Consider the following 72089-nt stretch of genomic DNA (forward strand, 5'->3'; position numbering starts at 1 on the left):
GGATCTTTTATTTCAGCTCATGAAACATGGGACCAACACTTTACATGTTGCGTTTATATTTTTGTTCATTTCTACCCTAAAACAATTACAATTTCTCTCAACCAGTGCCGCCCTGTGATAAGCAGTGCCCACTTTGTCAAAGGCAGGGGCACAAAATATTTAACTTTTCCATTCCCAGTGCACCTCTCCAGGGTGCTGTTGGAGAGATGCATTGCTGCTGCGCTCCACCAACGTTCCGTCCAAAGAATAATCGAACATAAATCATGTAACAGATATAGCCTATGGTAGAAAGAGGATGTTGCCTTTTCTGTAGCCTACAGGCTGGAGATAAAATGTATGACAATGTAATGAGACAGACAATTTTTACATCATGCAGGGTTGTAATAATATATATAATATATAATATAATATATATATTATATATTGTCATATCAAGTAGCCTAACCTAAATGTATTTTCTTTGGTGCAGTCTGGACCAGCCTTGATTTCCACATCAATGGATGTTGGTTTTTGTTCTGGTCCAGACCAAATCTGAACCAATCATAGACGTCTATGTTTGGTTCAGACTTTGTCCGGTATGGACCAGCCTTGATTTGGCCCAAACATAGACGTCTATAAATTACGTCTTTTCAACTTTCATTCAGGACTGAAAATGAACCTGAATTCAGTGTTCTTCAACGTCATTTTGCTTACTGGGACTATTCTAGTTTTGTCTTGCCTAGGGTGGTAGAACAGCCAGGACCGGGCCTGGAGGGAGCTTAGATCATCCCTCCAAACAGAATCTTCCAGATCCTTGATATCTTTCGTCTGCACTCATGGAAGCACACAAATCTTTCATTTTAGGCAAACAATATATGCTTTTGCTCATGGGTGTGGGAAGGTGTGCCCCTTTATGTCCACTGACGTAATTTCTTGATAATATTTCTGTCCATTTAGGGGACTGCTTTGGCTTAAGAGCATCCCTAGGGGCAAAAGTTCTGTATAGCTTCTTAAACATAATTGGCTGAACGAGCAGCGAAGGACAGTTGTAATAGGTTTGAATGTGTGCTCCAGATCCACAGTGATCCAGCTCGTGGATCTCGATGAAATACAGAGGAATGGCAAGCATGCCATTACTCTCTAACTGCAATTTGGGTCAGTCCTGATAGAGCTGAGAGATTAGAGAGGATCGGTGGCAAAATGGGGCATATGGTGTGCGAGGTGCAGCTGCTATCACAGAGGGTGTTCAGGAAGCGACCCCCCCCCCCCTCCCCCCACCCCCCACCCAACCTGCTCAGTTGATTTTGATAAAGAGAAAACTATCCTCTTAAAGAAAAAATGCTTCATGGCAGTTTATTACATCTCCTTCTCAAAAGGGGGCGCCATAGCATAAGTAATACTATAATACTGCTAGTGCATAAGATATTTGGTTTGGCAGCTGCTTACCTGCTGCTTGCAGTTCTGTAGGGGCTCTATTCAATCAGCGTTACAGATTCTGTGATAGAAATGTTAAGGTAATTTCCAATTGAGCCGACATATGCAGAATTGACCGTAAATGCAGTCTCCGCTGTAAAGCTGAACTTCCGCAATGTGGATTGAATAGAGCCCTAGGTGTTAGACATGCCTGGGTAGCTGCTAGTTGCAGGCCAGACAGCACAGGATGGAGGAAAACAAAACACACTTCAGCATTGATGAGGTCAGCTAAATTCCCTTTGCTTGTAAGGGAACAAAGCAGCCGTCAAGGAAAGGCTTGCATGCCTTATTCGCCCTACTGGAGACATATTGCGCAAAGGCAGCCTCAATATTCAATCTCTCCCTTTCCCAGTCTGCTGTTCCCACATGCTTCAAGATGGCCACCATTGTTCCTGTCCCCAAGAAAGCAAAGGTAACTGGACTAAATGACTATCGCCCCGTAGCACTCACCTCTGTCATCATGAAGTGCTTTGAGAGACTAATCAAGGATCATATCACCTCTATCATACTTGTCACCCTAGACCCACTTCAATTTGCTTACCGCCACAATAGATCCACAGACGATGCAATCGCCATCACACTGCACACTGCCCTATCTCATCTGGACAAGAGGAATACCTATGTAAGAATGCTGTACATTGACTATAGCTCAGCATTCAACACCATAGTACCCTCCAAGCTCATCATCAAGCTTGAGACCCTGGGTCTGAACCCCGCCCTGTGCAACTGGGTCCTGGACTTCCTGACGGGCCGACCCCAGGTGGTGAAGGTGGGAAACAACATCTCCACTTCACTGATCCTCAACACTGGGGCCCCACAAGGGTGCGTGCTCAGCCCCCTCCTGTACTCCCTGTTCACCCATGACGGCGTGGCCAAGCACGCCTCCAACTCAATCATCAAGTTTGCAGACGACACAACAATAGTAGGCCTGATTACCAACAATGACGAGACAGCCTACAGGGAAGAGGTGAGGGCCCTGGGAGTGTGGTGCCAGGAAAGTAACCTCTCACTCAACGTCAACAAAACAAAGGAGATGATCGTGGACTTCAGGAAACAGCAGAGGGTGCACCCCCCTATCCACATCGACGGGGCCGCAGTGGAGAAGGTGGAAAGCTTCAAGTTCCTTGGCTTACACATCACTGACAAACTGAAATGGTCCACCCACGCAGACAGTGTGGTGAAGAAGGCGCAACAGAGCCTCTTCAACCTCAGGAGGCTGAAGAAATTTGGCTTGGCACCTAAAACCCTCACAAACTTTTACAGATGGACAATTGAGAGCATCCTGTTGGGCTGTATCACTGCCTGGTATGGCAAGTGCACCGCCCGCAACTGCAGGGCTCTCCAGAGGGTGGTGCGGTCTACCGAATGCATTTCCTGGGGCCAACTACTCCAAGACACCTACAGCACCCGATGTCACAGGAAGGCCAAAAAGATAATCAAGGACATCAACCACCCGAGCCACTGCCTGTTCACCCCGCTATCATTCAGAAGGCGAGGTCAGTACAGGTGCATCAAAGCTGGGACCGAGAGAATGAAAAACAGCTTCCATCTCAAGGCAATCAGACTGTTAAATAGCCATCACTAGCACATTAGAGGCTAATGCTGCCTATTGAAATCACTGGCCACTTTAAGAAATGGAACACTAGTCACTTTAATAATGTTTACATATCTTGCACTATTCATCTCATATGTATATACTATATTCTATTCTATAATATTCTACTATATCTTAGTCCATGCCGCTCTGTCATTGCTTGTCCATATATGTATATATTCTTAAATTCCATTCTTTACTAGATTTGTGGGTATTGGGTATATGTTGTGAAATTGTTAGATATTACTTGTTAGATATTACTGCACTGTCGGAGCTAGAAGCACAAGCATTTCGCTACACCCGCAATAACATCTGCTAAACACGTGTATGTGACAAATACAATTTGATTTGATATGATTTGAATGCCCATTGCACATCAATTGAGACAGGAGTGAAATGGAAAATCACTTTTCTGAGGAAAAATGGCAGGTTTCCTCTTTGCAAAGACAGATAAATGCGAAAATGGCAACCTGCATGTATTTGTTGTCTATCCACCGTGCAGTGTGGACTCTCATGAATACGGGGTATGAAGGCACACCTTCCTAATATTAAGTAACACCCCCTTTTGCCCTCAGAACAGCCTAAATCCGTCGGGGCATGGACTCTTCAAAGTGTCGAAACCGTTCCACAGGGATGCTGGCGCATGTTGACATGTTGACCCATGTTGGCTGTATGTCCTTTGGGTGGTGGTCCAATCTTGATACACATGGGAAAATGTTGAGCACGAAAAGACCAGCAATGTTGCAGTTGTTGACACACTCAAACTGGTGCACCTGGCACCTGCTACCATACCCCGTTCAAAGGAACTGAAATATTTTATCTTGCCCATTCACCCTCTGAATGGCAATCATACACAATCCATGTCTCAATTGTCTCAAGGCTTAAAAATCCTTCTTTAACCTGTCTCCTCCCCTTCATCTACACTGATTGAAGTGGATTTAGTAAGTGATCAATAAGGGATCATACATTTCACCTGGATTCACCTAGTCAGTCTATATCATGGAAAGAGCAGGTGTTCCTAATGTTTTGTGCACTGTCTATTTCATAAAACTCAGAGAGATATGAGCGCTCCATTAGATTTTTTAAGAGACACTTTAAACATATTTTATATATATATATATTTCATACACTTTTCATCAGATTTATATTTCATACGATATCAAAGTGATGTGCTTCTGCACACTAATTAACCCTCAAAACAGACTACCCTTTACTAGCCCAACAAACCTTCTAGACCAGAAGTGTCAAACTCATTCCATGGAGGGCCTAGTGTCTGCAGGTTTTGGGTTTTTCCTTTCAATTAAGCCCTAGACAACCAGGTGTGGGGAGTTCCTTACTAATTAGTGACCTTAATTCATCACTCAAGTACAAGGGAGGAGTGAAAACCTGCAGGCCCTCCACGGAATGAGTTTGACACCTGTGTTCTAGACTTTAGAGGTCCTTTTTGATGTGCTGTAGTTATGAAATAAAATTAGTGTTGTTTTTCCCTCTACCTCCTACCTCATGTCGACCAGTGGGGAATGGTTTATGTATAGTTCTTTGAGCAGATTTCCCTCTGAGTACAACGGCATCCACACAATTAATGAACTTGGTTAAAACATTGATTTCAATACCAGAGGTACAATGACTAATTTGTAAAGAGTGTTTAATAATTTATTTATATTTGTTTGCCAAAAGAAGTGCTGAACTGAACAATTAGTGCCCTTCAAAAGTAAGAGGACAATGAACAAAACTGCAGGGCGGCTAATAGCTAATAATATTGAAACACATGCATCCACACACACAATACACAATCTAGAGAAAATTAGAAACCAATTAAAACCAGACTGGTTTTTGGAGAGAATTTCACTGTCCATAAATGGATTCCCAAACAAACAAGGTAGTTTAGTGCTGTGTCTGAAATCGTTACTAGCTGTCAAATCCTTTCATTCTTATTTCGTCAATTTCTCGCCCCTCTCTCAAAGCGCAGTGGAGGAAAAGGAGGTCTTAGGGAAGGGACCTTCTATTCCAATGCGCTTGAAAAGGAGGTGAGGTAATGAGGGTAAACAAGGACGGTGGAAGCAAGGATTCGACAGCTAGTAATGTTTTGAGAGCCCAGTGCTGTTTATGGCCTCTCTGTTGGGAAAGAGTTCATTCAACTTCATGCTGCTTCCATTGTGGGAGTCCTCATTTCTCCTCTAAGCTCCATCACCTTTAGATGTGCAAGGCAGGCAAAATCCTGCCACTGTTTCTCACATCTCACATTGCCCTCTCCTCAGCACCACAGCTGGATGCACTTAGCCTGTTGACAGTGTCTCGGACAGTTCTCCTGGAGACGACACCTGAGGCCTTGTCGACAGACAGCTTTTATTGTATAACCACTTCAGGAAAAGGAAGGGCTTCTTAATTCTAGACTGACAGTTGGTTCAGGCGATGGAGGACATTAGCAAAAGATGGCGATAACAAAATAGTTTGATGACCCCATGAATAACAATATTTCACATCGAAACAAATGTGTGCTGCTTTTTAAGCCAGTAGGTATACAGTATCTGAAAGTAAGACTAAATAAAGAAATGATGATTTAGGCCCAATAGTAAGCCTGCTATGTAAGACAACCCCCATAACAAAATCAACACAGACTTCTCCTAATGTGAATTATATCCTCATATCGCTTCTAACCAAATGTGATGTGTGCAAGGAGCCCACCTCAGCACCTCCGCTCAACAGCTCAATGAAAAATGAGGGGGTAACGCTGGGGAACATGTAGAGCAAAGGTAATCAATTATCACACCTTTCACTGCATTCCCTTTGCTGTGGTCCCTTGATTATGTAAGGGAATTAGCTATCGATCAGCTAAGTGAGCCAGCAGGACGGCCACCAGCCAGGCACACAACGCCATCCGCCGAAGCAGAGCGTTGCTGGTTAAGCATGCCACATTTCACTTGGTTTGTGCCTGAGTTATGACTGAGGAGGAGTGAGTGAATTAACACCCGCCTAATTATATATGGGAGGGAGGGTAATACCAAGGTCAGCAAAAGTGAGGAAACAAGGATGAGATCTCACACCATATGCCACGCTTTGAGATGCACCGTGCTTGCTGCAGCTCTCTCGGCGCACTGCTCATTATTACAACTATTATCCACCCGCGAGGACTTCTAGGTTTTTAGTGTACATGAGATTGCGATTTAGAAACAAAATCCAATCTCTAAAAGTCCAAATGCAAACAGGTAGATTCGAGACGATACTCGATAAGCAGTGACGGATTTCACATAGCAAAATAAAGTGTATTGAATGATTTTGTGCTCCATATGTGAAATTGACTTTCCTGTTTCCGGATACCATTGTGCTCGTGAAAGCTAGTGCTCTAGTAAATCTGCAGGGAGAATCTACAGTACAGTTAAGAGCAACCGATCACTTCATGTGTTCACTGTTATGAGAATTAAGGACCCTGGGAGAGAAGATGTCTGTTGCCGAAATAATAAAGATGCAGACGCATACAGTCTTATATGTAGCCTATCACCTATCACTGTACTCCACTCCATTGACAATAACACACGCCTACTGCTTCATAACATCACACATGAGTTTGAGTCATGCTGTACTGTCAATGTTCTTTTGAACATTGTTAATAAAAGGTTCAGAAATCTTGTCAGCCCTATACACTTAGCAAGGCAGAGTGAGTGGAAAGATAGACGTTTAACAAAATAAAAGCACTTTTGAAATTAAGGAATGATAACCTCACACTTTTACCACAGCATGTTTTCTAGCTGCATAAACAGCTAAATTAGTAGCTGTAAATGTAGCTGTAAAAGGCAGCTAACTACTAGCGCTTCTCAGTTGCCCTCTTTTTAAAGCTGATGAGGTGACTCACTGGATGGCTACATTGGATAACCTGGTCTAAGAGCAAAACATCTTATATTTTACTAAAGTCTGTGCCACTCCATTTTGTATGTTACAGAATGTTACTTTACGTTAGGTTACATTACATTGGCCTACCAATATAATACCGGTTGTACAATATAATACAAATTGTAGGACGTATAGCACGTTACAAATGACAATTCACATGATACGTTACGAATTGCAATTCGTACAATATGTTACAAATTTGCAATACGTATGATATGTTACAAATTACAATTTGTTGTGACTAACTTTAGCTAGGTGGCTAGGTGGCTAATGCTAACATTAGCTAGGTGGCTAACGTTAGCTAGTCTAGAGGTTAAGGTGAGGGGTTAGGGTTTTCCCAGTGGCCTTGTTTTCCCAGTGGTAGACATTTTGAATTGGCTATTTGCTTTAGTTGTTGATACCACAACACTGTGCATTCGGAAAGTATTCAGACCCCTTGACTTTTGTTACATTACAGCCTCATTCTAAAATGGATAAAATAGTTTTTTCCCCCCTCATCAATCTACACACAATACCCCATAATGACAAAGCAAAAACTGGTTTTTAGAAATGTTTGCCAAACCCCAGTTTCTCCCATTCTTCTCTGCAGATCCTCTCAAGCTCTGTCAGGTTGGATGGGGAGCATCACTGCACAGCTAATTTCAGGTCTCTCCAGAGATGTTCGATCGGGCCCAAGTCCGGGCTCTGGCTGGGCCACTCAAGGACATTCAGAGACTTGTCCCAAAGCCACTCCTGCGTTGTCTTGGCTGTTTGCTTAGGGTCATTGTCCTGTTGGAAGGTGAACCTTCTCCCCAGTCTGAGGTCCTGAGCGCTCTGGAGCAGGTTTTCGTCAAGGATCTCTCTGTACTTTGCTCTGTTCATCTTTCCCTCAATCCTGACTATTCTACCAGTCCCTGCCGCTGAAAAACATCCCCACAGCATGATGCGTTCACCACCATGCTTCACCGTAGGGATGGGGCCAGGTTTCCTCCAGACGTGACACTTGACATTCAGGCCAAAGAGTTCAATCTTGGTTTCATCAGACCAGAGAATCTTGTTTCTCATGGTCTGAATGTCCTTTAAGTGCCTTTTGGCAAACTCCAAGTGGGCTGTCATAAGCCTTTTACTGAGGAGTGGCTTCCGTCTGGCCACTCTACCATAAAGGCCTGATTGGTGGAGTGCTGCAGAGAAGGTTGTCCTTCTGGAAGGTTCTCCCATCTCCCTGACCAAGGCCCTTCTCCCCCGTTTGCTCAGTTTGGCCGGGCGGCAAGGCTCTAGGAAGATTCTTGGTGGTTACAATCTTCTTCCATTTAAGAATGATGGAGGCCACTGTGTTCTTGGGGACCTTCAATGCTGCAGAAACGTTTTGGTACCCTTCTCCAGATCTGTGCCTCGACACATTCCTGTCTCTGAGCTCTACGTACAATTCCTTCGACATAATGGCTTGGTTTTCGCTCCGACATGCACTGTCATCTGTGGGACCTTATATAGACAAATCATGCCCAATCAATTGAATTTACCATAGGTGGACTCCAATCAAGTTGTAGAAACATCTCAAGGATGATCAATGGAAACAGGATGCACCTGAGCTCAAATTAGAGTGTCATAGCAAAGGGTCTGAATATTTATGTAAATAAGGTATTTCCGTTTTTTATTTGTAATACATTTTCACTTTGTCATTATGGGGTATTGTGTGTAGATTGATAAGGGAAAACATATTTAATACATTTTAGGATAAGGCTGTAACGTAACAAAATTGTCAAACCCTGATCTGTTTCACCTGTCTTGTGCTTGTGTTCACCCCCAACCAGGTGTCTGCTATTTTCCCCATTATCCCCTGTTTATTTATACCTGCGTTTTCTGTCTGTCTGTTGTCAGTTCGTCTTGTTTTGCCAGGTCTTACCAGCGTGTTTCCCGTTTCTCCAGTTCTCTAGTTCTTGTTTTCTAGTCTTCCCGGTTCCGACCTTTCTGCCTGCCCTGACCCTGCCTGCCATTCTGTCCCTTTTGACTCTGCCTTGGATTACGAACCTCTGCCTGCCCTTGACCTGGCCTTTTGCCTGCCCCTTTGTTAATAAATACTCTGAGAACCGAACCATCCGCCTGCTGTGTCTGCATCTGGGTCTCATCCTGTGTCATTATAGTACGAACTGGCCATGACTGACCCAGTAGACTTGGACCAGCTCCGCAACGCTGTCTGCCTGCAAGGAGCCACCATTGGAAGACATGAGGAGCTACTTCAGAACCTTATGGATGGACTCCATACCATGGCGGAATTCCATGACCAGGGTTTCAACTCATTACTGGAGCAATTCCGCTGACTATCTATCGGGCAGCAAGCCACAACGGAAACCTCCCGGACGCTCAGTAACCCCGCTACCAGCGGTGCTTTTCCCCAGCCTACCCTGGCTTCCCGAGAACTACACTTACCTCCTCCGGAGCGCTATGTTGGGGATCCTGGGACCTGCCGGGCGTTTCTCTCCCAGTGCTCCCTCATCTTTGAGCTGCAGCCCTCTTAATTTCCTTCAGATCTTTCGAAGATAGCATATCTCATAACGCTGATGTCTGGAAGGGCGCTCGCATGGGCTATGGCGGTGTGGGAGCAACAATCTGCCATTTGCCTTTGTCTGGAGGATTTCGTAGCGGAGGTGAGGAAGGTGTTCTATTCTCTGGTGTCCGAGAGAGAGGCGGCTCGGAAGTTACTTCAACTATGTCAAGACTTCCGTAGTGTGGAACTGCCAATGGAGCTAATTCAGACTGATCAACGCTCCCGCAGTGTTCCAGGCCCTGGTCAACGATGTGCTCCGTGACATGTTAAACCGGTTTGTGTTCATCTACCTCGATGACATCCTTGTCCTTTCCTGTTAGGCTCAAGAGCATGTCCTCCACGTCCGACAAGTCCTCCAATGCCTCCTGGAGAACCAGCTGTTTCTCAAAGTGGAGAAATGTACATTTCTACCACCGCTTCATTCGGGGCTACAGCACCCTGGCTTCCCCCCTCTATGCGCTCACCTCTCCCAAGGTTCCGTTCACATGGTCCCCAGCTGCTGACCGGGTGTTTTTGGATCTTAAGCATCGTTTCACTACTGTCCCCATCCTAATCCATCCGGACCCATCCTGTCTGTTCGTGGTGGAGGTCGACGCCTCGGACGTTGGAGTGGGGGCAGTTCTGTCCCAACGTTCTGCCGAGGACCAATAGTTGCACCCCTGCGCTTTCCTGTCCCATTGCCTTAATCCCGCTGAGAGGAACTATGACGTTGGTAATCGGGAACTTCTCGCAGTCAAGATGGACCTGGAGGAGTGGAGGCAGGCTGGATTACGAACCTCTGCCTGCCCTCGACCTTCCCTTTTGCCTGTCCCTTTGTTAATAAATATTCTGAGAACCGAACCATCCGCCTCCTGTGACTGCATCTGGGTCTCATCCTTTTTCGTTATAAAAATGTGGAAAAAGTCAAGGGGTCTGAATACTTTACGAATAAACTGTATATATATATATACTGTATATAATTTTCAAATGTGACCCCATGGCACCAAATCTATGAAGCACGGACTTCTCACTCTAAAGTTGTCTGTTCCCCTCATTGATAACTGTTATGCCTGCTTCAAAATGATTGTTTTATAGGCTCAGAAATAAACAGTCTAAATTTAAAAATGTTTGTTTTTGTGCCCTAGTTTTTGTGTCCTGCACCACAGTTGGGCACCAACTAAGTAGCATGTTCTGCTGTCAGTAATTTATGTCCTGCATTTTTTGCCCCTTTCTTTTGCATGAAGTGCTCCTCAGTGTCAGCCACTGGTTCCTGTGTGTTTCCAGGTCCCCGAGCTCCCATAGTGTGTATAATGTTGTGGCGAAGGCAGGAAGCGGAATAGAATTGGCTACATCTGAGTGCACAGACACTGAAAGCTATTCGGAGCCCTGCAATGCAGAGGATGATACTCTTTCAGATGGCATAATGTCATCAAACCAATTTTATCTTCCTTCATTCCATTTTACTCATTCACATCCCCCACAAATGTGGAAGAAAGGCAGACTATTCACTGACTTCAAAGCAATGTTGAAGGACCGGAATCTGTTTCTCAGAGCAAGGACACACAGTACATAACACACTAAGCTTTTAGAACACAAATCAAAGGGCCTGTTTTTTCTTTAGCAGCAGCAGCAGTAGTATGTAGCTCAGTTGATAGAGCATGGGATTTCCAACGCCAGGATAGTGGGTTTGATTCCCGGGATCACCCATAAGTAAAATATTTCTACGTCGCGTTGGATAAAAGCGTCTGCTAAATGGCTTATAGTTGTAGTAGTAGTATCAATCCAAATAATTTGTGTTAGTTCCATAAATCACATATAATTCAGTTTGCAGCCACAATTCCGTCATGTAAGTAATAACTGTGTGGCTGGAAGACTCTATTGGGACGTTACTCTCCCAACCAGAACCAAACCTTGTAACACCAACCCAACCCACTAACCATTTACAGTGCCTTCAGAAAGTATTCACACCCCTTGACTTTTTCCACTTTTTGTCACTGGCCTACACACAATACCCAATAATGTCAAAGTAGAATTATGTTTTTCAAAATGTTTAAACATTTATTAAAATGAAAGCTGAAATGTCTTGAGTCAATAAGTATTCAACCCCTTTGTTATGCAAACCTAAATAAATTCAGTAGTCAAAATTTGCTTAACAAGTCACATAAGTTGCATGGACTCATTATGTGTGCAATAATAGTGTTTAACATGATTTTTGAATGACTACCTCATCTCTGTACCCCACACATACAATTATCTGTAAGGTCCCTCAGTCGAGCAGTGGATTTCAAACACATAGACCAGGGAGGTTTTCCAATGCCTCGCAAAGAAGGGCACCTATTGGTAGATGGGTAAAAATAAAAAAGTAGACATTAATATATATCCCTTTGAGCATGGTGAAGTTATGAATTACACTTTGGATACACCCAGTCACTACAAAGATACTGGCGTCCTTCCTAACTCAGTTTCCGGAGAGGAAGGGAACTGCTCACGGATTTCACCATTAGGCCAATGGTGACTTTAAACAGTTACAGAGTTTAATGGCTGTGATAGAAAACTGAGGATGGATCAACAACATTGTAGTTACTCCACAATACTAACCTAACTGACAGATTGAAAAGAAGGAAGCCAGTACAGAATACAAATATTCCAAAACATGCACCCTGTTTGCAACAAGTCACTAAAGTAATACTGGAAAAATATGGTAAAAGCAATTAACTTTAAGCTCCCAAATACAAAGTGTTATATTTAAGGAAAATCCAATCCAACACATTACTGAGTATCACTCTCCATATTTTCGAGCATAGTGGTGGCTGCATCATGTTATGGTTATGATTGTAATCGTTAAGGACTGGGGAGTTTTTCAGGATTAAAAAGAAATGGAATGAAGCTAAGCAAAGGCAAAATCCTAGAGGAAAACCTGGTTCAGTCTGCTTCCCACCAGACACTGGGAGATTAATTTACCTTTCAGCAGAGCAATAACCTAAAACACAAGGCCAAATATACACTGGAGTTGCTTACCAAGAAGACAGTGAATGTTCCTGAGTGGGAGAGTTACAGTTTTGACTTAAATCTGCTTGAACATCTATTGCAAGAACTGAAAATGGTTGCCTACCAATGATCAACAACCAATTTGACAGAGCTTGAAGAATTTCGAAAATAATAATGGCCAAATGTTGCACAATTCAGGTGTGGAAAGCTCTTAGAGACTTACTCAGAAAGAACTATAGCTGTAATCACTGCCAAAGGTGTTTCTAACATGTATTGAATCAGGGAGTTGAATACTTAACTAATCAATATTAGTGTTTTATTTTTCATAAATGTTTTACAATTCCAGTTTGACATTAAAGTGTAGATCGTTGACAAAAAAAATACAATTAAATCCAATTTAATCCCACTTTGTAACACAACATGTGGAAAAAGTCAAGGGGTGTGAATACTTTCTGAAGGCACTGTATGTCATCATAATTATATGACAATAGCTAGTAGACTACATGTACCTGTGCAGTCATGAGGAAGTAATTAGCTTCAAGCTGGACACAGGGGCAGCTGTGACAGCCATTCCCGAGAGGTTCTTCAAACGGGAACAAGATGGCAAGCTGGTGAAGCCAACCTAGATTCTGAATGGGCAAGGTTGAGAGAGGCTGACTTGTGAAGTAAAGTGAATTTAAACCTGGGCTACTCTGAAGAGTTAAGTACCATCCCTTAAGTGAATGAAATTCTGAGCATGTTGGGAGCATGTTGTGAGTGTAAATCTTCTTCTAATTCTTCTTTGAGGTTTATTGGCAGACTACAACCAATAAGGTGTATTGTTGCCACCTACTGTACGGGGTAGTAAACATTGCAGGAAAGGGGGGGAAAAAATGACCACATACAAAAATAGACACAAAAAAACATCCCACTCCTTCAGTCACAGTCCAATTGAAATCACATCCCTACAGGCTCAGGGGCCTGTGAGGGCGGAACATTCTTCCACAGGATTCCTTGCAAGGCCTCGGCTGTAAAATCACAGAGTCCCAAAAAACATTTAGTTGCTCTCACAATGATGCCCATTTTCTCCGATTTCTTCTCCGTTTGCGTTCTTCAGTTTATAACCATTGCAATAAACGATACAAAGTCCACCTTTTTAACATGCATTATATTGGGATCCCTCGGTTTCTGAGAAACATTCACTGGTGAAGGCACTACTACCATTGTATCTTCAACACTACTCACTCCTTCGACTCTTCTCACCGCCTCCAGATTAATCTCTCGACAATCTGTCAAGGCTCACGTAGAATTATGTGATTACAAGCAGCAGTAGTTCCTGGTTTTGGGTTTTCGTCATTGATTATTTGGACAAATCAGGATTGAGCGAAGGCGTTGCTTAAACCAGTACAGTGATCTTCAAGCGGATGATAAACGGTTTCCACTAGATTCCACAACCACAAAGACAGAATTGGCTATATCGTAAATATTCATGAAAACAAACATTCTGTGGAAGGGAGTGGTTTGGCTGAGAGTTTTTGTTTGCAAGGGAGGAGACTTCGCTTCCTTCCATTGCACAAAGGTAATCACAACAGTTAACAGTATTCCCCCCAAGAAATAAAACAGGAAATGTCAAACTTTTGCAAGATAAATTTACTTCTGGGTAACCGAGATTACTTTGAGATAGCACACACTGGCCAGCCTTTACTCTTGCCACCTCTGTCTCCTTCACCCTAACAGGGCAGTAGAGCACTGCATTGAAGAAGTTCAAAAGTTAGAGAAACCTGAATATATCCCTCTGTTTCTAAGGACAGGAACCCTTACAATATAGACCTTAAAAATTGAGCAACACTGAATGCCCTTCAGAGACAGTGAGAGAAGAACTAGGTTGTTCTAGATAGAATGGAATGGTTTTGTATCAATGGTTACAGCACCCACAGAATAACGCTCCGGAACGGTGTGGTCCTGATTTGTGTTGACCTCACTAACATGAATAAGTGAGTGAAGAAGAGACTGTCATATTCTACCAGCAATAGATGAAATAAATAGAAATATGGTCAGATGCTCAAGTTTTCACAAAGCTAGATCTGGATTTTAGCCAACTCCACTCACAGCAGAGTCAAGTCCATTCACGACCCTCATCACACCCTTTGTTATGCATGCCTTTTGGCCTTTAATCAGCACCCACACATTTCCAGAGATAGATCTCACGGATGGTTGAAGACTTTAACGCTGTTACTCTTGCAGATTACATTTTGGAAAATAAAACTGCCCTACCCCACCCCATGTCCCACCCCCTCGGAAGCCTCTTCTCTAGAGCAAAAATCTATATCATGTTCTTTACCTGTACTTTAAGCACACATTTTTGTTGACACTTTCACTTCACATTTCTTACTGTCAATCATGAATTATAATTCTTCAAGTTTTACCGGTGAAATGTCCATGCAGCATCTGCATGCCAACCATTTGATCTCAATCAATTTCATGGGAATATGCATTTTGATCTTCTTGAGTTATTTACAGTGTTGTTTTGAATTATGTACAGTGAGCGAATTTTAGAGCAGATGGTGTTAACAAACTGTAGCATACCTGTGTTTTGTTTAAATCAAAACCGATATTTTGCATAGTGGTGCGCTGTTGAGTTTTGGCCGCATGAGAGAAAAATGCAACCATTCACACAATCATCGTAAAATCTCATAAAAAATGAGGTGGTGTTTTTCGTCTTACAGTAACCTCATACCATGCTATTATATTCAGTTATGTTATGTAGAATACTATCATTATATGATCTTACTGAACCATTCATGTAAGCTCGTGAGATCAGGGTGGCTCGGAGGGCTACCATTCTCCACTCATCAGTGAGAGTCCCCTGTAGCTCAGTTGGTAGAGCATGACACTTGCAACGCCAGGGTTGTGGGTTCGTTTCCCACGGGGGGCCAGTCTGAAATTGTATGCACTCACTAACTCTAAGTCACTCTGGATAAGAGCATCTGCTAAATGGCTTAAATGTAAATTCACCAGAGTAGCCTGTCCTCAGGGCAGCCGAAGGATTAGAGCAGAGACTGTGCGTAAAGTAGAGAATCATGTGCAGAAAGTTCTGATTTTTTTGCGTTGGGGACCGCAGCCACTCCTTGACGTCTTTCCCACTGGGCAAAAACTAGTTGAATCAACATTGTTTCCACGTCATTTCAACCCAAAACATTATGTGATGACGTTGAATCAAAGTGGAAAACTGATTGGATTTGCAAAACGTCATCAACGTAAGGGCATTTAATATTTAAAAAATATATATTAGCTAAATCCAATGACATGGTGACATTTGTTGTTGATTTAATGTTGAATTCACGTTTGTTGACAACTCAACCGTTTGTAAATCAAAACTAGATGTTGAACTGACGTCCGTTACAGGCATTAAGCCAGATCCCAACAAATTGAAGGTAATCATGCAGATGCCATATCTTTGCAGTTTCGGCCACAACGGACTACATTTACCAAACCACTGAACAAACTTCTACCAGAGAAGAATAAGTGGTTCTGAATGAGACTGCATCTTTGTCCCAAATGGCACTCTTCCCTATGATGTACGCTAAAGGTCCGCAGGCCGAATTTGGTCTGTGGGTGATTTTATTTGCACCCCCCCAGTTTTCTGAGCAGTTTACAAATTATTTGTAAATATGTTCCGGCCCCCTGACCATCCGCTCAAGAAAAAAATCGGCCCGCGGGTGAATCTAGTTGATTATCCCTGCTATAGGGGTTGGGGTGCCATATGGATATTATAAAAGACAGTACTGCGCAGCCTTCTTCACCGACCTGGCCAAGGCTTTCGACTCTGTCAACCACAGCATTCTTTTTGCCAGACTAAATAGCCTTGGTTTCTCTAATGACTGCTTCACCTGGTTCACCAACTACTTCTCAGATAGAGTTCAATGTGTCAAATCGGAGGGCCTGTTGTCTGGACCTCTGGCCGTCTCTATGGGGGTGCCACAGGGTTCAATTCTCGGGCCGACTCTATTCTCTGTGTATATCAATGATGTTGCTCTTGCTGCTGGTGAAGCTCGGATCCACCTCTATGCGGACGACACCATTTTGTATACATCTGGCCCTTCATTGGACACTGTGTTAACAAACCTCCAAACGAGCTTCAACGCCATACAACACTCCTTCCGTAGCCTCCAACTGATCTTAAACACTAGTAAAACTAAATGCATGCTCTTCAACCGAACGCTGCTTGCACCCGCCCACCCGACTAGAATCACTACTCTCGGCGGGTCTGACCTAGAGTATGTGGACAACTACAAATACCTAGGTGTCTGGTTAGACTGTAAACTCTCCTTCCAGACTCACATTAAGCATCTCCAATCAAAAGTTAGATCTAGAATCGGCTTCCTATTTCGCAACAAAGCCTCCTTCACTCATGCTGCCAAACATGCCCTCGTAAAACTGACTATCCTACCGATCCTTGACTTCGGCGATGTCATTTACAAAATAGCCTCCAACACTCTACTCAGCACATTGGATGTAGTCTATCACAGTGCCATCCGTTTTGTCACCAAAGCCCCATATACTACCCACCATTGTGACCTGTACGCTCTTGTTGGCTGGCCCTCACTACATATTAGTCGCCAAACCCACTGGCTCCAGGTCATCTATAAATCACTGCTAGGCAAATCCCCGTCTTACCTTAGCTCATTGGTCACCATAGCAACACCCACCCGTAGTCTGCGCTCCAGCAGGTACAGTGGGGAGAACAAGTATTTGATACATTTTACATTTACATTTTAGTCATTTAGCAGACGCTCTTATCCAGAGCGACTTACAGGAGCAATTAGGGTTAAGTGCCTTGCTCAAGGGCACATTTACATCATTTAGCAGACGCTCTTATCCAGAGCGACTCACAAATTGGTGCATTCACCCTATAGCCAGTGGGGTAGAAGGATTACTTTATCCTATCCCAGGTATTCCTTGAAGAGGTGGGGTTTCAAATGTCTCCGGAAGGTGGTGAGTGACTCCGCTGTCCTGGCGTCGTGAGGGAGCTTGTTCCACCATTGGGGTGCCAGAGCAGCGAACAGTTTTGACTGGGCTGAGCGGGAACTATGCTTCCGCAGAGGAAGGGGAGCCAGCAGGCCAGAGGTGGATGAACGCAATGCCCTCGTTTGGGTGTAGGGACAGAGCTCGAAGGTACAGAGGTGCCGTTCCCCTCACTGCTCCATAGGCAAGCACCATGGTCTTGTAACGGATGCGAGCTTCAACTGGAAGCCAGTGGAGTGTGCGGAGGAGGGGGGTGACGTGAGAGAACTTGGGAAGGTTGAACACCAGACGGGCTGCGGCGTTCTGGATGAGTTGTAGGGGTTTAATGGCACAGGCAGGGAGGCCAGCCAACAGCGAGTTGCAGTAATCCAGACGGGAGATGACAAGTGCCTGGATTAGGACCTGTGCCGCTTCCTGTGTAAGGCAGGGTCGTACTCTACGAATGTTGTAGAGCATGAACCTGCAGGAGCGGGTCACCGCCTTGATGTTAGCGGAGAACGACAGGGTGTTGTCCAGTGTCACGCCAAGGCTCTTCGCACTCTGGGAGGAGGACACAACGGAGTTGTCAACCGTGATGGCGAGATCATGGAACGGGCAGTCCTTCCCCGGGAGGAAGAGCAGCTCCGTCTTGCCAGGGTTCAGCTTGGCAGCTCGGCAGCTTACACTGCCGATTTTGCCGATTTTGCCGATTTTGCCGATTTTGCCGATTTTGCAGGTTTTCCTACTTACAAAGCATGTAGAGGTCTGTAATTTTCATCATAGGTACACTTCAACTGTGAGAGACGGAATCTAAAACAAAAATCCAGAAAATCACATTGTATGATTTTTATGTAATGAATTTGCATTTTATTGCATGACATAAGTATTTGATCACCTACCAACCAGTAAGAATTCCGGCTCTCACAGACCTGTTAGTTTTTCTTTAAGAAGCCCTCCTGTTCTCCACTCATTACCTGTATTAACTGCACCTGTTTGAACTCGTTACCTGTATAAAAGACACCTGTCCACACACTCAATCAAACAGACTCCAACCTCTCCACAATGGCCAAGACCAGAGAGCTGTGTAAGGACATCAGGGATAAAATTGTAGACCTGCACAAGGCTGGGATGGGCTACAGGACAATAGGCAAGCAGCTTGGTGAGAAGGCAACAACTGTTGGCGCAATTATTAGAAAATGGAAGAAGTTCAAGATGACGGTCAATCAACCTCGGTCTGGGGCTCCATGCAAGATCTCACCTCGTGGGGCATCAATGATCATGAGGAAGGTGAGGGATCAGCCCAGAACTACATGGCAGGACCTGGTCAATGACCTGAAGAGAGCTGGGACCACAATCTCAAAGAAAACCATTAGTAACACACTACGCCGTCATGGATTAAAATCCTGCAGCGCACGCAAGGTCCCCCTGCTCAAGCCAGCGCATGTCCAGGCCCGTCTGAAGTTTGCCAATGACCATCTGGATGATCCAGAGGAGGAATGGGAGAAGGTCATGTGGTCTGATGAGACAAAAATATAGCTTTTTGGTCTAAACTCCACTCGCCGTGTTTGGAGGAAGAAGAAGGATGAGTATAACCCCAAGAACACCATCCCAACCGTGAAGCATGGAGGTGGAAACATCATTCTTTGGGGATGCTTTTCTGCAAAGGGGACAGGACGACTGCACCGTATTGAGGGGAGGATGGATGGGGCCATGTATCGCGAGATCTTGGCCATCAACCTCCTTCCCTCAGTAAGAGCATTGAAGGTCGTGGCTGGATCTTCCAGCATGACAACGACCCGAAACACAAAGCCAGGGCAACTAAGGAGTGGCTCCGTAAGAAGCATCTCAAGGTCCTGGAGTGGCCTAGCCAGTCTCTAGACCTGAACCCAATAGAACATCTTTGGAGGGAGCTGAAAGTCCGTATTGCCCAGCGACAGCCCCGACACCTGAAGGATCTGGAGAAGGTCTGTATGGAGGAGTGGGCCAAAATCCCTGCTGCAATGTGTGCAAACCTGGTCAAGACCTACAGGAAACCTATGATCTCTGTAATTGCAAACAAAGGTTTCTGTACCAAATATTAAGTTCTGCTTTTCTGATGTATCAAATACTTATGTCATGCAATAAAATGCAAATTAATTACTTAAAAATCATACAATGTGATTTTCTGGATTTTTGGATTTTTTTAGATTCCGTCTCTCACAGTTGAAGTGTACCTATGATAAATATTACAGACCTCTATATGCTTTGTAAGTAGGAAAACCTGCAAAATCGGCAGTGAATCAAATACTTGTTCTCCCCACTGTATATCTCACTGGTCATCCCCAAAGCCAACACCTCCTTTGGCCGCCATTCCTTCCAGTTCTCTGCTGCCAATGACTGGAACGAACTATGTTTTGTTTACCCCATATGTAACTCTGTGTTGTTGTTTTTATAGCACTGCTTTGCTTTATCTTGGCCAGGTCGCAGTTGTAAATGAGAACTTGTTCTCAACTGGCTTACCTGGTTAAATAAAGGTGAAATAAAAAATACAAAACGGTACGCTACCTGTATTTCAAGAGCTCAAAATCACTTGTTCTTTGAGGAGGGAAATCAAGGTCACCTAAGCTCGCCAAATGTGTCGGCCACAAATTCTGGATAACAAAAAATGATTTAATTATATAACATGTTTAGGTCGCAGCTGGGGATGTTTTGTAATGAAGAATATTTATTGTTCTATTGTAAAAAATTGTTATTCTGTAGCTGGCTAGCTGTGGGTGTTTGCTGGCCTGTGGGGCACTGCTTCACAGACGACTGAGCTTTTCCCTTCAATGTGGAAGGTTTGGGATGTTAGGGTCCTGATCTTAATATGGTGATAAGGGAGAGGTATATTTGAAGCAAATCAGAAAAACATTGGCTCTTACAAGGCTATTTGTTTGCCATGTAATGGTTAGGGGAGACACTACCATCCTACCTATGACAATCCTTCCGATGCTAGGTTACGGAGACGTAATTTATAGATCGGCAGGTACGGCTGCTCTCGAATGGGTAGATGTTCTTTACCATTCGGCCATCAGATTTGCCACCAATGCTCCTTATGGGACACATCACTGCACTCTGTACTCCTCAGTAAACTAGCCATCTCTGTATACCCGACGCAAGATCCACTGGTTGATGCTTATTTAGAAAACTCTCCTAGGCCTCACTTCTCCCTATCTGAGATACTGTACCTACTGCAACCATCATCCTCCACATACAGCACCTGTTCTGCCATTCCCATTCTGTTAAACATCCCTTAAGCACACACCTGGGTCACTCCTCTTTTCAGTTTGCTGCAGCTAGCGACTGGAACGAGCTGCAAAAACACTTAACTGGACCTTTCTATCTCCATCTACATTCAAAGACTCAATCATGGACACTTTTATTGTGTGATGTGCTTTGTCTCTACCATTTTGTCCTTTGTGCTGTTGTCTGTGCTTAACAATGTTTGTGCCATGTTTGCTTTGCTACCATGCTGTGTTGTTGTCATGTTGTGTTGCTACCATGTGGTGTTGTTGTCATGTTGTGTTGCTACCATGTGGTGTTGCTGTCATGTTGTGTTGCTACCATGTGGTGTTGTTGTCATGTTGTGTTGCTACCATGTGGTGTTGTTGTCATGTTGTGTTGCTGCCATGTTGTGTTGTTGTCATAGGTCTCTCTTCATGTAGTGATGTGGTGTCTTTTGCCTCTTTCTAGGCCGTCATTGTAAATAAGAAATGTGTTCTTAATTGACTTGTCTGGTTAAATAAAGGTTAAATAAGTAAAACTAACTCATAGTCCTGCTTTACAAATTTGAAATATGCTAAAGATTATTTTATTTGACATGTTTTATGCTTAACCACACTTATCCTTCAAAATACAGTGTCAACATACCAATGCCGATTTTAGCATGTAAATCTTGGTGGGGTAAACAAACAAACAAAATGTGGGATGCATGCCAGCAAAGCCACTACACAACACACTAAACAATACATGAATAGCACTATAGCGGTGACAAACGGTCCACTCAAACTGTTAGGGCCTACATAAAGCTGTCCCAACAGCAGAGTCCCAACAGCAGTCCCAACACCTTACCACTGCTACACCTGGCTATCAGCAGAGCCTTGTCTGGCAGCGAAACAGTTCCTTCATCCTCATTTACTGCCTTTAAAAAAAACATAGCTGATATGGCTGACTTGCTTCAACAAATGTGGCTTCTACTGACAATTGAGATGTACAAAATATGGCATAAGGGGACGACAAGCGCATAAGAGGCAATCAGTAATTTCGATTAAGACATTAATGAGCGAGCTAGGACGGACGTAGTCAATATAACTAACTATTTGTTTAGCACTTTTGACAGAATTCAGAACATGGGCCGTTCTTACTGTGTTCTCCCTGTACACCAAGTCAGAGCTGTAGGATAAATAAAGGGGGCATATAAGCAGACAATGAAAGCTCTTACAATATTTGATGATTACATTTCTCTAAAACAGGTTATAGGCTACATGTGCACCACCAAGTCAGAACAGTAGGTGAAATTAAGAGGGGAAAATAGACCCAATTATTAGGGTGAGGCACATGGGCTACTAACAGCTTACTACACAACATACACTTAGTATTACTTTCTTAGCTACTGTATACATATCTCCCTGGCATATTACATCATTTATGCAGCAGCATACAATACATTTTTGGACTCACCTTGTTGTGCTGTGCTCATTTGAACAGGAAGGTGGTGTGGCGGTCCTTCGTGGGCAAATTGTGTCATCAAAGTCTGGCATTCTCTGGATTTATGGTGCTTTCAAGACAACTGGGAACTCTGAAAAGAACAAGGTCGAATCACGATGATGTCAGTCATCTTCAGGTCGTAGCTCTAGAAAGATGCCCGAGTTCCGGATTCACAATTCTGAGTTGGATGACCATTCAAAACATATTTTTCCAGTCGGAGCTCGTTTTTTCCCGAGTTCCCAGTTGAAGTCCCACTGAAGTCAAGTTTTCGCAGTTCCGAGTTAACAGTTGTTTTGAGTGCGGCACAAATCATGCTTCATTGACAGCATGGCCAATGTTGAATGTTTATCATTTTAAACTTGGAGAGACCCTTAATCCCAGATTTGGGACCACACAGCTCTACACTGAATAGCAGGCTAGTGATTGCTTAGCAATGCTTGCAGTTAGCCACTGATTACTTCCAAACCACTCATTGTTGAATTTGAAAGTATGATGTTGATGATCAGTCCAAATAAAGCTACTGTAGATATAACATGATTTGACGTCATTTTATCTGTGGCCAATGACCTTGAGCCTTCTTGGATGGGCACTTCTAATGTAACTCTATGGCAGCACCCAAGGGATTTGAATTTTCGAACTCTACCCTTAGACTTGGTGTTGACGTAGTGTCCCCCGCCAATCACGGCGCAACTAGAGAACATTACCAACATCTACGCTCCGTATTTTCTGCTGGCTGCTCACCACCACAGAAAGCTCTGAGCTAGGCTGAAACACCTGCATTTTGGAGCAGCCTTACTCAAGAAAGCAAAAAAGAGACCATGTTTGATTTTTACATTGTTTGCAAACTGATATGTGACACGCATTAATGCCAAAATAACATGCAAAACAGGCAAGCCAATAAATTGTGGGCTCTACCCCACCTGCACTGAATGACGGGTCGCCACTGCAACATTCTGAATGAGCCCACAGTGCAGTTTCCTTTTATCTGCATTTGATTGAATTGGGGCCTACCTCATTATTTGTCATAGTCTCATTATGGCATGCTGGTAAACATTACACCCTCCAGGTCAATTGACAAAGCTTTGTCTAATTACTGCTTGCAGCTACACCTTAATTTATTTTCCATTTGGCTGCACATTTTCTTTCAATAGGAACCCATTTGGGCAATGAAATTGGACCTTATCCCCAATTCAGCCAATTGTATTTCATTATTTTCCTAGAGGGATAACCGCAGCCCTTGAGACGTTTTTTGAGAGGGACCATTCTTGTCGTTTCGAGTCATGTGCTGGGCTCGATATATCCAATCATTGCACACATGCTCTGCTGTGCTGGATTGGAACGCAAAGCAGGAACTGCCTAAAACCTACAGTGGGATTAAAAGCAAGCTTTGCATAGCTAAACAGCTAGATCCCTTGAAGCTGACAGTTGTTAGAGACTGCCAGCTTCGTAAATCAATAGCGACATCAAATGTGACAGCTATAGATTTAGCAACTTCTACCCTCCTTAAAGAGAAAGTCCACTTCAGTACCTCACTTAGTTTGTTCCAGTGTGGAGCCCCCCAATAAGACACTATTGACTGTGACTACGAGTGTAAACTGGCATTTCAATTATCTTCTAATCCCCCCTCAGCTGCTTTTTGAAATCATCAGCAGTTCTGACACCTGCAGCTCTTTCTCGGGATATACGACTCTTTGTTAAAATTATAAACACGTAATCTATTGGAAATCACTCTCTCTCTGTCTCTCTCCAAACCTGAATCATCCCGTAATAAATATGGTGAGAAGAAACACAGTCCAGGGGGAGGAGATCACTGGAGCTGCTTGTGGAATTTTAAAGATCCATTATCTCAAACTTGCCTGATTTAATAAGCACTGGGGGACACGACAGTATTAAATCTATCCTTTCTCTAATGAGAATCCACCTAAATGATGACGTTTCCAATGGAAAAACCTTCCCTTGCTTCTTCGGCCGCAGATTGAACAGCAAGGAGTAAATCAGTGCAGGAATTTGTAGATATGAGGAAAATTACAGAGGTTTTTTGCTGATGCAGCGTAGCTTGTGCAGAGATCATTTTGAAAATATGTGTTTTTTATGTCATGAAAGATGGAAACTAACATATTTAGCATCCCATGGCCTTGTTTGAGTAACTTAAATTAATTGCCACGTTAATAAATTGCATCCTTAGTCATTTTGCCAAAATGTGTAAATCAACTGCAAGACAAGTTCCACTTCAAATCCAAATCTGAGCAATAGCCACAGGTCTACAATCCTTGTGTAGGTTGGCATTTCCCTGAATCTATGGCTATAGTTTTAGAAACAGCAGCAGTTTGTTAAATGTACCTATTGATATTTGCTAATGAAATGGTTCAGAAAATGCTTTTCGTGCTAAAATAACTATTTTCTGTCAGCCACCTACTTTGACAGAATACAAAGGACCAACGAAGGTGCATGATTTTTTTTATGGCCACATTTCCCTGTGGTGTAATTTCCTTTGTCGAATCCATCAAGCAATAATTAATCACACACTGTTACTGAATTAGTGAAGGGAATATGCGGAAATGTCAATTTTAAAGAAAAGGAAATGTTCAAATTTCTATTTCTACACCCCTTGGCCTAATTTACATGTATCACTCAGAAGTATTCTAATTCCTAATTCTATTAAAAACTAAAAACTACGTTTTAAGTGAGGCATTGGTCTGAAGCCAAAAAAGAAAGGAAATTCACGAGCACCACAATGCCTATTCCACCCATGCTCTACAAAGGTTTTTCAGCACACAGCTTTGACCTACTACAGTAGCTATGTTGTGTAGGCAGGTTGCTTAGGATTCAAACCTTCTCAAACAGCCTAATTCATACTCTTAGAGGAGGTATTTACATAATAATGTGATTTGTACTGGATACAAGGTAAAGTATTGGATTCTTCACACACCACAGTAAGACACTATCCCATTACTCTACCTTTGTGTTTATACTTACAAGACCATCAGGCTTGATTGAGCTGTTTTGTCTTGTAGTAATGCAGTGCATGCCTATATTTCCTTAAACCTTTATTTTCACAATATATGTCATTACATTTTTAAAATCATAATAACATCCTTTTTAGGTCAGTAGGTGCCCAACATAACAACAGGTGGTGGTGTGTTGGACACAATAGCTCAGATAGATAGAGCCTGTCTGCATTCCTGATTTCTGTAACTGTTACCTTACATGTGTATTATTGACATAAGCTCAGAACCACTTGTGTTTCGAACAAGGTCCTGTTTTATCAATTGCTGTGCTGATCAATGAACAGCTCATTACCTCTGTCAAAATAATATGTAGTTTAAAGTTATGTTTGTACTTGTATTTCTTTTTGCAATAAAGTCGGTGACGCAATATAATAATACACATTTTCTATATCTAAAAATACATACAGCGAAATTATATATATACAGTTGAAGTCTGAAGTTTACATACACTTAGGTTGGAGTCATTAAAACTTGTTTTTCAACCACTCCACAAATTTCTTGATAACAAACTATAGTTTTGGCAAGTCGGTTAGGATATCTACTTTATGCATGACACAAGTAATTTTTCCAACAATTGTTTACTGACAGATTATTTCACTTATAATTCACTGTATCACAATTCCAGTGGGTCAGAAGTTTACATACACACAAGTTGACTGTGCCTTTAAACAGCTTGGAAAATTCTGGCTTTAGAAGCTTCTGATAGGCTAATTGACATCATTTGAGTCAATTGGATGTGTACCTGTGGATGTATTTCAAGGCCTACCTTCAAACTCAGTGCCTCTTTGCTTGACATCATGGGAAAATCAAAATAAATCAGCCAAGACCTCAGAAAAATAATTGTAGACCTCCACAAGTCTGGTTCATTCTTGGGAGTAATTTCCAAACGCCTGAAGGTACCACGTTCATCTGTACAAACAATAGTATGCAAGTATAAACACCATGGGACCACGCAGCCGTCATATCGCTCAGGAAGGATACGTGTTCTGTCTCCTAGAGATGAACATATTTTGGTGCGAAAAGTGCAAATCAATCCCAGTACAACAGCAAAGGACCTTGTGAAGATGCTGGAGGAAACAGGTACAAAAGTATCTATATCCACAGTAAAATGAATCCTATATCGACATAACCTGAAAGGCCGCTCAGCAAGGAAGAAGCCACTGCTCCAAAACCGGCATAAAAAAGCCAGACTACGGTTTGCAACTGCACATGGGGACAAAGATCGTACTTTTTGGAGAAATGTCCTCTGGTCTGATGAAACAAAAATAGAACTGTTTGGCCATAATGACCATCGTTATGTTTGGAGGAAAAAGGGGGAAACATGCAAGCCGAAGAACACCATCCCAACTGTGAAGCACGGGGATGGCAGCATCATGCTGTGGGGGTGCTTTGCTCAAGGAGGGACTGGTGCACTTCACAAAATAGATGGCATCATGAGGAAAGAAAATTATGTGGATATATTGAAGCAACATCTCAAGACATCAGTCAGGAAGTTAAAGCTTGGTCGCAAATGGGTCTTCCAAATGGACAATGACCCCAAGCATACTTCCAAAGTAGTATGAAAATGTATGCACTCACTAACTGTAAGTCCCACTGGATAAGAGCGTCTAAAATGTAAAATGTGGCAAAATGGCTTAAGTCAAGGTGTTGGAGTGGCCATCACAAAGCCCTGACCTCAATCCTATAGAACATTTGTGGGCAGAACTGAAAAAGCGTGTGCGAGCAAGGAGGCCTACAAACTTGACTCAGTTACACCAGCTCTGTCAGGAGGAATGGGCCAAAATTCACCCAACTTATTGTGGGAAGATTGTGGAAGGCTGTCACGATCGTCATTCATAGAGGAGGACCAAGGCGCAGCGTTGAATGCGAACATTTTATTTATTAGAATGATCACACGATCAAAACAACAAAACGAAACGTGACGTCCCTGGTTACATAAACAAACCAACACGGAACAAGAAACCACAAATAAAGAATGCCTAACGGCTACCTAAGTATGACTCCCAATCAGAGACAACGAGCTACAGCCGTCTCTGATTGGGAGCCACCCTGGCCAACATAGATATACAACAACTAGAACATAAACAAATGAAAACTCACACCCTGGCTCAACATACTAGAGTCCCATTTTTTTTTACATTTACATTTTAGTCATTTAGCAGACGCTCTTATCCAGAGCGACTTACAGTTAGTGCATACATTATTTTTTATACCCCCCGTGGGAATCAAACCCACAACCCTGGTGTTGCAAACGCCATGCTCTACCAACTGAGCTACATCCCTGCCGGCCATTCCCTCCCCTACCCTGGACAACGCTAGGCCAATTGTGCGCCATCCCATGGGTCTCCCGGTCACGGCCGGCTACGACAGAGCCTGGATTCGAACCAGGATCTCTAGTGACACAGCTAGCACTGCGATGCAGTGCCTTAGACCACTGCGCCACTCGGGAGTCCCCAGAGCCAGGGCGTGACAGTACCCCCCCCTAAAGGCGCGGACTCCGACCGCGCCAACCAAATACAACAGGGGAGGGACCGGGTGGGCACTCCGCCTCGGCGGCGGATCCGGTTCCGGACATGACCCCCACTCCTTCTCTAACCCCCCAAAGTACCCCTGGTCCGGTCTGGCCCTGCTGACCAGAGCTGAACTGAACACTGGTGGAGCGGATTGCTCTAGCTCCGGCGTGACGCAGCACCTGACCGGTGCCGGACCCGCCACCGGTGGAACAGGCACGGGCCGTGCCGGACTGACGACGCACACCACTGGCTTGGTGTGGGGAGCAGGAGCGGGCCGAGCCGGGCTGACGAAACGCACCACTGACTTGGTGCGGGGAGCAGGAGCGGGCCGGACCGGGCTGACGAAGCGCACCACTGACTTGGTGCGGGGAGCAGGAACGGGCCGAGCCGGGCTGACGAAACGCACCACTGACTTGGTGCGGGGAGCAGGAGCGGGCCGGACCGGGCTGACGAAGCGCACCACTGACTTGGTGCGGGGAGCAGGAACGGGCCGTGCCGGGCTGACGACGCGCACCACTGACTTGGTGTGGGGAGCAGGAACGGGCCGGACTGGGCTGGCGACGCGCACCACAGACTTGGTGCGGAGAGCAGGAACGGGCCGGACAGGGCTGACGAAACGCACCACAGACTTGGTGCGGGGAGCAGGAATGGGCCGGACTGGGCTGGCGACGCGCACCACAGACTTGGTGCGGAGAGCAGGAACGGGCCGGACAGGGCTGACGAAACGCACCACTGACTTGGTGCGGGGAGCAGGAATGGGCCGGGCCGAGCTGGCGATGCGCACCGTAGACTTGGTGCGAGTGGCAGGAACAGGCCGGACCGTACTGGGAACACACACCACTGGCCCTACGTGGGGATCAGGAACAGGCCGGACCGGACTGGCAACACACGCCAGTACCTCTCGCCGTGCCTCTACATCTTCCACCCCCTCTTCGACCAGTGGCCCCCGTAACCTGGCGGCCTCCTCTGCCAATCCGCTGGGCCGCTCTGCCGCGGTCTCCTGCTGGCCCGTCGTCCACGGCGTTAGCCCCCCCCTAAAAAATTTCTGGCCGTCTCCCCTACCCGTGGACCAGGTCTCCATGTCCCTCGCCAGCCTTTCGCCCTTCTGCCACAATGTCAAGCCCTTCTCCTCCTCACTCGGCTTGACCCAGTCGAGGAGGCGAAGGAGATCTGTTAGGGATCTCCCTGGCGATGGCTCATGGACACGCTGCTTGGTCACATCTTGGTGGTTTCTTCTGTCACGATCGTCATTCATAGAGGAGGACCAAGGCGCAGCGTTGAATGCGAACATTTTATTTATTAGAATGATCACACGATCAAAACAACAAAACGAAACGTGACGTCCCTGGTTACATAAACAAACCAACACGGAACAAGAAACCACAAATAAAGAATGCCTAACGGCTACCTAAGTATGACTCCCAATCAGAGACAACGAGCTACAGCCGTCTCTGATTGGGAGCCACCCTGGCCAACATAGATATACAACAACTAGAACATAAACAAATGAAAACTCACACCCTGGCTCAACATACTAGAGTCCCCAGAGCCAGGGCGTGACAAAGGCTACCCAAAACGTTTGACCCAAGTTAAACAATTGAAAGGCAATGCTACCAAATACTAATTGAGTGTATGTAAACTTCTGACCCACTGGGAATGTGATGAAAGAAATAAAAGCTGAATGAAATCATTCTCTCTACTATTTCACATTCTTAAAATAAAGTGTTGATCCTAACTGACCAAAGACAGGGAATTTTTACTAGGATTAAAATGTCAGGGATTGTGAAAAACTGAGTGTAAATGTATTTGGCTAAGGTGTATGTAAACTTCGGACTTCAACTGTATACACTACCAATCAAAAGTTTGGACACACCTACTCATTCAAGTGTTTTTCTTTATTTTTACTATTTTTACTAAAACTATGAAATAACCCATACGGAATCATGTAGTAACCAAAAAAAGTGTTTAAAAGATGACAGCTTTGCACACTCTTTGCATTCTCTCAACCAGATTCATGAGGTAGTCACCTGGAATGTCCTCCCGAGTGGCGCAGTGGTCTAAGGCACTGCATCGCAGTGCTAGCTGTGCCACTAGAGATCCTGGTTCGAATCCAGGCTCTGTCGTAGCTGGCCGCGACCGGGAGACCCATTGGGCGGCGCACAATTTGTCCAGGGTAGGGGAGGGAATGGCCGGCAGGGATGTAGCTCAGTTGGTAGAGCATGGCTTTTGCAACGCCAGGGTTGTGGGTTCGATTCCCACGGGGCCAGTATAAAAAATATAAATAATGTATGCACTCACTAACTTTAAGTCGCTCTGGATAAGAGCGTCTGTTAAATGACTAAAATGTAAATGAATGCATTTCAATTAACATGTGTGCCTTCTTAAAAGTTAATTTGTGGATTTTATTTCCTTCTATATGCGTTTGAGCCAAACAGTTGTGTAGTGACAAGGTATACAGAAGATAGGCCTATTTGGTAAAAGACCAAGTCCATATTATGGCAAGAACAGCTCAAATAATCAAAGAGAAACGACAGTCCATCATTACTTTATGACATGAAGGTCAGTCAATACAGAACATTTCAAGAACTTTTCAAGTTTCTTCAAGTGCTGTAGCAAAAACCATCAAGCGCTATGATGAAACTCTCATGAGGACCGCCACATGAATGGAAGACCCAGAATTACCTCTGCTGCAGAGGATAAGTTCATTAGAGTTACCAGCCTCAGAAATTGCAGCCCAAACAAATGCTTCACAGAGTTCAAGTCACAGACACATCTCAACATCAACTGTTCAGAGGAGACTGTGTGAATCAGGCCTTTATGGTCGAAGTGCTGCAAAGAAACCACTACTAAAGGACACCAATAATAAGAAGAGACTTGCTTGGGCCAAGAAACACGCTCAATGGACATTAGACCGGTGGAAATATGTCCTTTGATCTGGAGTCCAAATTTGAGATTTTTCGTTCCAACCGCCGTGTCTTTGTGAGACGCAGTGTCGGTGAGCGGATGATCTCTGAATGTGTATTTCCCACCGTAAAGCATGGAGGAGTAGGTGTTATGGTGTGGGGGTGCTTTGCTGGTGACACTGTCTGTGATTTATTTAGAGCTCAAGGCACACTTAACCAGCATGTCTACCACAGCATTCTGCAGCGATACGCCATCCCATCTGGTTTGGGCTTAGTGGGACTATCATTTGTTTTTCAAAAGGACAATGGCCCAACACAACTCCAGGAGAGAAAGGGGGTGCTGCATCAGATGACCTGGCCTCCACAATCCCTGACCTCAATCCAATTGAGATGGTTTGGGATGAGTCGGACCGCAGAGTGAAGGAAAAGCAGCCAACAAGTGCTCAGCATATGTGGGAACTCCTTCAAGACTGTTGGAAAAGCATTCCAGATGATTTGAAGGCAAAGGGTGGCTATTTGAAGAATCTCAAATATAAAATATATTTTGATATGTTTAATACTTTTTTGGTTACTACATGATTCCATGTGTTATTTCATCGTTTTGATGTCTTCACTATTATTCTACAATGTAGAAAAACCCTGGAATGAGTAGGTGTGTCCAAACTTTTGACTCGTACTGTACTAGTCAAAAGTTTGGACACACCTACATATGCTGAGCACTTATTGGTTGCTTTTCCTTCACTCTGCGGTCCAACTCAAAAATAAAATGTTTAACATTCATCAGACATAGTCAACTTTGTAAATACAATTCAGGAATGATCACAATTGCTCTTGACAAGCTACAGGTTTATGAAGGCTTTTTTGTTCAAGCCCAGTTCTACCACACCTGATTCTACTATTCGTGGTCTTGATGAATAGCTGAAGTCTTGATGAACAGTTGAGTAGTAGGCTTGAAAAAATACAACATGCATAACCCTGTGGATGGTCAAGAGCAATTTTGGTAACTCCTGATGCAAACACTGCTGAGAAACACCTGTAAAATACAATGTAATTAGACAAGTACAAAACAGTCTTAAGAATAATTGATACATATTTACAAATCTGACATTGGATAGGTGCTCTAAATTTTATATTAAATAAATACTAACAACTACAAATGTTCTTAGTAATTCTGCACACAGCTGTCCAACTCCAGTAAAAGAGAATACATTCCCACATGTATAAATGGCAGTATAAATATGAAAACAGATGGGAGTACTCACAGATTTGGAACAGAACATACATTTTAAGTATTGATAGTGTACGAAGTACCGTGTGTAGGGCAGCCCCTGAATGACTCTTCTTATCAACTTTATGCAAGAATGTGCTACTGTATATTTTGTCTTAGAAATTCCTCATTCTCTGTGTTGATTATGCCAACCCCCATTGTCTCACCTCTGAGAAGCAGAGGTTATATCCTGTAGGTCTGATATCTGATTGGAGGTTTGCTATTGGTCAACTCAGATTTGGAATCCAAACCAATCAGATGCTTATAAAAGGGTCTTAGATTCATTGTTCTTTCCCTTATGTTCCTGACCTGCTGTGGTGAGAAACTCTGTCCCTCTTTCCTTCTCCCTCTCCCATGAGCTATGGGCCATGGCACATGGAGTCTTTGTTCTCCCTCTTATCCTGTATCCTGTCCATGGAGGAAGGTTGTATGATCAATTCTCGTTTCCTAGGCTTCTAGCCCTCTGGCCTAGTAGGCATCTCTTTGTTCATGCTTTGTCTTCTAAGTTAACCTTTGGATCTGTATGCCTATAAGTATGCTTGGTAATGCTTATTAACGCTTGTAACTTAAGCTTTATGCCTTGAATGTGAATCCATTCATTGTACAATGTTAATTAAATATCTGCCTTTGATATAGACAATTCTCAGACCAATTCCTGCTAGTCAACGTCAACTCATTGCCTAATGCTTGCTTGCATATTTTAATTATCTTCATTGAGTCAGATAAACATTTTAATAGGCTAATTGCTTAGTCTTTTTACGAGTCGCATGTGATGTATATATAACATACTGTATATACACATATAAAATATAACTGCCCACTACATGTGTGCATTTGAATTGGCATAAGTCATTTGTCAGCTCCACATGGGCCAGCTTGCATTTCTCCGTGACAGGTGCATGCCCACAATCCGCCACTATGCCATAAATCACTGTGTCCCTGGGCAGTACCGTAGGGATGGCGTGCATCTCACGGATGAGGACAACGACCTCTTTCTTGAGAGTCTGAGAGCTGGTCTCTCCTCCGTTCTAGCAAGACGCATGCAGTAGTACACACAACCACACTTGCCTGCCACTCCACGAACCCAAAGGCACTTTTAAGAGCCACCTAATACATTAAAATAAGTGTGTGTGTGTGTCGGGAGGGGACTGTCAAAACTATACATAAATAATGGTCAAAATGTATCCTCTGGGAGGCAAGCCCACAATCTTCAGATCCACAAGCAGTAACTAACCATTACCCTGTTCTTAAAACATTGATTTCAACAGACCATTTAAATGGAGAGTCTGGAAGCGTTCGTTACATAATGATTTTGTTAATTCACTCAGTACTGATTGAACGTTTATCTTGCTTGGTTAAATTACAATAGTCTAAAACAGTTGATTTGTTGAAAACAGACTCATTTAATCATGTAGCTAACCTAGTTAGCAAGCATGTCATTTGTGACCGATTGCCTTGATTTGGTCTTATGTAGCAAAATTTGAAATTGTGTTTTTTACATTGGATAAAAGCGGAGATACAGAGCTACAAAATGGTATATCATACACTGCATTTAAGGTAACAATGGGAAAGTAATTCTGCTTTGAAAGTTGATAAACTTGTAATCTCACTTTTGAGAAAATGGCCTTTGAATGTTTTGGTACCTAGTGAAGAGCTCTTCTTTGTCTACACCCATTCAACATCGTTCACACCCTCTTAAGCTTTACCCCCACCCATCTCGTTTCGACCTTGGAGCGTTCAGAGCGCACACCTGACGCTCTGGCCAATGAGTAGGGTTGATCCGAGCATTCTGACCTCACAACGGCAGTCAAGCACCCAAGCTAACTGGCTAACATTGGCTAGCTTGCTATTTACTTTCAGACACCAAATTGGGATTGTGGTTCTTTGTTTACCTCTGGATAACATGAAAAGAGCCTAACCAGCTCTGCTGGCAACAATTGAATTACGCTTTTTTGCCGATGTTTACTGACACCAGCCATATTCAACGGGTGTTGTGCATTTGTAAATTCATCAGATATTCTGCGCTTTGGCATACTCAGACTGAATTTACAAACGCACCCGAAATGGTTACTTGCATAGTGGAGTCTTTTGTTAAGACATGTAGCTAGCTAGCTAGGTAAACAATGCACCTAGCTACGTAAACAACGTGTAAGATCATACACGTCATGTAATGTTATGCTAGCGAGCAAGCCTGCTAATGTTAGCTAGTTAAACAATGAACCAGAGTGCCAACTCATGATGTTACTACCCTGCATGAATCGGCTGGTAGCTAACCAACCAGGTTCAATGTTAGCTAGCTAACATTAGGCTCTAACTAGCCAAGCAAACGGCTCTGAGATACGAATAATAACATCATACACTAACGTTAGCTAGCGAGCCAGCCAGCTAACGTTAGCTAGCTAGCTAACAGTACACTTTAACTTGAAATGAAATCACTTTCTGTCAAAATTAGAAACGTGTAATATCTGAAAATGTGATGCGTGTGATAGAAGGAGTCAGGCGCAGGAGAGTAATACGCATCCAAAGAGTTTATTCCGTCGATAAACAGTTGCGCAAGCATGTGACAACAACACTCAGGCACAGGGGAAAATACTACCCTGGCAATTACAAGGTAAGGGTAGCTCAACCGAGCTACACACAGCTCACAACAAACAATCACCCACACAGACAAGGAAGCAGAGGGAACACTTATACAATGACTAATTGGGGATAAGAACCAGGTGTGTGTGATTAATTAGACAAGACAAGTGGAATGATGATAAATGGATCGGCAGCAGCTAGTAAGCCGGTGACGACAAACGCCGAAACCTGCCCGAACAAGGAGGGGAGGCAGCCTCGGCGGAAGTCGTGACAGTACCCCCTCCTTGACACGCAGCTCCAGCAGCGCGCCGGGGACGGCCAGGAGGACGCGGAGCAGGGCGAGCCGGATGGCGACGGTGGAAATCCCATAACATGGAGGGATCGAGGATATCGCTCACCGGGACCCAGCACCGTTCCTCCGGACCGTATCCCTCCCACTCCACGAGGTACTGAAGGACGCCGGGGCCCCCTCGATGTCCAGAGGAGGTGGAGGGACCTCCCGCACCTCAGACTCCTGGAGCGGACCAGCTACCACTGGCCTGAGGGGAGACACATGAAACAAGGGGTTAATACGGTAATCAGGAGGAAGTAATAACCTATATGTGACCTCGTTGACTCTCCTCAGGACTTTAAACGGCCCCACAAACCGCAGGCTCAGCTTCCGGCAGGGCAGGCAGAGGGGCAGATTCCGGGTCGAGAGCCAGACCTGATCCCCCGGTACAAAGACGGGGGCCTCACTGCGGTGGCGGTCAGCGTTGGCCTTCTGACGACGCACGGCGCATTGGAGGTGAACGTGGGCAGCATCCCACGTCTCCTCCGCACGCCGAAACCAGTCATCCACCGCAGGAGCCTCAGTCTGGCTCTGGTGCCACGGTGCCAGAACCTGTTGGTAACCTAGAACACACTGGAAAGGCGTTAGGTTAGTGGAGGAGTGGCGGAGAGAGTTCTGGGCATTTTCTGCCCATGGCAAGAACCCCGACCACTCCCTCGGCCGGTACTGGCAGTAGGACCGCAGGAACCTACCCACGTCTTGATTTACCCGTTCCACCTGCCCATTACTCTCGGGGTGGAACCCAGAGGTCAGGCTGACCGAGACCCTCAGACGTTCCATGAACGCCTTCCAGACCTTGGACGTGAACTGGGGACCTCGGTCAGACACTATATCCTCTGGTACCCCGTAGTGCCGGAAGATGTAAACAGGGCCTCCGCAGTCTGCAGGGCAGTGGGGAGACCGGGCAGAGGAAGGAGGCGGTAGGACTTGGAGAAGCGGTCCACAACGACCAGGATGGTGGTGTTACCTTGGGAGTGGGGAAGATCAGTTAGAAAATCAATACTAAGGTGAGACCATGGTTGTTGTGGAACTGGTAACGGTTGTAGCTTACCCACTGGGAGGTGCCTAGGTGCCTTACTCGCACATCGAGCAGGAGGAGACGTACACCCTCACGTCCTTAGCCAAGGTAGGCCACCAGTACTTTCCGCTCAGGCAGCGCACTGTACGGCCGATACCTGGATGACCAGAGGAGGGTGACGTGTGTGCCCAGTAGATCAGACGATCACGGATAAGAGCAGGCACGTACTGCAGCCCATCTGGACACTGAGGTGGAGAGGGATCCGTGCGCAATGCCTGCTCTATATCCGTGTCCATCGCCCATACTACCGGTGCCACAATGCAGGAGGCCGGCAGTATGGGAGTGTTGTCTCTGGGCCTCTCCTCTGTGTCATACAGCCGGGACAGCGCGTCTGCCTTCACGTTCTTCGTACCGGGGATGTATGATAGAGTGAAATCAAACTGGGTGAAGAATAGGGCCCACCTGGCCTGGCGAGGATTCAGCCTCCTCGCTGCCCGGATGTACTCCAGGTTACAGTGGTCCGTCCAGACGAGGAAAGGGTGTTTTCCCCCCTCGAGCCAATGCTTCCTCACAGTCAAGGCTCGAACAACAGCCAACTGCTCCCGATCACCAACGCCATAGTTCTGCTCCGCCGGGCTGAGCTTCTTCGAAAAGAATGCACAGGGGCGGAGCTTGGGTGGCGTACCCGAGCGTTGAGACAGGACAGCTCATCTCCCAACCTCGGACGCATCCACCTCCACTACGAACGCTAGTGATGAATCGGGGTGGGCCAGTACTGGGGCTGAGGTTAACAGACCCCGCAGTTTGCTGAAGGCCAGGTCAGCCTCAGCAGACCAGCGGAGCCGGGACGGCCCACCCTTCAACAGGGAGGTAATGGGAGGTGCGACCTTGCCAAAGCCCCGGATAAACCGCAGATAATAGTTGGCAAAGCCAAGGAAGCGCTGCACCTCCTTAACCGTGGTTAGCGTCGGCCAATTACACACGGCTGAAATGCGATCTCCCTACATCTCCACACCTGAGGAGGAAATGTGATATCCAAGGAAGGAGACGGACTGCTGGAAAAACATACACTTCTCTGCCTTAGCATAAAGGTCATTTTCCAACAGTCAGGCCAGCACCTTGCGAACCATTGACACATGCTCGGCGCGCGTAGCGGAATACACCAGGATGTCATTGATGTAGACCACTACACCACGACCAAGCATGTCCCGAAACACCTCATTCACAAAGGACTGGAAAACTGAGGGAGCATTCATAAAACCATAGGGCATCACCAGGTATTCATACTGCCCCGTGGTTGTGCTGAATGCTGTCTTCCACTCATCTCCCTCTCGGATATGCACCAGGTTGTACGCACTCCTGAGATCTAATTTGGTGAAGAAGCGCGCCCCATGTATTGTTTCAATCACTGAAGGAATGAGGGGGAGAGGATAACTAAATCTTATCGTCTCCCTGTTCAGTGGTCGATAATGCACGGGCGCAGACCTCCGTCCTTCTTCTTCACAAAGAAGAAACTTGAGGAGGCGGGTGAAGTGGAGGGACGTATATACCCCTGGCGCAGGGACTCGGTAACATATGTTTCCATAGCCACCGTTTCAGCTTGTGACAGGGGGTATACAGTGGAGAGAACAAGTATTTGATACACTGCCGATTTTGCAGGTTTTCCTACTTACAAAGCATGTAGAGGTCTGTAATTTCTATCATAGGTACACTTCAACTGTGAGAGACGGAATCTAAAACAAAAAATCCAGAAAATCACATTGTATGATTTTTAAGTAATTAATTTGCATTTTATTGCATGACATAAGTATTTGATCACCTACCAACCAGTAAGAATTCCGGCTCTCACAGACCTGTTAGTTTTTCTTTAAGAAGCCCTCCTGTTCTCCACTCATTACCTGTATTAACTGCACCTGTTTGAACTCGTTACCTGTATAAAAGACACCTGTCCACACACTCAAGCAAACAGACTCCAACCTCTCCACAATGGCCAAGACCAGAGAGCTGTGTAAGGACATCAGGGATAAAATCGTAGACCTGCACAAGGCTGGGATGGGCAAGCAGCTTGGTGAGAAGGCAACAACTGTTGGCGCAATTATTAGAAAATGGAAGAAGTTCAAGATGACGGTCAATCACCCTCGGTCTGGGGCTCCATGCAAGATCTCACCTCGTGGGGCATCAATGATCATGAGGAAGGTGAGGGATCAGCCCAGAACTACACGGCAGGACCTGGTCAATGACCTGAAGAGAGCTGGGACCACAGTCTCAAAGAAAACCATTAGTAACACACTATGCCGTCATGGATTAAAATCCTGCAGCGCACGCAAGGTCCCCCTGCTCAAGCCAGCGCATGTCCAGGCCCGTCTGAAGTTTGCCAATGACCATCTGGATGATCCAGAGGAGGAATGGGAGAAGGTCATGTGGTCTGATGAGACAAAAAATAGAGCTTTTTGGTCTAAACTCCACTCGCCATGTTTGGAGGAAGAAGAAGGATGAGTACAACCCCAAGAACACCATCCCAACCGTGAAGCATGGAGGTGGAAACATCATTCTTCATGCTTTTCTGCAAAGGGGACAGGACGACTGCACCGTATTGAGGGGAGGATGGATGGGGCCATGTATCGCGAGATCTTGGCCAACAACCTCCTTCCCTCAGTAAGAGCATTGAAGATGGGTCGTGGCTGGGTCTTCCAGCATGACAACGACCCGAAACACACAGCCAGGGCAACTAAGGAGTGGCTCTCTAAGAAGAATCTCAAGGTCCTGGAGTGGCCTAGCCAGTCTCCAGACCTGAACCCAATAGAACATCTTTGGAGGGAGCTGAATGTCCGTATTGCCCAGCAACAGCCCCGAAACCTGAAGGATCTGGAGAAGGTCTGCATGGAGGAGTGGGCCAAAATCCCTGCTGCAGTGTGTGCAAACCTGGTCAAGTCCTACAGGAAACGTATGATCTCTGTAATAAAAGGTTTCTGTACCAAATATTAAGTTCTGCTTTTCTGATGTATCAAATACTTATGTCATGCAATAAAATACATTGAAAGAAAATAATCCTTACAATTATCTTCGGGTAGTGGAGATGGAGGAGACTGAAACTAAAACTTATGCTTAAAGTACTTTGCTTCCTCTTTCAAAATATTGTTTGGTGAATCATGGGTGACTCCGTCATTTGTAAAAAGTTTAACTAAATGCTTTTTGGTAGCATTTTTATGTTGAAGATTGAAAAATAATTTGGTGCTTTTGTCCCGATATTCCATCCAGTTCGCACAATTTTTCATAATATATTACACTTGATCTTTCTTGAATAAGTTCCTCTATTTCTTTTTTGTTTTTCCTCTGATTTATTCTATTCCTCTATGGTAAAGTTTTTATTGCTATCTATCTGTACTATTAGTCCCTCTATTTTCTTTGGTAATATGAACTCTTTTGACCTAAATTGCTTTTGTTTTATAGATGAGTATTGAATTGCATGGCCTCTAAAGGCACATTTATAAGTGTCCCATACAGTAACGGGATCTGCTGTACCTATGTTATGTCGGAAAAAGTCAGTTATAAATTCTGGAATTAAGAAAAATATAAATAAATATTAGGACGAGCAATGTCGGAGTGGCATAGACTAAAATACAGTAGAATAGAATACACTTCTAGTCCGACTCAGGAGGCGCGCACACCATCCACCGCTTCCGAGTATATTACTCGCTAATGTTCAGTCTCTGGATAATAAAGACGAGCTCAGGGCGAGAATCTCCTTCCAGAGAGACAGCAGGGATTGTAACATACTCTGTTTCACGGAAACATGGCTCTCTTGGGATATACTTTCTTCGTCCATACAGTCAGCTGGGTTCTCAGTACATGGCGCAGACAGGAATAAAGAACTCTCCAGGAAGAAGAAAGGCGGGGGGGTTTGTTTCATGGTTAACTACTCATGGTGTGATTGTGATAACATACAGAAACTCAAGTCCTTTTGTTCACCCGACCTAGAATACCTCACAATCAAAGGCAGAAATAATTATCTTCGGTTATAGTCACAGCCTTGTATATTCCTCCTCAAGCCGATACCACGGCGGCCCTCAAAGAATTTCACTAGACTTTATGCAAACTGGAAACCACATATTCTGAGGCCGCATTTATTGTAGCTGGGGATTTTAACAAAGCAAATTTGAGGAAAACGCTACCGAAGTTCTACCAACGCCCTCCCCCGCCCACCCTTCAGCAAATCTGATCATGACTCCATTTTGCTCCTCCCTTCCTATATGCAGAAAGTCAAACAGGAAGTACCCGTGCTAAGGACAGTTCAACGCTGGTCTGACCAGTCGGAATCCATGCTTCAAGATTGTTTTGATCATGCGGACTGGGATATGTTCTGGGTAGCCTCTGAGAATAACATCAACGAATACACGGATATGGAACTGTATAGGAGATGTTGTACCCACTGTGACTATTAAATACCTACCCAAACCAGAAACCGTGGATAGGTGGCAGCATTCGCACAAAACTGAAAGCGCAAACAACCGCATTTAACCATGGCAAGGTGACTGTGAATATGGCCGAATACGAACAGTGTAGTTATTCCCTCCGTAAGGCAATCAAACAGGCAAAACGTCAGTATAGAGAGAAAGTGGAGTCGCAATTCAACGGCTCAGACACGAGACGTATGTGGCAGGGTCTACAGACAATCACGGACTACAAAGGGAAAACCAGCCACGTCGAGAACACCTTCTTCGCCCGCTTTGAGGATAACACAGTGCCACCGACACAGCACGCTACCAGGGACTGTGGGCTCTCCTTCTCTGTGGCCAATGTGAGTAAGGTTTAAGCATGTTAACCCTCGCAAGACTGCCGGCCCAGACGGCATCCCTAGCCGTGTCCTCAGAGCATGCGCAGACCAGCTGGCTGGAGTGTTTACGGGCATATTCAATCTCTCCCTATCCCAGTCTGCTGTCCCCACTTGCTTCAAGATGTCCACCATTGTTCCTGTTCCCAAGAAAGCAAAGGTAACTGAACTAAATGACTATTGCCCCGTAGCACTCACTTCTGTCATCATGAAGTGCTTTGAGAGGCTAGTTAATGATCATATCCCCTCTACCTTATCTGACACCCTAGACCCACTTCAGTTTGCTTACATCCCCAATAGATCCACAGAAGATGCAATCGCCATCACACTGCACTCTGCCCTATCCCATCTGGACAAGAGGAATACCTATGTAAGAATGCTGTTCATTGACTATAGCTCAGCATTCAACACCATAGTACCCTCCAAGCTCATAATTAAGCTCGGGGCCATGGGTCTGAACCCCGCCCTGTGCAACTGGGTCCTGGATTTCCTGACGGGCCGCCCCCAGGTGGTGAAGGTGGGAAACAACACCTCCACTTCGCTGATCCTCAACACAGGGGCCCCACAAGGGTGCGTTCTCTGCCCCCTCCTGTATTCGCTGTTCAACCATGACTGCGTGGCCACGCACGCCTCCAACTCAATCATCAAGTTTACAGACGACACAACAATAGTAGGCCTGATTACCAACAATGACGAGACAGCCTACAGAGAGGAGGTGAGGGCCCTGGGAGTGTGGTGCCAGGAAAATAACCTCTCACTCAACATCAACAAAACAAAGGAGCTGATCGTGGACTTCAGGAAACCGCAGTGGGAGCACGCCCCTATCCACATCGACGGGATCGCAGTGGAGAAGGTGAAAAGTTAATCGGCGTACACAACTGACGATCTGAAATAGTCCACCCACACAGACAGTGTGGTGAAGAAGGCGCAATAATGCCTCTTCAACCTCAGGAGGCTGAAAGAAAATGTGGCTTGGTACCTAAAACCCTCACAAACTTTTACAGATGCACAATTGAGAACATCCGCAGGGCTCTCCAGAGGGTGGTGCGGTTTGCCCAACGCATCACAGAGGGCAAACTACCTGCCCTCCAGGACACCTAGAGCACCCGATGTCACAGGAAGGCCAAATAGATAATCAAGGACAACAACCACTGCCTGTTCACCCCACTATCATCCAGAAGGCAAGGTCAGTACAGGTGCATCAAAGCTGGGACCGAGAGACTAAAAACAGCTTCTATCTCAAGGCCATCAGACTGTTAAATAGCCATCACTAGGCGTCTTCCACCCGGTTACGTAACCCTGCACCTTAGAGGCTGCTGCCCTATATACATAGCCACTTTAATAATGGAACACTTGTCACTTTAATAATGTTTACATTTTTTTGCTTTACTCATCTCATATGTATATACTGTATTCTATTCTACTGTATTTTAGTCTATGCCACTCCGACATTGCTCATCTTAATATTGATTTATATATTTCTTAATTCCATTCTTTTACTTTTAGATTTGTGTTTATTGAGTGTATTGTTGTGAATTGTTAGATATTACTGCACTGTTGGAGCTATAAACACAAGCATCTCGCTACATCCGAAATAACATCTGTTAAACATGTGTATGTGACCAATAAAATTTGATTTGATTTGATAAAGTGTCCAATATCCTCGCCCACGTGGAAATTCTGTAAGAGTAATGTATATGCCAATTATTTGATGGTCCGACCGCATTCTGTCCTCTATCAACACTTTTTAAACTTTTGGTGCCAGCGAGAATGACATAAGAAAGTAGTCAAGACGACTAGCTTGATTGAGCTTCCACCATGTACATTTCATTAGGTCAGGATATTTAACCCTTCATATATCCACTAGTTCCAATATATCCATGATATTTGTGATTTCATTAAGTTCTATGAGGGTGAGAGTTTGTAGTGTGATTTCCTTTACGGTCCATTTCATATTTGAGATTCTTCAAAGTAGCCACCCTTTGCCTTGATGACAGATTTGCACACTCTTGGCATTCTCTCAACCAGTCACCTGGAATGCATTTCAATTAACTGGTGAGCCTTGTTAAAAGTTAATTTGTGGAATTTCTTTCCTTCTTAATGCGTTTGAACCAATCAGTTGTGTTGTGACAAGGTAGGGGTGGTATACAGAAGATAGCCCTATTTGGTAAAAGACCAAGTCCATATTATGGCAAGAACAGCTCAAATAAGCAAAGAGAAACGACAGTCCATCATTACTTTAAGACATGAAGGTCAGTCAATCTCAACTGCAGTCGCAAAAACCATCAAGCGCTATGATGAAACAAGCTCTCATGAGGACCACCACAGGAAAGGAAGACCCAGAGTTACCTCTGCTGCAGAGGATAAGTTCATTAGAGTTACCAGCCTCAGAAATTGCAGCCCAAATAAATGCTTCACAGAGTTCAAGTAACAGACACATCTCAACATCAACTGTTCAGAGGAGACTGCGTGAATCAGGCCTTCATGGTCGAATTGCTGCAAAGAAACAACTACTAAAGGCACCAATAAGAAGAAGAGACTTGCTTGGGCCAAGAAACACGAGCAATGGACATTAGACCGGTGGAAATCGGTCCTTTGGTCTGATGAGTCCAAATTTGAGATTTTCGGTTCCAAGTGTCTTTGTGAGACGCAGAGTAGGTGAACGGATGATCTCCGCATGTGTGGTTCCCACCGTGAAGCATTGAGGAGGTGTGATGGTGTGGGGGTGCTTTGCTGGTGACACTGTCAGTGATTTATTTAGAATTCAAGGCACACAACCAGCATGGCTACCAAAGCATTCTGCAGCGATACGCCATTCCACTTGGTTTGCGCTTAGTGGGACTATCATTTGTTTTTCAACAGGACAAATACCCAACACAGCTCCAGGCTGTGTAAGGGCTATTTTACCAAGAAGGAGAGTGATGGAGTGCTGCATCAGATGACCTGGCCTCCACAATCACCCGACCTCAACCCAATGCAACCTGGCTACCTCCAATCCAACAGTCCTGCACTATATAACCCATGACAAAATCATAATTATAAACAGGGTGGTTCGAGCCCAGAATGCTGATTGGCTGAAAGCCGTGGTATACCACGGGTATGACAAAACATGTATTTTTACTGTTGTAATTACGTTGGTAACCAGATTATAATAGCAATAAGGCACCCCGGGGGTTTGTGGTATATGGCCAATATACCACAGCTAAGGGCTATATCCAGGCACTCCGCGTTGCGTTGTGCATAGGAACAGCCCTTAGCCATGGTATATTGGCCATATACCACACCCCCTCTGGCCTTATTGCTTAATTATAAACAGGATGGTTCGAGCCCTGAATGTCCGTGGTATATGAGAAAATCATAAATTGTCTCCACCCACACTCTGTGTACAGACAGCCGAGCCAGAACAATACCTACTTATCCAGTCACTACCTTGCCACCACCTGCTGAGTTCCTCCTGTGTCCTCTCCTCTCTCTCTCATTGCCAGTACAGTAGACTGCTTTCCACATTGCTAAAGACTGATTTGCCATTAATAATGGGTTGGTGGACTCCCTGACAAAAGCGCTGGAATTAAGAACTATAACTGCATAGTGGAAGGGATGCAGCAATGACATCCAATCTACAACCCTCCAAAGAAACACACAGCATCTTTAACCCAGATTCCTGGTCAGATGAATTGTGGGGGCTGCTGCATGGCTCTGAGTTCCATACTTACACTGAGAGTTCATCCTCTGAATATGAAATGGGTTAACTTCTCCCCAGTAATTGCGAGCCGTTCTCGTGAGGAAACACAACGCAACAATGAACCTGGGGAGTCAACCACGATGCCCCCTCCCACAAGAGGTCCCTTGGATAGGTCTGTCTTCCACACTACACAAGCTAGCAGGCCATGATGCAACCAACCAGCAGCATACTAATGTGACTCGATGTGAAATAGGGCTTCCACAAAGCAGGACACTTCATCTCCCACAACATTACTCCAGTACCTTCGTGACCAACACTTCACAATGCGTCACAACATCTTGGTTCCTCGACTTTAAGGGAATAAAACAATAAAGAGTGACTCTTCACAATAGCAATCTTTAATGTTCTTTGTTTCATGCAAAAGAGAATACAAGATAACTGACCCTTCTGTTCTGACAGCCCTCCAGGAGAGTAAAAATATGTCTGTCATTCATCATTGAGAACAAAAACATTACTGTGTAATGCTGCTGTTTATCGCTCAAAGCTCTACGGCTGCAAGGCCAAGGGTTAGTTCTTTTTAATGCGTCCTCCGAAACATGACCCGCTTCTTAACACCCGCTCGCTTAACCCAGAAGCACCAATGTGTCAGAGGAAACACTGTTCAACTGACGACCGAAGTCAGCCTGCAGGTGCCCGGCCTACCACAAGGAATCGCTAGAGTGTGATGAGCCAAGTAAAGCCCCCCCCCGGCCAAACCCTCCCCTAACCTGGACGACGCTGGGCCAATTGTGAGCCGCCCTATGGGACTCCCGGTCACGGCTGGCAATGACACAGCCTGGGATCGAACCCCAGGCTGTAGTGATGCCGCAATACTGCGATGCAGTGCCGTAGACCGCTGCGCCACTTGGGAGGCCCAAGGATGAGTTTTTTTTAAATAGTCTCATTGTTCACCTGTCTTGAATAAATATTTTTTTTACTCTTCACATTGTATCCATTGAGTTTATTGAATGTACTTACGATTCAGCTTACCTGTTAAAACACACCAGTAAGGCAAAATATTATAACTGCTATTACCCTACAACTGGGAACAAGGCTAAATAAAAACCACAGAGCCCATCAATACAGCGTACCTATTACAGCAACATTACATAACTGGCAAAGTGGATGTTTGATGTAAAAAACGGTTTATATCAGGTTGCCATTGGTTTTCAATCTGGTAATGGGAAGCATGGTTGTCTTCAGCATGAGCTGCTTGTTAAACTGTTATTGTTTAATGTTTTGTTGATGCTCAGTGAAATTGGGTGAAACAATTATTTGTATTGACAAGCTTTTAAAAAAATGTTTTCAAGTAAAACACAAGTGAACCACAAAGCGTGTGGATAGTGTGATAACTTTTGGAGGAACATATCTATAGCATACAAGCAAGTTGCATCCCTGCAAAAATATACATAACTAAATTTACATTAGTATAACAATTATTTCATTGTTAAACCCCATATGAGACTTTATCTACATCATGATCAAAGAACCCATTTAAGTATTCAGAACGATTAAAGTATTACATTATTATTTGAGTGATCACCTAATGTACATATCAATAGGGAGCTTAGTTTAGCTCCAACATTTGATTTTTCCATCTCTCTGTGTTGCCTGTTCGCTTATCTGCCAGTCTGCTCCATTCCTTAATTAATTTACCAATTTACTCTGCTCTACTGCAGATGAAAAAATCTCAAAATGCAGAGTTAATTGTCATATTAGTTTTTCCTCACTGGAGACCTGGCAAGTGTAACATTCCTCATCATTATGGGTTAAGATCACAAAATATATTTATCATCTTTCTCTATTAACTCTGAAGGCAGCAGGGTTTTCATTTCTATAATTTTTGTTCTGGCATGGTAGAGCATATGTTGCCCCACAACCATGGACAGAAAGAATGCCCACATTTAAATAAAGGACACCTCTCCAAGCTGCACTTTGGAAAAGGGCAAGGAGTTGGAAGCTACACTAAATAACTAGCGAACTAACAAACTATTAACATACAAATTAATTAACTAACTAGCTAACTAATGAACTAACTAACTAGCTGACTAACTAACTAACACATTTTCAGCACTAGGGTATTTTGCTGGCTGTAATTCATCCAGGTTTACTATGTTTGTTTAAACTTCATGCAGTATGAGTTGCTGCTTATGAGATGGAACTCAAAGCCAACGAAAAACATGACGCAATCTCAAGAATGTTTCTAAAAGAGGATGGCTGAAGGACTGGGAAAAATGCACTGCAAGCCCAACAACTACTAGAACAGTCTCAAAATTTGTGAGTACCTGCAACCACGCTGATGCCACATAAACATAATGTTTTGGGGACTGAGGGCTGTTTAGGAACAAATTATTGCGTGAGTGGGTGAAAATAACTGGTCTCGAGAGAAGGAACACTCCATGGATATGATACATTTTGTTCTGTATATGAGCCCTGGCTTTTTTGTTGTTATTCTGTCTCTCACTGTTCAAATAAACCTACCATTAAAATTATAGACTGATCCTTTCTTTGTCAGTGGGCAAACGTACAAAATCAGCAGGGGATCAAATACTTTTTTCCCTCACTGTATGCGTTGCAGCAGGTATATCTGACTGGTCATCCCCAAAGCCAACACCTCCTTTGGCCGCCATTCCTTCCAGTTCTCTGCTGCAAATGACTGGAGCGAACTGCAAAAATCTCTGAAGCTGGAGACACTTATCTCCCACACTAACTTTAAGCATCAGTTGTCAGAGCAGCTTACCGATCACTGCACCTGTACACAGCCCATCTGTAATTAGCCCACCCAACTACCTCATCCCCATATTGTTAGTTACATTGTTATTTATTTTGCTCATTTGCAACCTAGTATCTCTATTTGCACATCATCTTCTGCACATCTATCGCTCCAGTGTTAATACTAAATTGTAATTATTTTGCACCTATATGGCCTATTTATTGCCTTACCTCCATAACTTACTACATTTGCACACACTGTATATATATTTTCTATTGTGTTATTGACTGTACGTTTTGTTTATTCCATATGTAACTCTGTGTTGTTGTTGTTTTTATCGCACTGCTTTGCTTTATCTTTGCCAGTACGCAGTTGTAAATGAGAACTTGTTCTCAACTGGCCTACCTGGTTAAATAAAGGTGAAATAAATAAAATAAAAAAATGCTGTGGGGATGTTTTTCAGCGGCAGAGGCTGGGAGACTAGTCAGGATCGAGGGAAAGATTAATGGAGCAAAGTATAGGGAGATCCTTGATGAAAACCCGCTCCAGAGCCTCAGGACCTCAGACTGGGGGCGAAGGTTCATCTTCCAACAGGACAACAACTCTAAGCACACAGCCAAGACAATGCAGGAGTGGCTTCGGGACAAATCTCTGAATGTCCTTGAGTGGCCCAGCCAGAGCCCGGACTTGAACCCGATCTAACAGCTCTGGAGAGACCTGATAATAGCTGTGCAGCAACGCTCCCCATTCAACCTGACAGAGCTATAGAGGATCTGCAGAGAAGAATGGGAGAAACTCCCCAAATACAGGTGTGCCAAGCTTGTAGCGTCATACCCAAGAAGACTCGATGCTGTAATCGCTGCCAAAGGTGCTTCAACAAAGTACTGAGTAAAGGGTCTGAATCCTTATGTAAATTGGATATTTCCTGTTTTAGTTTTTTAATAAATTAGCAAAATTTCTAAAAACCTGTTTTTGTTTTGTCAATATGGGCTATTGTGTGTAGATTGATGGAAAAAACAATTTAATCAATTTTAGAATAAAGCTGTAATGTAACAATAAAGTCAAGGGGTCTGAATACTTTCCGAAGGCACTGTATGAACAAATCATTGTAAAAGTGACCGGGATTGCACAATAAAGTCGGGGACATATTTCAGTTGTGCTCCCTACATTTGCTGCAGCATATGCTACTGTAATAAGGACTGAATGCGCATCTAATTTACACATCTCCATCTGCCTTTAGGGGTTCACCTTATTTTTTTAACATAGCTACATCTATGGCCTTTAATGTTCTTCTGTTGTAATGTGCGATAGCCTATATCATAGGCTATGTATTTGATAAAGGCATAATCATTTGGGCTTTTTTGGGATTGGTCTCATAAAATCTATTTAATGTACAGTGCATTCGGAAAGTATTCAGACCCCTTGACTTTTTCCACATTCTGTTACGTTACGGCCTTATTCTAAAATGGATTAAATTGTTTTTTCCCCCCTCATCAATCTGCACACAATACCCCATAATGACAAAGCAAAAACATGCCTAGGGTCGTTGTCCCGTTGGAAGGTGAACCTTCGCCCCAGTCTGAGGTCCTGAGCGCTCTGGAGCAGGTTTTCATCAAGGATCTCTGTACTTTGCTCCGTTCATCTTTTCCTCGATTCTGACTAGTCTCCCAGTCCCTGCTGCTGAAAAACATCCCCACAGCATGATGCTGCCACCACCATGCTTCACCGTAGGGATGGTATTGGCCAGGTGATGAGCTGTGCCTGGTTTCTTCCATACGTGATGCTTGGCATTCAGGCCAAAGAGTTCAATCTTGGTTTCATCAGACCAGAGAATCTTCTTTCTCATAATCTGAGAGTCCTTTAGGTGCCTTTTGGCAAACTCCAAGCGGGCTGTCATGTGCCTTTTACTGAGGAGTGGCTTCCGTCTAACCACTCTACCATAAAGGCCTGTTTGGTGGAGTGCTGCAGAGATGGTTGTTCTTCTGGAAGGTTCTCCCATCTCCACAGAGGAACTCTGGAGCTCTGTCAGAGTGACCATCGGGTTCTTGGTCACCTTCCTGACCAAGGCTCTTCTCCCCCATTTGCTCAATTTGGCCGGGTGGCCAGCTCTAGGAAGAGTCTTGGTGGTTCCAAACTTCTTCCATTTAAGATTGATGGAGGCCACTGTGTTCTTGGGGACTTTCAATGCTACAAAAATGTTTTGCTACCCTTCCCCATATCTGTGCCTCAACACAATCCTGTCTCGGAGCTCTACGGACAATTCATTCAACCTCATGGCTTGGTTTTTGCTCTGACATGCATTGTCAACTGTGGGACCTTATATAGACAGGTGTGTGCCTTTCCAAATCATGTCCAATCAATTGAACTTACCACAGGTGGACTCCAATCAAGTTGTAGAAATGTCTCAAGACTTTATCAATGGAAACAGGATGCACCTGAGCTCAATTTCGAGTCTCATAGCAAAGGGTCTGAATCCTTATGTAAATAAGGTATATCTGTTTTTTATTTGTAAATATTTGCAAAAATGTCTAAACACCTGTTTTTGAGTTGTCATTATGGGGTATTGTATGTAGATTGATGAGGGGAAAAAATAATTTAATCCATTCTAGAATAAAGCTTTAACGTAACAAAATGTGGAAGAAAAGCTTAGGCCTAGCCCCAGAGAGATGGAGAGAGAGATAGAGATATGCCGGCGCCATGCTACAACACCGACATGCATTTCTTTATGTCAGATGGCTACTGCATCTGCTATACAGATATACAGTTGAAGTCGGAAGTTTACATACACTTAGGTTGGAGTCATTAAAACTTGTTTTTCAACCAATCCACACATTTCTTGTTAACAAACTATAGTTTTTGCAAGTCGGTTAGGACATCTACTTCGTGCATGACACAAGTAATTTTTCCAACAATTGTTTACAGACAAATTATTTCACTTATAATTCTCTGTATAACAATTCCAGTAGGTCAGAAGTTTACATACACTAAGTTGACTGTGCCGTTAAACAAGCTTGGAAAATTCCAGAAAATGATGTCATGGCTTTATAAGCTTCTGATAGGCTAATTGACATAATTTGAGTCAATTGGAGATGTTCCTGTGGATGTATTTCAAGGCCTACCTTCAAACCCAGTGCCTCTTTGCTTGACATCATGGGAAAATCAAAAGAAATCAGCCAACACCTCAGAAAGAAATTTGTAGACCTCCACAAGTCTGGTTCATCCTTGGGAGTAATTTCCAAACGCCTGAATGTACCACGTTCATCTGTACAAACAATAGTACGCAAGTATAAACACCATGGGACCACGCAGCCGTCATACCGCTCAGGAAGGAGACGCGTTCTGTCTCCTAGAGATGAACGTACTTTGGTGCGAAAAGTGCATATCAATCCCAGAACTTTGTGAAGATGCTGGAGGAAACAGGTACAAAAGTATCTATATCCACAGTAAAACGACTCTTATATCGACATAACCTGAAAGGCCGCTCAGCAAGGAAGAAGCCACTGCTCCAAAACCGCCATAAAAAAGCCAGACTATGGTTTGCAACTCCACATGGGGACAAAGATCGTACTTTTTGGAGAAATTTCTTCTGGTCTGATGAAACAAAAATATAACTATTTGGCCATAATGACCATTGTTATGTTTGGAGGAAAAAGGGGGTAGCTTGCTAGCCGAAGAACACCATCCCAACCGTGAAGCACGGGGGTGGCAGCATCATGCTGAGGGGGTGCTTTGCTTCAGGAGGGACTGGTGCACTTCACAAAATAGATGGCATCATGAGGAAGGAAAATTATGTGGATATATTGAAGCAACATCTCAAGACATCAGTCAGGAAGTTAAAGCTTGGTCGCAAATGGGTCTTCCAAATGGACAATGACCCCAAGCATACTTCCAAAGTTGTGGCAAAATGGCTTAAGGACAACAAAGTCAAGGTATTGGAGTAGCCATCACAAAGCTCTGACCTCAATCCTATAAAACATTCGTGGGCAGAACTGAAAAAGCGTGTGCGAGCAAGGAGGCCTACAAACCTGAATCAGTTACACCAGCTCTGTCAGGAGGAATGGGCCAAAATTCACCCAACTTATTGTGGGAAGCTTGTGGAAGGCTACCCGAAAAGTTTGACCAAAGTTAAACAATTTAAAGGCAATGCTACCAAATACTAATTTAGTGTATGTAAACTTCTGACCCACTGGGAATGTGATTAAATAAATAAAAGCTGAAATAAATCACTCTCTCTACTATTATTCTGACATTTCACATTCTTAAAATAAAGTGGTGATCCTAACTGACCTAAGACAGGGAATTTTTACCAGGATTAAATTTCAGGAATTGTGAAAAACTGAGTTTAAATATATTTGGCTAAGGTATATGTAAACTTCTGACTTCAACTATAGATGTACAGAAGGAGGCTATTATATTGCGGCAAACACAGCATTACAGTTGGAACTTAATTTAGCCAATGAAAATGTCAACATAATTAAACCAAGCATGTTTTACATATTTAAAGAAGTGGTTTCGATTAATAAATAGGCTACCAATAATAACAATGATATACAATAATAATAATGCTAAAACTAATTATTATAAATACATTTGTTCCAAAATTGCATCCTACCTGAATAGGGAGTTGCACAGTAGCCTTGCATTCTTCTAATCTTAGCCCACTACAATATTAAAACTTATATTAAATTCCCCTTGTAGGCTTTTCACTATAGGCATACTCTTTTTCCTCTAAATTTTGTTTTACTTAAATGAAAAAGGTTTCCATCTTCCCAATCAACCAAGGCTCGCTCCTCTGTCGCTCTCTCTCTCTCCTCAGCAGCAGGCGCACTTGCATGCAAGGCATGAGAGAATGGTGCTGAAGCGCGAATTCAGGGTGTAGGCTATGATAGACAGCTTCTCCTGGACAATTTGGCCCACTACAATTTTATTTATGGGCTTTTCATTTTTTATCGGCCAAATGCCGGCAATTACCAGCTAAGGGAAACCCTGGTGCATTTTCGCATCAAACTGACTTGTTGCAGATAAAGGTCTGTGTGTGAATAGGTAATGCACATAAAAATAACTTTTGAGATTAAATTCCCGAATAAAAATACAAGTTAAGTATGTTTCCATCACATTTTCAAGTCTAGGCGTACTGATGGTTTTGTCACAAAACATTTTACATAGGTATAGCGAATGTGCTCACTCTGGTATTGGCACGAGCGCTCTAGCCAACAGCATGTAGATACAGTGCTACTACATGATGAGATTATTATGGGCAAAAGTGCGAGATTCTTTTTATTTGTCAAATGGCAGCCAAGCATGGATCATCATGTCACCAGAATATGACCCTCGATATTTATTGAAAGGAGCATCAACCTTATCACTGTGTACTTTTACCACCCTGTGAAATTCCTCACAATGTATTTAATCTGTAGCCTAATAAACTGCATTCTTTCCCATGATATGGTGACATTTTTTATCAGACATGTAGGCTACCTTACTCGGATAAAAAGGTTGGATGGAAACCTGTCACGCCCTGACTCTAGGGACTTGTATTTGTTGAGTCAGGATGTGTATTTTCTGTGTTGGGTTTGTCTAGGTTAGTTTCTAGATCGTTTAGATCTATGTTGGCCAGGGTGGTTCCCAATCAGAGGCAGCTGTAGCTCGTTGTCTCTGATTGGGGACCATACTTAGGTAGCCTGTTGGCACTAGTGGGGTGTGGGATCTTGTTCCGTGTGAGGTATGTTATTTGTCTACCTTGGACGTCACGTTTCGTTTGTTGTTTTGGTTGTGCGTTTATTCGTGAAATAAATATGAATGCATATCACGCTGCGCCTTGGTCCTTCTCGTCTATAAACGAGCGTGACAGAAGATCCCACCAATCCTGGATCAAGCAGCGTGACGAGGAGAGAGGATGGACTTGGGAGGAGATGAGCGAGAGTCTGGCAAGAGGGATGGAGGCCATGATCACGGGGGAGAGACAAGCCCAAAACATTTTTAGGGGGGGGCTCACGCCGTGGACGACAAGGCAGCAGGAGGCCGCGATAGAGCGGTTCAGCCGTTTAGCAGAGGAGGCCGCCAGATTAAGGGGGTCATTGGTTCAGAGGGAGCAGAAGGAAAGTGTAGAGGCATGGCGAGAGGAGCTGGTTAGGCAGCAGAAGGAGCGGGGGTTAATGAAGGAACCCAGTCCCGCTCCTCGCACCAATCAAGTGGTGCGTGTCGCCAGTCCGGTCCGGCCCGTTCCTGATTCCCGCACTAAGCCAGTGGTGCGCATCGCCAGCCCGGTCTGGCCTGTTCCCTTCCCTCGCACCAAGTCAGTGGTGCACGTCGCCAGCCCGGCCCGGCCTGTTCCTGCCCCGTGCACCAAGCCAGTGGTGGGCGTCGCCAGCTCGGTCCGACCTGTTCCTGTCCCTCGCACCAAGCCAGTGGTGCACGTCGCCAGCCTGGCCCGGGCCTGTTCCTGCTCCCCGCACCAGGTCAGTGGTGCGCGTCGCCAGTCCGGTACGGCCCGTTCCTGCTCCCCGCACCAAGCCAGTGGTGTGCGTCGTCAGCCCAGTCCGGCCCGTTCCTGCTCCCCGCACCAAGCCAGGGGTGCGCGTCGTCAGCCCAGTCCGGCCCGTTTCTGCTCCCCGCACCAAGACAGTGGTGCGTGTGTCCAGTCCGGCACGGCCCGTGCCTGTTCCACCGGTGCCTGGTCCGGCACCGCCCAGCTGCTCCACTCCGGAGCCAGAGCAATCCGCTCCACCGGGGTCCAGTCCAGCTCCGGTCAGCGGCTCCACTCCGGAGCCAGAGCAGTCCGCTCCACCGGTGCCTGATCCAGTTCCGGTCAGCGGCTCCACCCCGGAGCCAGAGCAGTTCGATCCACCGTCGTCGGGTCCAGCTCCAGTCAGCGGTTCCAGTCCAGACCCAGACGTCAGCCCCTCTCCAGGTTCGGGGTCTCCCACACCAGGGTCCAGACAGGACGTGGTACTTCGTGGGAGGAAGGAGAGAGGAAGCAGCGCGCCAAGGTCCAGACCAGACCAGGGGCGCAACGGGGAGGTGGAGAGTAAGTGGTGGTCACACCCGGAGCCGGATCCGCCTCCGAGGCGGAATGCCCACCCGGCCCCTACCCTGTTAGGTTTATGTGGTGCGGTCGGAGTCCGCACCTTTGGGGGGGGGGGGTACTGTCACGTCCTGACTCTAGGGACTTGTATTTGTTGAGTCAGGGTGTGTATTTTCTGTGTTGGGTTTGTCTAGGTTAGTTTCTAGATCGTTTAGATCTATGTTGGCCAGGGTGGTTCCCAATCAGAGGCAGCTGTAGCTCGTTGTCTCTGATTGGGGACCATACTTAGGTAGCCTGTTGGCACTAGTGGGGTGTGGGATCTTGTTCCGTGTGAGGTATGTTATTTGTCTACCTTGGACGTCACGTTTCGTTTGTTGTTTTGGTTGTGCGTTTATTCGTGAAATAAATATGAATGCATATCACGCTGCACCTTGGTCCTTCTCGTCTATAAACGAGCGTGACAAAACCTGGTTAATGTCAAGCCATTTTGAGGATGCTGGAATTATACTTTTGGTTGAACGTGTGCATGCCTACAGGAGACTTTTGACCTAATCAGATTAAAACATTGTGACTGGTTGTGTTTATGCCACATATAAAAGGTAATACATTTTAAAAGTTAAAGTATAAATATTTAGGCTATATTGAAGCGATAGGTTCTATGTGCGCGAGGAATGGTCACTCAGATTGGAGAAGAGGCAGAGAATGTCTTAAGCTTTCCTGAATAACCAGGCCTTTAAATGAGCATATGTGGCCACATTATTATAGGACGATTTGGGAGAATGATGATCTGCAACAGACAGCGCATTCAGTATCAGAAGTAAAAATACATCCAGTCTGGCCTGCTACTGTGCCTTTCTAGACCTTATAAACTGTCGAGAGTAGACCCACAACTGTTCCAAATCAAACGAAACATTCAAATCACAGGACTTTCACATTGTTATTCAAATGACATTTCCACTGCAGCCTAGAGTAGAATGTTGTACTCACTTGAAAACAATAATGCAATTATTCATTGCATTGTGGTGTTGTAGGTAGTCTATGTAGGATAATTGTATTGTCCCTAAACAAGATCAATATGGGAGATTTTTTTGCTTTGTGTCTCATGTCTTCACTGTTCTTTCATGCGCAATGATGCACCTGGCCTCTCCGCTGCCTATCAGCTATTCCTATTTGTTCCTGTTGATTCATATACAAAATTAATGCAGCTTTGAATGTTTTTATGTGTGGTATGATTGCTAGTTAGCCTATTGCAGATCTGGACAAACGATCCACCTACCACTATTGTCACTCTGAATGGTGTATAGAGGGCAGGATAAACTGTTAGACTGGTAGACTATACTGACCTGTGGTATAGTAAAAGTTAGTACACGGAAATGCCTAGTGCATAAAGGATAATTAATTAATTAATAAAGGAAGTACCAAAACATCTTGATATAGGGGAGGCGCATGCAAGCACATGAGGAAATATGGTTAGGATGGAAGAAATTACATAGCCTAGTAAAACCTGCAAAAGAGCTAATGTAAACAAAGGAAAAAACTCACTACCCTCCCTGTGCCCAATTATTTTTTAAACACAACCTTCTCCTAAACAATAATACAAGTTTGACAACCCCCCCCCTATTTTGGATCTTCTCCCCCCCAGTAAATTGTGATCTGTCCCTAAATGAACAGTTTTTCTTTGTGGAGGGCTGAAACAAATACAGGCTGTGATTCAATTCAACACAGATTAACGCACGGTAGACTTTTAAAGGCAATTTCCCATATGTTTGCAGAGATTACACTCACTGTAAACATTGTGGTTGCTGGCTAAAGCAGAAATCACCTTTAAAGCAATTGCAGTGCACATGTTGTTTATCTGCGTTTGTTTAAATCCTGGTACGAAATCCATATAGGGAATCTTATTTAAATAATTAATGTATAATCAGAATACCTGCTTTCAGTGTAGAACCGTATTGCAACGGTTAAGAGTAACAGTAAAATGAAATAGTTATATGCATTATGGGGATTTTATCATGGCTGTGCTGGTCAACGGCATTATTTTAGCTTCACCCTGTGCCTTTGACCATATCACAACCGTGCTTAAGTCCCCCACAACGCACACCTTCTCATGTCCCATTGCTTTGTCAAACTTAAACTATATAAGAAACACATTTTCAAGGAGAGTTGTTGCTAAATTTAGAGCGAGACAGTTCTCGGTGTCCATGGCCATCACAACATGGAAGGAGGCGAGACATTACTATGCGCCATGGAGAGGCTTTTGGAAAGGCTTTTAGTTGACTACTGTGGTGGTTTTCATCTGAAGGCATGTAATCCCTGCAGCTCCCAGACTTCTCCCTTGAGTATGGTACATCTATTGAATGAATGATGGCTCCCTGCACCCCTGATCAAAACCTCTTGATCCCTAATTAAACCTCCCCTACTTGCCACTCACTCTGAAAACTCCACTACTGACTACATACGCTGCTGTGATATTATTAAGTTAAGGAATAGATTAATGGAAAAACACCTAGTGGTCGGTTTCCCGAACCCGGATTGAGCCTGCCCCTGAAAAGGCAGCATACACAGTGGAGAATCTCCACTGAAAGTGCTTTATCTAGGTCTGGGAAACTGAAGATTCAGGGTTGGACACAAATGCTTAACCACACCTGAATGCCCTGATGTGTTGTAGGATGCAGGCTTGCAGTAATATATATGGAAGTGCTGAGGCTGGAATTCTGCTACTGCTGATACGCTCCCTTTGTGTTGGCTGGGCAATTAATTATTACTTGGAATGCAGGCTAATTATATCATAAAAAAAGTTACTAGAATCAGTTTATACGCTGCTCTAGGGAATATGGCCGATCCATTACAGCAGGTTTTGCAAGTGATCAATTTTTACACACACCCTTTTGAATGTTAGATCAATTTATGATTGATGCGTCTGTAAAGGTACACCACTATCAAAGCACTATCAACATGCCTAGATAGTCATATTATGCTGGCTGAAGCATTGAGGCTGATTACAGGTAATTGGACAACAGAGGGGAAAGGAAATGAGGAAAATAATGAGAAATTGTGGTCTCTTCCACTCTATGGACTATGTGTGATGTGAGAACATAATTGACATTTCACTACTGCATGTCTTTAATTGTAGCACTTATTCTAAGATATTGAAATGCATTATGTTCTACCTGGTCACATGCCTTTTGTAGTCAGTCATATATTGACCTCAAATTCATACTATTTTCCAGATATTTACTTTTTGGAAAAATATCACAAAGGCAAATTTCTGACGAAAGACAAATAAATAATACGTTATTATTGTGTAATTACCATTTTACTTTGTAAATTCTGCACATACATGGACTATCGTTGAAGCGATGCGTCCCTATCGTCCATTCTACATTTTGCTTCTTTAGAAACACAGCGCAGAGGACGTTTCCTTCCATTTTCCCCCCCAATACTTTGTCATGCACTGGCTGACCATGGTACACTGGTGTTATCAGGGCTGAAAGGAGTTTTAATTTCTTACCGGTACTACAAAAATTACAGGGTAGCCTACTCTGCTGACACTGACAAACAGATCAATAAAAACGATGTTGTCTGAGCCATATAATCAGCCTACGAAAAGGGGAGACACAAATACAATATGACATCCATCTAACCTGGAGGAGGAAATTATTGTCCAAAAACAAACAAAAGTGGCACTGATCCAATGATAAAGACAGTGAATATGCACACTCACCCGCGATATGGCCGACGTTCTCCGCTGGTGCCGTTAGGATATGCTACTGTTCGCTCAATTAAGTTAAGAATTTTGATAGGCTAGCATCTCTTTACAGCCATAGACATTTGCTTTCCAAACAGTTTTGTACTGTATTTTTTAATATTGCGACATGCCTGTGTGTTGGACAGGCCAACAATCTCACACTCAAGCCTGTCTGGGTCTCTCTGCTTTTCACTGACAGTTGCAACTCAACAATCATCTATTTGAAATTTGCAGCTCGCGCTGCCCAAATTGCGGGCCCTTCCGACCGTAGGCTATGCGATTAAAAAAAATCCACTTTTTTTTTAAAGAAGCTAATGATCCTCTGTGGAAAAATCATGCTTTCTGGTGTAGTAGCCAATTTTGAATGATTGTATTTATTTCTATATAGACAGGTGTAAGCTAATTAGGCTATATATCTTTGGCAATTTAATTCAATTTACTTCAGGGAAAGCTTCCCCTAGCCTTATGGACACGCTGCCTATGCCTTTCAATGTGGCATAAACACAACCGGTCATGATGTTTTCTGTCGTGTAATCAAACTTGTATGTATGTGAGTAAAATAACTACTAACAGTGTATCTTTATGAAAGCCATTTATTGCTAACTTGACATTGCTTCACATCCCAAGCCACAAGAGAGAGAGATGCCTTCCTCATGAACCCCTACATTCCCACAGGCCCTAATTAGCATATGGCAAATCAGGACGCAATATGCAAATAACACCACATCTCCCCTTTTCAGAGAACAAAGGGTAGACTGCCTTCGTCTCAACAGACCTCAAGGGATTATTCTGCCCTTATATCAGTAGGTCTGTTCCTGCCTAGTTCTTCTTGAACATTTCAACATTGTCATGAACATAAAATATTTTAACCAAAATTAATTTCTAATTTCTTTTAACACAAATCTACCCAACAGGTAAGTTAGAACTGTAACAACCTGACAGCTGTTTTTTTGTCTTAATTTTTACTTTGAGCTGTCTTTTGTTCTTCTTGCTCTGACTTATAAATCCAGTCTTTGAGGTTTAACCATTGCTCGCCCAGACCTTGTTCTGGGTGTAGCAGGTACATCCATGATTACCTTCGGTGTTGGTGGTTCTGGCAATGCGGTGTGTCGGAGTGGTGAAGATACTTGAATCTTCTCCTGTGTAGCGCTGTTGTTCTTAGGTCCATCCATAGGGATGAGGTGATGTCTGTTCCTGCGGACAGACCCGTGGGGAACTTCCACCATGTAGAATCATGGTGCTGCATGTTCCCTCAGCACTGTTCCTGTGACTTTTGAGTCAGTCACCCACACCTGTTTTCCAGGTGGGAGTCTGCTGAGGTCGCTGACTCTGTGACGCTTTGTGAAGGAAATGTTACTTTGTGCATCTTGTCTTTGGTGTCATAAACAATCCTTGGTTCCTGCCTGTGCCTGGTAAAGATATGAGGGAGGGGGCCGTCATGACCTCCTCCTTTAGACTATTTGGCAGAACGCCAAGAATATGTTCTTTAAGTTAAGATAGGAGACGGTGCCAGTCACATGCTGGAACCAACCCTATGAACTATGCCAATGTAACGTGTCTGTAAACAGTATATAAGGGAACTAAACGGGAATGCCCCATTAGAGCTCCTGACAGACGTTCACTATGGTGCATCAAGTTTGTTGGAACCTCTCTAGCACTCTGGTAATAAACAATGATTCATTTAAGATTGACTTTGGGTGTTCCTGTGTAAGAATTTACACAACAATTTGGCATCAACGAACAGGATGATTGATTCTGCCTGCGGAGCTTTCCAGTGGGGGTCTGCGAGGAAAACCGGTGGCGCATTTTATGAAGCGTGAGGGAAATTCCCGTCTGACCAAAAGACGACGAAACCCACCCAGACCCTTACTGTGAGCTTCCCAGAAGGAGACACATCATCCGCAAACAATTGAGGGATGGCCACTGATTTCAGTAAGTCAATTTAAATGGATCTTTATAAAAATATAAAAAATTATAAAAAATCAAAATCAAGGTGAGTAATGCATAAAAAGGTACTCATAGTCTTATAGAGAGAAGGCTATTCACTAGTTTTATGAAGACTAGAGTGAGGGCGTACCAGTACCATGAAAGCCCCACTGACAGCTGTCTGTAGGCATTTATAAGAAATATCTATGTGGTCTGCAGCCACTACAAATAACACAAGGTGTTTTTGAATCCTGGGTGTTACCTATATGTATAGCAAGATACATATGGTGCATAGCAATAATGACAAGAATCGTTGAAGATACACATGGGGTAATGACGGAGATTACAGAGTGTGTTTGGGAATAGTACTAAGTGAATGTGGATGTGAAAGTTGTGTGATTGTGAGACATATGAAGCTGATTGAAATGTTGATAATAAATGGATAGAAATTTGTACTATTAAGATAGAAATTTGGATATTAAACTGATTGAAATATGGATAACAACATTGAAATATGGATAAAAAGCTGATTAAAAATGTGATAATAAGATTGACATTTAGCTATAAATTACTGAGTGAATGAGAGCTGTCAGGGGACTAGCTCCGATGTGAAAGAGGATTACTGAGTGCGTGAAAGAATGGATACCCCAGCCAGTTCTGTGAGCTGAGTTTTTAGATCCATAACGTTATCTAGGGGTTCTGTCCAACACCGCCCATCGATCTACAGGTAGTGAGCACTGACAGGAGAAGCCATTGAAAAGTTTGAGAGGGTAACAGCTGAGATGGGTAAGGGCTGAACAATGAAGTTCATTGATGCCGCCGGACACTGAGATTTCCTTGAGAACATGATATGTGTACCTCTCGGGCTGCTGCGCTGTGGTCGTTGCTGCAATGTGGACATGAATAACTAAAGATTTATTACGTTATATAGGGATTCTGTATGGAGATATGAAAGGAAGAGAGTAATATTTCCGAAAATGCTGTTAAATAGAACAACTAGTGTAAATATCTAAACACCTCTATGAATAGAACACTAGTCTAAAGGAGGTTTTGGTTAAGAAAAGTATACTGGGTTACTAGAGATGATAAAGTAACAATGGAGAAAAATAATATTAATAATAATAATAATAATATACAACTTGCACACCCACACGTAGATGTACGTAAGTGGTGTAAAAAGTATTCTGAGAAATGTTCAGAGTGGTCCCTTTGTGGATCATTTGATTAAGATAAGGTTAAAGCATTGTATGGGACTTGACTTACCCCTAACCAATAAAACTATAAACAATCTCCTCCACCCTGGAAATACATTTTGAAATAAACCCCATACCCTGTTAAATAGAACCAATGATTTTCTGTATTCACCTACTCAACCATTTAACTTGCCAGGTAGAGACTTATTATGGACAGGGCACCATGCCATCTACAGGGGACTGATAGACAGTGCCAGCCCAGTAATTACATATTGATCCCTCCAAAGCATTGCATGTTAATCTTAAAATAATAGACATTTAATAAATGGAAGCAGAAAGTGAATATCCAACAGAAATTTGAAATAAATATATAGAGTAACATTGTTAGGGTAGACTAAAATGAAAACAATGCATTCCAATATGGAGAAAGTTATCATGTTTGTGTTGTTTTGTTTTAAACCTTGCAATAGGGGGAAAAGCAGAACATTGTTTGAAAGTGATCCGGGTGTATTAGTAGTAGTGATTGAGGTCTTCCTATTGGGAAGGGAGTCGTAGTTGAAGGAAACAGATATGGAGACTAGTGAAAGTACAAAGCGAATGGTAATTAGCTTTCAGATTGCATTCTAATAATTAAGAAGCTGGATGAGACACAGTGGGGAAATTTGGGACAGAGGTATGAATAATTGACTAAGACACGTTTTTGACAATTTATTTCTCAATTCTGGAATTTGGGTAGCATCAGTGATTTAAGTAAGAAGGTAAGGTCATCTAAAACAATATTCTCTTTCCATTACGTGGAACTGTGTCCAGTGATTTAAGTAAGTAATGTCCTCTAAAACAAGAATATTTTTCCATTATGTGGAACTGTGTCTAGAATGAAGTAGAACAAGTAAATGTTTTAAGTACCGAATCTTGAGCTGATAAGCCAGCCCCAACTTTTTGAAGGTCCTAGCAGAGATGTTAAACAACAATTTTGACTAAGTTTATGTCCCTGGGACAGTTTGCACAGAATTGTATGTCAATGCAACAGGTCAAAATGACAATGATTACAAGAGAGGGGCTCTAGGATTGTTTACTTTCGAAGGTGCCAATTCAGCTTGACGGGACTGTATAATCTGATGTGTCTGAAGTATAATTCTGTATACAACTGATGGAATGTCCACTACAAAGTTTTTTTCATGTTTATCAATGATTCTCTATCCCTCCCTTTGAAAGGCTTCTTAAGGCAAGTGCCTTATGAGGGCAGTTAAAGGTACCCGGATCCAGCTGTCAAGGGAGCTCCCAAATTAAGTAAGGCCTGGCCATTTTGTTTATTTTTACCCTAAGATTTTTACCACACACACGCCAGCACCCACACACAACCCACCTGTTAATGAATATTTGTTAGTGGTGATGCGTTCTGACATATAATCTTGAAAGATCTTTAATCATGTCAATAAGGAGAGAGGGGAAAGCAGGATGTGTACATTGTGTCAGAACATGTTATTGTTAATCATCAGTTATCCTATAGAAAGGAGGAGTGCCATAGTCTGGTTTATGCACCAGAAGTTAATGGTTATCTGTAGGAGGAATGTATTTGGTGGGGTCAATTGAGGTTGGATAGTAGCCAGGGAGCTTTGGAATGTACTGAGTAAAGGAGAGGCAATCACATGATTACAGTCACTGATAAGGGTGGAGAACTGTGGAGTAGTGAGGAAGGGGGTTGAGGTCAGGTCAGGTCACAGTAAGGGAGAAGGAACAGTTTATTGTCTGCATCACTTAACTTCATGCCTAGCAATAAACATGTAATGTTTAGAGGGAAGGAGGATACTTCACCCAAATAGGGGTATATATATTTGTGCTGGTGGAAACATGTATTTTCAGTTGATTGAACCTTTGGGTGAATAAACTTGGTTTGAGCTTTCCTTGAAAGTCTGTGCATTTGTCAGAACCTAACAGTTGGCATTGTCGACAGGATTCACCACGATTTATAGTCGAACCAGAGAGTCCAAATCAGTGAAGCAGGAGCCGGCACAACAAACAAGGTAGGCACAGTTCCTACACCTGTTACCACTCATTCTGACATCTTGGGGAGATGAGAATCGTAGGCTGAACAATAATAGAATACGGACCTAGAAAGCCTGAGCTTATTCAGTAGTCCCATTGTATTACGACCGGTCGTAGATTTATGGTATATGGTAAGTCCCGGAAGGTAAGCCTGAGCAGGGTAGTCCCTGCAGAGGGTAAGTCCTAGGGGGTAAATCCCGAGTAGGTTGGTTCCTGCGAGTACCATAGAGAATAGGGTAAGTCCCGGAAGGTAAGCCCGAGCAGGTTGGGACCTGCAGAGGGTAAGTCCTAGGGGGTAAATCCCGGGTGGGGTTGGTTCCCTGCTAAACCTGTAACAAGGGGGGTGAAAGCCCTGCTGCGGTGGCCGTGAGGCCGTAGTGTATGTCAAATCAAATCAAATCAAATCAAATTGTATTGGTCACATGCGCCGAATACAACAGGTGCAGACATTACAGTGAAATGCTTACTTACAGCCCTTAACCAACAGTGCATTTATTTTTAACAAAAAAAGTAAAAATAAAACAACAACAAAAAAAGTGTTGAGAAAAAAAAGAGCAGAAGTAAAATAAAGTAACAGTAGGCAGGCTATATATACAGGGGGGTACCGTTGCAGAGTCAATGTGCGGGGGCACCGGCTAGTTGAGGTAGTTGAGGTAATATGTACATGTGGGTAGAGTTAAAGTGACTATGCATAAATAATTAACAGAGTAGCAGCAGCGTAAAAAGGATGGGGTGGGGGGGCAGTGCAAATAGTCCGGGTAGCCATGATTAGCTGTTCAGGAGTCTTATGGCTTGGGGGTAGAAGCTGTTGAGAAGTCTTTTGGACCTAGACTTGGCACTCCGGTACCGCTTGCCATGCGGTAGCAGAGAGAACAGTCTATGACTAGGGTGGCTGGAGTGTGTATGAATGTTTACAAATGATTAGTGTATAGTGGCAATAAAGAGAGGGGTTAAGCCCTATTGGGGCGGGGAATGTGACAGATTAGGTAAATTGGCCGACACAACAGCATCGTCCTGCACCAAAAGGTGTATGGAGAAGGGACTAAATTATTAATAGCCTAAACTATTACTACATAACGCTGTTGGGGGGTGACGCCGAGTCAATAATAAATGAGATGCCTTCTAGAGACCAGGAGACTCCCGGAGAGGGAGGGGTAGAAGGGGAAAATGTTACCAAAGCCTTAGAGGCACTACAAAAATCTTATGACCAGCACCAAGAACTGAATAAATGGTGGGGAAGATTAGCCAAATTGGACAAAATTGGTACACATTTTCCCGTAAATGGAAAGTTTAGAACCAGCCAAGAGTATATGGATGCAATCGTAGGGTGGAACACTGAAATCAGAGAATGGTCCAGACCACAATACGCAGGCATCCTAACCACAGCTGTCACGCCCTGACTCAGGGGACTCTTATATGTTGAGTCAGGGTGTGTATATTCTTTGTTGTGTATGTTCTATGTTGTATATTCTAATATGTGTGGATCTATGTTGCCCGGTGTGGTTCCCAATCAGAGGCAGCTGTCACTCGTTGTCTCTGATTGGGGACCATACTTAGGCAGCCTATTGGCACTGTCTAGTTGTGGGATCTTGTTCCGTGTAAGGTATGTTGTGTGTGCTACCTTGGACTTCACGTTTCGTTTAGTTTGTTGTTTTGTCGTTGTGTTTATTTGGTTTAATAAACATGTACGTATATCACGCTGCGCCTTGGTCTGACCCGTCATTCAACGAACGTGACAGAAGATCCCACCAAACGAGGACCAAGCAGCGTGCCCAGGCGGAGCGAATGGCCATGTCACAGGTGGCCGATTTGTGGTCATGGGAAAATATATTTGCGGGGAGAGGACCATGGGCTAAGGTAGATGCCCAGGCAGGAGAGGAACAACGGCAACACGGTGGAGGCCGGTCGAGGAGGAAGCCCGAGAAGCAGCCCCAATAACATTTGGCCCGACCTTTTCCTGCTCCTCGCACCAAGCCAGTGGTGCGCGTCGCCAGCCCGGCCCGGCCTGTTGCTGCTCCTCGCACCAAGGCAGTGGTGCGTGTCGCCAGTCCGGCCCGCCGGCCTGTTCCTGCTCCTCGCACCAAGCCAGTGGTGCGTGTTCCTAGTCCGGTCCGGCCCGTGCCTGCTCCTCGCACAAGACCAGTGCCCGTTCCAGTCAGCTATTCCACTCCGGAGCCAGAGCAGTCCGCTCCACCGGTGCCTGATCCAGCTCCGGTCAGCTGCGCCACTCCGGAGCCAGAGCAGTCCGCTCCACCGGGGTTCAGTCCAGCTCCGGTCAGCGGCTCCACTCCGGAGCCAGAGCAGTCCGCTCCACCGGTGCCTGATCCAGCTCCGGTCAGCTGCGCCACTCCGGAGCCAGAGCAGTCCGCTCCACCGGGGTTCAGTCCAGCTCCGGTCAGCGGCTCCACTCCGGAGCCAGAGCAGTCCGCTCCACCGGTGCCTGATCCAGCTTCGGTCAGCGGCTCCACTCCGGAGCCAGAGCAGTCCGCTCCACCGGTGCCCAGTCCAGCTCCGGTCAGCGGCTCCAGTCCAGACCATGACGTCAGCCCCTCTCCAGGTTCGGGGTCTCCCACACCAGGGTCCAGACAGGGTCTGGTGTATCGTGGGAGGAAGGAGAGGGGAAGCAGCGCGCTGAGGTCCAGACCGGACCAGGGGCGTAATGGGGGGCGGAGAGATTGTGGTCGTCACGCCCGGAGCCGGATCCGCCTCCGAGGCGGAATGCCCACCCGGACCCTTCCCTGTCATGTCAGGTTGGTGCGGTCGGAGTCCGCACCTTTGGGGGGGGGGGGGGGGTACCATCACGCCCTGACTCAGGGGACTCTTATATGTTGAGTCAGGGTGTGTATATTCTTTGTGGTGTTTTCTATGTTTTGATCTATTATGTGTAGATCTATGTTGTCCGGTGTGGTTCCCAATCAGAGGCAGCTGTAGCTCGTTGTCTCTGATTGGGGATCATACTTAGGCAGCCTATTGGCATTAGTGGGTTGTGGGATCTTGTTCCGGATAAGGTTTGTTGTATCTACCTTAGGACTTCACGTTTCGTTTCGTTTCTTGTTTTGTCGTGTATTTATTAGGTTTAATAAACATGTACGTATATCACGCTGCGCCTTGGTCTGTCCCGTCATTGAACGAACATGACAACAGCATTTTATCAACAGCGGATAAAACTGGAAAAATAGAAAAATAGAGACAGTAGACAAGAATGAAGTGGTGAACAAAACACTAGGCATATCTGAAGGGCGTGTGCATAGATTCGATTAACAAAAGCAGGAATTGGCTAATGCGCTAGAAAAAATTCAAAACCTAAACCAGGAATTAGAGGGAGCCCTTGAGGATGGAAAAAAACAAATAAAACAAATCAAATCAAATTTTATTTGTCACATACACGTGTTTAGCAGATGTTATAGCGCGTGTAGCGAAATGCTTGTGCTTCTAGCTCCGACAGTGCAGTAATATCTAACAAGTAATATCTAACAATTTCACAACATATACCTAATACACACAAAACTAGTAAGGAATGGAATTTAAGAAAATATACATATATGGACAAGCACTGACAAAGCGGCATGGACTAAGATACAGTAGAATATTATAGAATAGAATACGGTATATACATATGAGATGAGTAGTGCAAGATATGTAAACATTATTAAAGTGACTGTAAACATTATTAAAGTGGCCAGTGATTTCAATAGGCAGCAGCAGCCTCTAATTTGCAAGTGATGGCTATTTAACAGTCTGATAACCTTGAGATAGAAGCTGTTTTTCATTCTCTCGGTCCCAGCTTTGATGCACCTGTACTGACCTCGTCTTCTGGATGATAGCGGGGTGAACAGGCAGTGGCTCGGGTGGTTGATGTCCTTGATGATCTTTTTGGCCTTCCTGTGACATCGGGTGCTGTATGTGTCTTGGAGGGCGGGTAGTTTGCCCCCGATAATGCGTTCGGCAGACCGCACCACCCTCTGGAGAGCCCTGCGGTTGTGGGCGGTGCAGTTGCCGTACCAGGTGGTGATACAGCCCGACAGGATGCTCTCAATTGTGCATCTGTAAAGGTTTGTGACGGTTTTAGGTGCCAAGCCGAATTTCTTCAGCCTCCTGAGGTTGAAGAGGCTCTGTTGCGCCTTCTTCACCACACTGTCGCGTGGGTGGACCATTTCAGTTTGTTGGTGATGTGTACACCAAGGAACTTGAAGCTTTCCACCTTCTCCACTGCGGTCCCGTCGATGTGGATAGGGGGGTGGAGCCACTGGATAACAGAACTAGTGACTGAGACAGAAATTAATCAGTGTAGATGGTATGATGGGGGCGTCAACGGTCAATCCTATGGTGTGTTAGTTGCAGATTCTGGCAGGACCGTTATCAGTGCATTCTATGGAGTCCCAAAAACCAAGACGTTAACGTTACAGGGAATTGGGAAAGCAGAATCTAATATGACTGTGGCTGATAAATTAAGGAAGTGGGTAATAGAGTCTCTGGGGAATGATACCACTCCTCTATGTATATTGTTACAAGGGATAGCTCGTAGGAAAGGAAGGACAGCTAACTGTGCACAATATAGAGACTACTATGAAGTTAAATTGAACGTCACTCAGATCATGGTGGGAGTAGCAGTGATAGTGTTGTCATTTCAGACACTATTGTCAACTTTCAGTGAGGGGTTTGTCAAAGAACGCTTGAAAGAATAGCCACAGATCCCTGTATACAAGAGGCCACATCACCAGAAGGGAAGTTCGCTGTAATAATAGCATCACATCTCCTGCAGAGTGAAACATGTTAAGAAACATGTGACTCTGAGTTTTATAAGGTTGGATACTCTTCCAACGCCACTAATCTCTCCCCCATTTCTAACAGTTAGCAAACACTTTACATTTCTCCCAGAAAATTTGGACCGATTCACAGTAAACGGAAAGTGTCAGAAGGTGGCTGCTTATCAACCGTTGGGACCCAAAGTTTACACTGTAACAAGGGTGTTCACACAGGGGTGGGGTGTAGAGCACAGGAAAATATTATCTATAGGTACCAACTGTAGGAGAACATAGGAGGTCATTGGAGATGTTGGTTGCTAGGGAACTGGGTATTAGTTGGGATACAGGTAGGGAGTACCTGAAAGGTTCAGTCCTAGATCTAGCAGTGAACCACGAGGGCAATAAGAGAGCAGGAGACAGATTCCATGCAATGGCTATTCTCACGGCAGTCGCTGTAGGGACAGTAACTGAAGGAGCAATAGTAATAGCTAAAGATGCTATAGTAAAAGCATGGAACTGGACTACGGCGCAAATGAGGGGTATTTTGAGGGGCAGTGTTAGTAGTAGCAGGGGCTACCTTGGTAGCATTGTTGGGATATCATCTTCTGAGGGCATTGCTGCTGAAACGTATATACAGTGCTGAGTTATCTCAAGATGAGGTAAAGTTGATTAAGGCCACAGCACTTGTTTATCGGGTGGTCATGGAGGAAGAAGGAGATGGGGAGCAAAGTGAAAATGATATGGCTTGGGAATACCTCTCATAACCTGTAGTCTGAAGGGGAAGACTGGGTGAAAGTATGAGGAGTATGTTCTGACTTCCTGGTGAGGCCTGATCACCCTCACTAGAAAACCTGGAGACTTTGGGTGAGATGGGCTATGTAAACACTAATAATTAAGAAGAAGTTTATAATTTTTCAATAGTCCTATGTGTGATTCAGACCCCGAGAAGGACAGAGAGAAAGCGCTGCCCCTGAAGGAGGGACACCTGTCTCTAGTCTATTTGTGACCGACCGCCTTGATTCGGTCTTATGTAGCAACATTTGAAATTGTGTTTTTTACATTGGATAAAAGCAGAGGCACGGAGCTACAAAATGGTATATCATACACTGCATTTAAGGGAACAATGGGAAAGTAATTCTGCTTTGAAAGTTGATAAACTTGTATTCTCACTTTTGAGAAAATGGCCTTTGAATGTTTTGGTACCTAGTGAAGAGCTCTTCTTTGTCTACACCCATTCAACATCGTTCACACCCTCTGAAGCTTTAGCCCCACCCATCTCGTTTCGCTCTCGGAGCGTTCAGAGCGCACACGTGAAGCTCTGGCCAATGAGTAGGGTTGATCCGAGCATTCTGACCTCACAACGGCAGTCAAGTACCCAAGCTAACTGGCTAACATTGGCTAGCTTGCTATTTACTTTCACACACAAAATTGGGATTATGGTTCATTGTTTACCTCTGGATAACATGAAAACAGCCTAACCAGCTCTGCTGGTAACAATTTAAATACTATTTTTTGCAGACGTTTACTGACACCGGCCATATTCAACGGGTGTTGTGCATTCGTAAATTCATCAGTTATTCTGCGCTCTGGCATACTCAGACTGAATTTACGAACGCACCCGAAATGGTTTCTTGCATAGTGGAGTTTTTTGTTAAGACATGAAGCTAGCTAGCTAGGTAAACAATGAACCTAGCTAGGTAAACAACTTGTAAGATCACACACGTGACGTAACGTTAGCTAGCGAGCCAGCCAGCTAACGTTAGCTAGTTAAGCAATGAACCATACTGCCAACTCGTGACGTTACTGCCCTGCATGAATCTGCTGGTAGCTAACCAAACAGGTTCAGTGTTAGCTAGCTAACATTAGGCTCTAACTAGCAAAGCAAATGGCTCTGAGATACAAATAATAACATCATACACGTAACGTTAGCTAGCGAGCCAGTCAGCTAACGTTAGCTAGTTAAACAATGAACCATAGTGCCAACTCATGACGTTACTACCCTGCATGAATCTGCTGGGAGCTAACCAACCAGGTTCAGTGTTAGCAAGCAAATGGCTCTGATATACGAATACTAAGATCATACACGCAACGTTAGCTAGCGAGCCAGCCAGCTAACGTTAGCTAGCTAGCTATTAGTACACTTTAACTTGAAATGAAACCACTTTCTGTCAAAATTAGAAATGTGTAATATCTGAAAATGTAGCTAGCTAGACTATCTTACCTGTATACATCATGCATGATGGACGCGTCTCCCTGTCACGGATGCCATCGTTGCCCTTAATTTTGAAGATGTAATCCGGAGACAGGTGTTTTCTCCATCTCTTTAGCTATCATACTCTAATTCCACTGATTTCAAAACTCGATCCTCCAGAAAGTGGAAAGCAACACTTATGCAGCTCCACTACACAGCTGCGTTAGACAGGATTACCTACACATACTGACCAGCTCAAATAGACAGAAGCCATCTATATGGCAGACCAATCCAAACTCCTCTCTCTGCATGTCCAGCCCACTCATTATCTTAGCTAATCATGGCTAGTGGGAAGGTTGCTGTTTTCTGTAGGTTAACCAACTAGGCTCGTAATTTAACAATTTTATTTGTATTTACAGATGGCATACAAGTTTGTTATTAAGGCACATGAAAGTTCACATGTTCCAGAAGGCATTTCTGCCCCAAAACTAATTTGGATTTTTTTTTTAAAGAAGAAGTTTACATTCAAATGGCTCTCCTGTGAAGTAGTGACCCGTGACATACGCCTAGTTTCCTGAAACGAGTCACATTTTACCAGTCATGTGTCCAAAGGGGGAATTACCAGTCCCCTGGGGCCCTGGCCCTTTGGTAAATATGCAAATTGTTTTCTTCACATGCCTGCCAGTAAAACGAAAAAGGTGTTGGTAATGGTTGACAGTTACTCCAAATGGATTGAAGTTTTCCCCACCTCGAGTGATATGTGTTTCTGTTGTTGTTTTCTTTTCTTTTCTTTGTTTTTGTCTTACTTCAATAACAAATCTCACCAGATGCTGCTGGATGGTTGGGATTTCTCCCTAAGGATAAGCCCTCTTACTCCATAGATCGTCAAGATGATTGGGGAGTATAAGCCAATTTGGGGAAAAAAATGGTTTCAACTGTTTGTTATTATTTTCTTTGACATTCGTTTTAGAAATCTGTATTAAGAATATTGGTAGTAGTAATAATTTGTCATACGGTAAATAATTTGTCTGGATTTCCTGAATCAGGTAGTAAAAATAATTTGTTATACAGTAAATAACGTCTGGATTCCCCGAATCAGAAATGCCCTAAACTAAACTGTTGTTCTGGTCTGTCCTCTCTCGAGGTTATGGCAAAGGTGCATGGAAGGGATAATTTGACCAAGAACAGGTTGAACCTCAACCCCCCCTAACCGGCAGAAGCAATGGTGACAATGGCGTTCAATATGGTCCTTCACCACTTCTACCGTGAGACCTGAGTCAGAGCCAGCAACCTGAACATAGCATCTAATCGAAGCTATCAACTGCCTTTTCTTTCATGCCTTTTCTCTCAGGAGTGCAACATGAGTCGACGTGGAGTGAGCATGGAGAGAGATCCCATCCAAACCTCTCTCATGCTGCTGGTGTACTGGTAGGAAAATGGACAACACATAATGGACTGTAAAGGACAGTGACGGCTCAGGTGAGAGACATTATCAAGGGCCATCCACTTTGAACATGTGCCATTGGGAGGACGAACTGAAACACTATCTGAAGAAGAACATGAAGAAACGCCAGAAGGATGAGTGCCGGGAAGGAGGGGGAAAATTGTTTATTTTGGGTATCAGGTTGATTGGCCAGGGACTTTAATTCAGGGAAACTTAAATCCTAATTTCTAACAGCATGTTAAATGTGCAACCAGAGGAAAAATAACTCTAGACCACCTTTACTCCACACACAGAGACGCATACAAAGCTCTCCCTCGCCCTCCATTTGGCAAATCTGACCATAACTCTATCCTCCTGATTCCTGCTTATAAGCAAAAACTAAAGCAGGAAGCACCAGTGACTCGGTTAATAAAAAAGTGGTCAGATGACGCAGATGCTAAGCTACAGGACTGTTTTGCAGACTGGAACATGTTCCGGGATTCTTCAGATAGCATTGAGGAGTACACCACATCAGTCACTGGCTTCATCAATGAGTGCATCGATGACGTCGTCCCCACATTGACCGTACGTACATACCCCAACCAGAAGCCATGGACTACAGGCACCATCCGCACTGAGATAAAGGGTAGAGCTGCCGCTTTCAAGGAGCGGGACTCTAACCCGGACGCTTATAAGAAATCCCGCTATGCCCTCCAACAAACCATCAAACAGGCAAAGAGTCAAAACAGGACTAAGATTGAATCGAACTACACTG

Source organism: Coregonus lavaretus (assembly GCF_964263955.1).
Source record: "Coregonus lavaretus genome assembly, chromosome: 37".
NCBI lineage: Eukaryota > Metazoa > Chordata > Actinopteri > Salmoniformes > Salmonidae > Coregonus > Coregonus lavaretus.